The sequence below is a fragment of the Ictidomys tridecemlineatus genome, chromosome 3, assembly GCF_052094955.1.
Source record: "Ictidomys tridecemlineatus isolate mIctTri1 chromosome 3, mIctTri1.hap1, whole genome shotgun sequence".
Taxonomy (NCBI): domain Eukaryota; kingdom Metazoa; phylum Chordata; class Mammalia; order Rodentia; family Sciuridae; genus Ictidomys; species Ictidomys tridecemlineatus.
Genome location: NC_135479.1, coordinates 50,065,592 through 50,130,321, shown reverse-complemented (window position 1 = coordinate 50,130,321; position 64,730 = coordinate 50,065,592). Strand labels below are relative to the sequence as shown.

Below are 64,730 nucleotides of genomic sequence, written 5' to 3'. Positions count from 1 at the left end.
CATTTCATGTAGTCAACCCTATCAACCCTATAAAGTAGATCATCTATCTCCCTTTTCACATAGGAAGACTGACATTTGATTACATTAATAAATTGTCCAAGTATGGATGTGATTTTTTTTTAAAAAACAGGATTAAACTCAGGGATGCTTAACCACTGAGCCATATCCCCATCCTTTTTTACTTTAAGACAGGGTCTCGGGCTGGGAATGTGGCTCAGGCGGTAGCACGCTCGTCTGGCATGCGTGCGGCCCAGGTTCGATCCCCAGCACCACATACCAACAAAGATGTTGTGTCCGCCGAGAACTAAGAAATAAATACTAAAAAAATTTCTCTCTCTCTCTCTCTCTCTCTCTCTTCTCCCCCTCTCTCACTCTCTCTTTTAAAAAAAAAAAAAGACAGGGTCTCATTGAGTTGCTTAGGGCTTTGCTAAATTGCTGAGTCTGGCCTTGAACCTGAAATAATCCTGTCTCAGCCTCCAGAGTTGCTGAGATTACAGGTGTGTGCTACTGTGCCTGGCCTGAACCCAGCTGTGTGTATGGTTCTTAAGTGGCAAAATTAGGATTCCAATCCAAGTCAATCTGACACCCCCCCCCCCCGCCATAGGCCTCAGTTAATACCCTTCCTTCTAGAAATCATGTAGTCTTCTCACATTAGTTCCTCTTAGGTATGTCACAAGCCTGCCTCTAGTTTCTGGTCTCTCCCCAGTTACCCTGCAAAGAAGTGAAAACCACTATTTTGTGAGCCTCCTCAGGAATCATGAGAAAATCATCAAAACAATCTGCCTGTTTTCTGGCTCACTTGATTTTGGCATTTCTACAATTTTGCCCTTGGTTTCCTTGGAAATTCAGTTTGCTTTTCTTCATTTCTCTTTGGGGAGTTCTTTCCTTTGGCTAGTCATTCATTTAGCCTTTTTGTTCTGTCACCTGAGGTTTTTGTATTTTGAATACATTTGGGGCCCTCAATATGTTTTTTCCCCAACAACTTTTTAAAATATACTTTTCTATATTCACAGCTTCTAATTTTGGTTTGACTTGAAATTGTTCTTTTCCCTTTTCAAGATTTAGTGTCTGGGGCTGGGGATGTGGCTCAAGCGGTAGCGCATTCGCCTGGCATGCATGAGGCCCAGGTTCGATCCTCAGCACCACATACCAACAAAGATGTTGTGTCCGCCAAGAACTAAAAAAAATAAATATTAAAAAAAAAAAAAAAGATTTAGTGTCTGCAGCTACCTGATGCCATTTTGCTTCAGTTGAATCATGGATGATTTTCAGCATTCCCAAGGGTCCACCAATCCTGACAAATCACAGCTTCTGCTTGTATCATCATTCTATCCCTTCACATGGAGTCTTTGGAACTTAGAGTATCACAGGGGACCTGCTTCCTTTGACAGTATAATTGTAGGCTCTCCCTATATCCCTGGCACCCTGGGCTGCCTAATTAACATCTCTGGCTACTTGATTAAGGGTATCTTAGTGTTCACATTCCAGGCCAAAGACCGGCAGCCTCTGCCTTAATATACACATTCTCACCAGGCACAGGGGGCACATGCCTGTAATCCCAATGGCTCAGGAGGCTGAGGCAGGAGGATCATGAGTTCAAAGCCAGCCTCAGCAAAAGCAAGGCTCTAAGCAACTTAATGAGACCCTATCTCTAAATAAAATACAAAATAGGGCTGGTGATGTGGCACAGTTGTTCAGTGCTCTGAGTTCAATCATCAGTACCAAAAGAAAAAGAAAATACACATTATCACTCCTACGGCCCACTACTGTCTCAAACAAATGTCAAGAGGAGACTATGGCATCATCTGGATGGGATGGCTCGACTAAAGATCTGGTCACCAGAAATGAGTTGTAGAAACTGCTTCTCTCATCCCTTAACAATTGCATAGTTGTCTGAACTCACATTAACCTGCAGTATCCCTCACCAATGAGGATTTCCACCCCAACTTGAGTTCCTTCCCTCTCCTGCCCTCTCTCATCCTTTAATCCCTGGAGAAGGAATATGTTTTCAGATACCTGGAAAAGTCTTGCCTTGAACACCTATAGCTTCTAGATTAGTTGGTTTCTTGCCTGATAAATCAAACATGGGGACTGGTCTGAAGAATTCTAATGCCAACAAGCTGTAATGTTAGGGAGTGATGCTTGCTGGGTCACAGTGAGCCTCCTCTACAATCTATTAAGTTTTTCTACAAATGACTGTGTGAACTTCAGAGTTCTCGTAGAGCTTTCTCATCTGGACAGAAGTGGCTCTCTTTTCTCTAGGTCCAGGATCCCAACCCTAACAGGTTAGGCTGTAATCAGAACTTCTGGAGTACACAGACCTGGGCTCCTGTCTCCTCACTAATTACCTGTGCTACTCTGGGTAAATCATCTATTCTGAACCTGTTTCTCTATCAAATAGGTCTAATGACTCAAAGGAACTCTTGGGAAGATGTGATAATATGTGTGGAGGGTCTAGCACACGTTAGGAGCTCAAAGTTGGTGTCCTTCCCCTTTCCTTGCTCTGTTCTTGGAAAATTAGAGAGGTGCTGTAAAACGAGGTCAGGTCCTAAAGGATGTCAAAACTCCTCTTCAAAGACCAGTATCCCATCATCCCATCCAGAACGTCTCCCAAAGTCCTATTGTTCCACTGTAGTCCGCTAGGGGGAGAAAAGACACGGGTTCCCTCGAAGGCCGCCTTCGCTTGTGCGTGCACAGAGTCTTGAGAGGTTCTGACCGGGCGGCCTGGCGTGCCCAGGAGTTTTCCAGGGGCGGGGCGGGAGTGAGGGCGCGTGCGCACAAGGCCTGGCTGGGGTTGTGTTTTGCGCCTGTCTGGAGCTGGGAATGAGGCTGGGGAGTTTGATGTGGAGAGGGACAGAGGCGTCTAGCCGGGATTTTTTCCTTCCCGGACTATCTTTCATCTTCACTTAGAAGGGACGAGCTGACTCCCTTCAGAATTAGTATTTCTTCTCTTTGTGGATGCTTTTGGGCACCAAAGAAGAAGAGAAGGAACGTTCATTGTGCAGCTTATGCCACGCTTAGGAAGGGGAGTGGATCCATTTTAGGGAATCGGTGTCCCCTTACTAGGGGAGGTTTTGGTTTGGGGTTTGCTTTGTTTGAAATCTAACAAATACACTAGGTTGTAGTGGCGCAATTATGTAATACCAGGGACTCAGGAGACTGAGGCAGGAGGAGGGTCACAAGTTCGAGGCCAGCCTCTGCAATTTAGTGAGGCCCAAAGCAACTTAACGAAACCCTGTCTCAAAAATAAAAAATAAAAATAAAAAGGGCTGGAATATAGCACAGTGGTAAGTGCCCCTGGGTGTTCAATCCCTAGCCCCCCCCCAAAAAAAATTCAGAAGAGTAGAAGAAAATTGAAGTAATCTGTATGTCCACCCCTCCCCCCAAGTATCCATTGCTATGTTCTGAAAATGGATTCTAAAATGTTAGTTCAACAAGTATTATTGAACCCAATTTATACCAAACACTGTTCAGTTGGGAGGACTCTACAGAGGGGAAAAATGATGATCAGGAAACAGAATTTTTAGAACACCCCCAGAAAAGAGAAGACATGTACGTAAAAAGGCATTACAATCTGTATTCAAATAGAATTGCACCTTAGAGACTATGTGTAATGAAAAAAATTAGTCTGATTTTTCTTAATTCCTAATTTTTTTCTTATAAGGTTTTCTTTTTTTTTTTTTTTTAATGCTGGGGATAGAACTTGGGGGCCTTGAGTGTGCTAGACAAGTGCTGTCACTCAGCTGTATACACAACCCCCTTCATTAGATTCTAAAATCACAAAATAACACCTGTTAGATACATACAAGGTTGTAAACACTACCAGAATTTTAATACTCATGAGAAAAATGATGCCCAGAAAAGTGACTTGCCTAGTACCCAGTAGGGTAGGACCGGAATCTGGTCCCTGATCTCAGATTTCCAAGCTGGTTACTCTTTCTGTTGTATCACAATAGCTAATGTGGCTCAGGTTTAAGTGATGTTTTATTCTTGTTCATGTGCTTATTGTCCACTTCAGGGATTGCTCTGGCCCACTACCTGTTTTTGTATGGCCTATGAGCTAAGAATGGTTTTTACATTTTTGAATGGTTGGGGCAAAGCAAAATCATAACAATATTTTGCACCAACTGAAAATTTTATGAAATTCAAATTTCAGAGTCCATAAATAGAGTTGCATTGGAACACAGTGATGCCTGTTGATATACATGTTGCATGTGTATTATGACTGCTTTCTTGCTGCAAGGGCAAAACTGAATGGTTATGCCCTTAACCTCATGGCCCTTGAATTAAAAAATATTTACTATCTGCCATTTACTGAAAAACTGCTGATCCCTGGTCTACCTCCCTCACTAGGATGTGGGCTTGCTGAGAGGAGATACCTTGTCTATTTTGCTACCTACTCTATTCTCTTTGATCATTCAACCACACAGTAGGTGCTCAAACAGTTCAAAAAAAGAACCAATACAACCCTAAAATTTGTACTTATTTTAAAAAAATACAAAGGGCTCCGGTTGTAGCTCAGTGGTAGAATAGTTTCCTAACGTGTGAAGCCTGGATTCAATTCTCAGCACCATATACAAAATAAAGGTACATTGACAACTAAAAAAAATATTTAAAAAAACACAAAGGGCTGGGATTGTAGGTGATGTTGGTGTACAACCGGTCTGGCCCTACTGCTGAGGGGAAAAGTTAAACCAGAAAGGGCTGTGGTCACATTTAGGTCCTTACAATAATACCAGGCAATGGTGTTCTAATACTTTGAGAGGATTAGAATGAAAAAAGACTATCCAACACCTTTTTATGTTTATGTGCCAGGCACTCTCCTAAGTATTTTTAAAAATGGTGGGGCTGGGGATGTGGCTCAAGCGGTAGCGCGCTCGCCTGGTATGCGTGCGGCCCGGGTTCGATCCTCAGCACCACATACCAACAAAGATGTTGTGTCCGCCGAGAACTAAAAAATAAATATTAAAAATTCTCTCTCTCTATCTCTCTCTCTCACTCTCTCTTAAAAAAATGGTAACAAACAGTCCTCTTAACAATCAATGGAATGGCTACTATTATTATTGTTCCATTTATGCAAGAGGAAACAGAGGCATATAAGGATTAAGTGACTTGCTTAAACTTCTCCAGGAAGTAAGTAGAGCCTTGGATTGAGTCTTGGCAATGACCTGACTCCAGGGTCCATGACCTTAATGTAGGATATTCCTCATCCATATGCCAGAAGCTCCTGCCCTACTTCCAATTCCTGATCAGTTATGGACAACTTAGGGACACAGTTTCCTATGTCTTAGGGGCTTTGCAAAAACTAGTCAAGTGCAGGTGCTTCTCTTGGAGAGAGTTTGAGACAAGAGACCACTGTATCTTTGGCAATGGAGCTCTGTCACTGAAGAAAGCTAGGAAAGCTACAGCAATCGAGGAGAGACCCAGGGGAAGGGAGTCACGGAGTAGGCTGTGAATGGTTATTGTTAGAAGTGCATTCAGAGCGGTTGTGATTCGTAAGGATTATAAAAGCTCCTTATGTGTGGAGCCCACTGAGGGATGGATACTTGAAGGAGAAAGTGGAAGAATGTTACTTAATGATGAAGAAAGAATATTATGGGGCATTGCTATGTTCCAAGATTAAATTTGTTCATATGTGTGGGGTAAGAGGGTTGGAAATGGGATAACAGGTCACAGTAGGTTTCAATGGGAAATGCCTCAAACCTTGGGCTTCACCTTGAATTTTCATAAAAGAGCAGGGGGTAAGGATGGGGATGGGAGATGGAAGCTAGAAATAGAGTGGAGGGTGGGGGAAAGGGAATAACCAAGTAGCTAATTTGCCAAGGTGCAGGATTCCTATGTTTCTTGGTGGATGGGTTCTCTGTGTTCCTACGCAGGGGCTAAACAGCCCTAAGACTGTCATTTGCAGTTCAACCCACCCTAACCCTGGAGCACTGAGTACTCCAGGAAATAGGTGTCCTGGGGGAAACAGCACTTCTTAAATAGGAAGTGAGGAAGTTTGGGGCCCTAAGCTTGTCTTCAATCAGCAGGTAAGAGAGGATGGCTTCTCATGGTCCTGCATAATATCCAGGGCAGGTGGGTGGGAAGGATTTTCCAAGTACCAACTCAAAAGATTTTCCACTTACTTTGATTCCCTTGCCTATTAGTTAGAAAGTATCACAATCCTAGACAATTGCTGGGGGTTTCTATTTTGAAGTTCTGGCAGCAGCTTTTAATATCCTGGTATTGAAGGGAGGGAAGGAAGGTGGGCACAACTTCTCACAACCTTGTGAAGAATTGGAGTAGCCACTTGAAGGTTCTTCACTCATGAAGTGTTGAGCAGGAGGACGTCTTGAACCTAGGAGTCTAGGACCAGCCTGTGCCACATAGCATGACCCCATTTCTTTATATATATATTTCTTAGTTGTAGTTGGACACAATACTTTTATTTTGTTTATTTATTTTTATGTGGTGCTGAGGATCGAACTCAGGGCCTCGCACGTGCTAGGAGAGCACTCTACCACTGAGCCCCAGCCCCAGCCCGCGTGACCTCATTTCTTAGAGAAAGAACAGAAAAGAAAAAGAAACCTGGCTGTCACTGGAAGATGGACACAAAACCTTTGTTTTATTTGTTTAATTTTTATGTGGTACCAGGGATCGAACCCAGTGCCTCGTGCATACTAGGCAAGGGCTCTACCACTGAGCCACAACCCCAGTCCCTGATCCATTATTTCATCACACTTGTTTTTTAAAACTATGGAGAGCCTGCTGCATAGAAAGTATTTAGCTATGTGTTTCCAAAGACATGAAATCATATTTATAAATAACACTTCAGAGCCCGGACCTCTCCTGCTCTCCTGCCTCTTTTCTGATACTCTCTCCCTCTCACCAAATTGTTTATGGTTCTTTGTGGACGCCATCCTCTTCTGTGCCTTTATGGCTTCCTGGAAGGTTCTCTGCACCTCAGCTCCTTGGCTGGCTAGTTCCTACTCCCTCGTGAGTCTCAGCTTAGCTGCTGTACTCACGGGAGACCTTGATTCCCTCAGTCTGGGTTAAGCACCTTTTTCTTTCCGTGCTTACTTAGGCACATCTCTATCACTACACATACCATGTGATCATGCAGTGATAAAGTTTGTGTTTGACATCTCCTCTTGATTTTGGACTCCTTAAGGTCAGAGAATGAACTTTCTTCACCCTTTGAATCAGACCCAGATCTTCCTCTAATGGACATTGCCGTCTAGTCAAAGACAGAAGTCATCATGAGGCTTATGAGATGACCATATCATAGTGGTGTGATATATGCCAGAAGAGTGGTATAAATGGGAAGACCAACATGGTGATTGGCCTAAAGTTACTCAGCTTCTTGGCAGCTGGCTAGGGCCAGAAGCCTACCACCAGCTGAAGGAAGTAGCCTGGGAAGGAATCTGAAAGCAAGCCAGGCTGTAGGCTCAGACCTCAAAGCTCGAGAACATTAGGGAGGTTGTGACAAAGGTGAAGAGCCATGAAGTCATAAGCAGGCAACTGTTGTTTGGTTGGAGGCAGTTGAAGGATAGTGGAAGGAGCCTGAGACTGGCATCAGAAGAACTGGGTTCCTACTTAGTTCCACCTGAGCTCTTAGCAATTGCTTCATAATAAGAACCCAGTGGCCAACTAAGCTTCTCCCTCCTGTTATCTTTCTGTGAGCCTAGAATGACTTCTGTCCTTCCCTACCTACCTTCTGGCCAATATACTGCCCTTCTTTAAGATCTGGTTCAGACCTCACTCAGTGGTGAATACGTGTAATCCCAATGACTGGGGAGGCTGAGACAGGAGGATCTCACAAGTTCAGCTTCAGCCTGGGCAATATGAAAACCTGTCTTAAAAAGAAAGAGAAAGAAAGAAAGAGGAGAAGGGAGGAAGGAAGAGGAGAGAGAGAAAGAGAGAAAGAGAGAGACAAAGGAAGAAAGGGGAGAGAAAAACTAGAGATGTAGCATATAGTTAGGTGATAGAGCACCCCAGGATCAATCCTCAGTACAGAAAAAAAAAAAAGATTCAGTTCTGATCCCACCCCTTTCTTTATTTCCCTCACCAGATGAGGGTTGAGGGTTTATCTTCCTCTTCCTGAATTCCCATAGAAATAATTTATTTACCTCTCTTAGGAATTTTTTTTTCAGCTTCTTATTTCTGTGGGTACCTATTAATTACACAGAATAGTGGGTTTTATTGTGATCTCTTAGGAAATCGAATCATATTCTGCTTTACTATTTACTTACGTGCTTATCTCATTGTCCCTACCAAATTGCCTTCAATGAAGTTTCCCCCCACCTAGAGAGCAAAGATTGTATTTATCTGTGTAGCTCCCTTATTCACCTAACTTGTGCTCAAATATTTGTTGACTGAATGACTGACTCCCTTTTTTTTTTTTTTTTTTTTTTTTTTTTTTTTAAAGAGAGAGTGAGAGAGAGAGGGGGACAGAGAGAGAGAGAGAGAATTTTAACATTTATTTATTTTTTCTTAGTTCTCGGCGGACACAACATCTTTGTTGGTATGTGGTGCTGCTGAGGATCGAACCCAGGCCGCACGCATGCTAGGCGAGCACGCTACCGCTTGAGCCACATCCCCGGCCCGACTGACTCCCTTTTGTCAGGGAAGTGCGGTGGCCAAGGGCATGGACTCTGGGCCTCCTGCTGGCGATGTGGCGGTGATCAAGTTCCTTGAGCTTTCTGTGCCAAAGTTTCCACAACAGTAAAAGGAGATCATCAGACCTGCCTCAAGGAGGTGAGTAATTACTTAACCCTGTGCCTGGGTCCCATCGGCTCTTCCTGAAGGATGTGTCAGAGAAGGAACTGCTCCCTTCAGTATTGAGACACTGCCACATCCTGAGACCTTTTCCCTTCCTGACTTAAAGACTTCATTCCTCAAGTTTGCTCTGATTGAACCATGGTGAGTTGTGAAATCCTCCCCGAGAGCTTTGATTGAGCTGGCTTCTCCCCCACCCCCACCCCAGGACTGGGCATTGAACCCAGGGCCTCAAGCTGGCAATCACTTTACCACTGAGCTACATCCACAGTTCTTTTTAAAATGTACCTTGAGACAGACTCTTATCTGGTTGTCGAAGCTGGCCTGGAACTTGTGATCCTCCTTTCTCCGCCTCCCTAGTAACTGGAATTATAGAGTGTGTTACCAAGCCCAGTATGGATTTATTTTTTTCTAATACAATCTTCTGTATCATATAGATGTTCAAATTCATAATGACCAGATTGATCATGTAGACTTTATCACTTTATCTTGATATTTTTGTGATCGACTCAGCCTGTGTTTCTGCAGTCTAAAGATGAGTTTAGGTGTACTTAATGTACATATGGGTGTGGGGATGCTGTTTTTCAAGAAGGAATGCCTTTAGATAGGTTCCTGATTTTTCTGGGAACCACAGAGATTTTCATATTGGTCGAGTTGATCAGAGCTGAAGAGTGAAGTCATTGAGAGTTCATAATGGTCACGTGAATAAGGCAAATCAACATCTTTTAGTGAACAAAGATCATTTGCTACAACAAACTCTCAGACCAGCGTAGATTCCTGTAACAAACATTCACAGGCTCAGGTTACAAGGTACCAATTCTTAGATTTATGAAAACTCCTCCTCTAAAAAAAAAACATGAAAAGATCTCTGCTTATATAAAACCAAAAGAAACAGAATGCAGTTTTAGCAGGACACAATACAGAATGAACAATGATGTAACTTAAATTTTACGGCCTCTGGTATGTAAATATTTTCCAACCATATTTCTCACCCTGCTGGAAAACAAAGGCTGATGAGTAATCCAGGGCTTAGCATTCTGTAAGCATTTCAAACTTGGATAGGTGTTTGATTCATAGTTTTTATTTGTTCATAGGTTTTTTAAAAAATACCACTGGGTGAGATGGATTTGCTTCAGATAAAAGAGATTGAAAGGCTGATGTGAGAAGAGTTTCACAGTGGGGTGAAAGGGGGAGGGAAAAGAAACAGGTAATTCTGATTCTGATTGCTGCATTCATGCTGAACTGTGAAGCTAATGCAGAGAGTCCCTCTGCCTGTTTTTCTATCTCACCACCAATAAATTCTGTTTTAGAAACTTTTTCTATCTTAAGGTTCTGGGCTATGGCTACATTGATTTTCATAATTCCTACATGTGGCACCAGACGGAGGCATGCAGGGAAGGGGAGTCTTCCCAAGCCCTGCTTTCTCTCCAAGAGGGAAGAAACTACAGACACCCATCTTGGGTCATTTCCCAGGCACTGGCCGCAAAGTTTATCCTCTGTTTCCGAATGGGTCAGGGTGGAACAAGGAGGAGGCTGCCAGGCAGGCATCATCTTCTCAGGCTGTTGCTTATCTCCTTTTAAGGACATTTATTTTGTTTCTGTTCTGACAAATAAATAATAGGATTTTCCATGGAGGACTGGATCATCATAGAACCTTAAGATGGGGGGCATATTCCAGTTTTTTGTATAGCTTTGCAAGAAGTAAGAGAAGGGAGAAGATGGGCTTGGAAAGCTTACCTGTGCATCCTTGAGCTGCTTTTGTATTTCACTTAAATAAATATTATACTTTATCCTGGTCACAGATGGCAGCTACCTAGGCTGAAAGTGGGTTCAGAATAATAACCACAGGGACTGGATTAAGATTATGTTTTACTATTCAAAGCAGCATTTCTGTGTGGGACTATTGAATCCAGCAATATAAGGAGGTTCAGAAGTTAGATATTTTTGAACTTGTGGCATTGGTCTACATCACTGAAAAAGACATCCCAAGAAGCGATTCTGACTGGGCATGGTGGCACATAGCGGTAGTCCCAGCTATTCAGGAAGCACAGGCAGGAGGATCACTTGAGCTCAGGATTTCAAACCCCTGCCCCCAGTCCCTGCAAAAAAAAAAAAAAAAAAAAAGCAATTCTGATACATTGTATATCCCATTAATCCCATTAATATAAAATATCTAGAAGAGGTAAAACTCTACAGATCGAAAGTAGAGATGCACCCCGCCCCCCACCCCAGGGATAGAAAGTGACTGACTACTAATGTGAACAATGTTTCTTTTTGGAATGATAAAAGTATTCTAAAATTAAATATGGTAAGAATTACACCTTCAAAAAGCTATTAAATAAAAGGTCCTCCTCCTCCTGAAAAAAAAGCAATTCCAACTCTAAATAGAGTCAAGGGGGAAAATATCCAAACCCAAGGTGAGTTTATAGACAAAGGCTGGGTAGTGGTAGTCTCACTAAGTTGCATAGGGCCTCACTAAATTGCTGAGACTGGCCTTGAACATGTGGTCCTCCTGCCTCAGCCCCCCCCAGTTGCTGGGATTATAGGCATGCACTTCCACACATGGCCCGACAGTGAATTTGGGGTTGTGAATGTAGATGATGATTACTTAGATATTCATTGTACTAGTCTCTGTATTTTGGTATGTTTGAAATTTTCCATAATAACAAGTGAATTTGAAAGAAGCAAAACCACCTAAAAATACTGTAAAAAGTGAAAAGACAGAAAGGCAATGGAGAAGGTACAGGCCAACAACATCAGGCTACGAGTGTCCCTGTTTAGGTGGTGAAGGTCCTTGTGAACCCCAAGGAGGTTAAGCCCAAGATCCCAGAGGGTGTCAGCTGTCTGTTACCCAGGGACTCAGGCCAGAGCCAAAGCTCCAACAAGGCCCAGCCTCCTCAGTTCCAGCTTTGTCTCCAGCTTCATAGTAAAGGCCTCTTCCTCCTTCCTCTCCCTCTTTTTTCTTCCTTCCTTCCCTTCTCCCCCCGCCCTCTCTCTCTCTCCTCTCTCTCTCCCTTTCCTTCACTCCTTTCCCATCCCTCCCTCCCTTTTTCTGTTTTCTTCCTTTCTTTCATGTTAATAGGAGTTTTCTCTTCTCAATGTTTATATTGAAAAAAAAATTAGAAGACAACACATACTTGTATTGGAAAAATTAAGAAATTCAACCTTGGACTCCAATATTTGGATTTTATGTGTCATAAAACTAAGAACAAAAAAGTTGGGAACCTGAACATTGTCACTCAGTGGGCCCCTTCCCCCAACAATGTCTGTGCGCAGTTACCCTTCACCGGATGAGCTACCCTTTCCGTTTCTGTGTTGAAATTCTCACGGGTCCAGGCTCAGAATGCCCCTCCAGCAAGCACAGACGAGAGGAGAAGAGACAAGCTTAGAGAGACATGGCCTGGAGGTGTAAGCACAATAAAGGCCACATTACAACATGGTGAGGGGGGGATGTGGGGAAGGATGATTTAACAAATAAATGTTCAAGGAAATAAGAGGGCCCAAAAAACATATGGAAAAAGTGTTCTCCCTGACTATATCATCAAAGAAAAGCAAATGAAACACTAGTGGGATACCATTTGTTAACTGTGAAAAGAGAAAAAAGATTACAAATATTTGGTATGTTACAATGAAGTGAAAGAGTCTCCAACCCTGCTGGGATAAATGTGTAGATGAGAGGGGGGAAAAGAAGAGGAAGTGGGCTACTGGGGAGGTAAAAAATAACAAGGGCCCATTACAAAGGAGTTCTGATTTTCCCCTTGTTTCTGTTCTGGATTAATTCCCCCAAATAGAATTATTGGGTGAAAGGGTAATGACATGGTTAACCCTCTTGAGACAGAATGCCAAAATGTTTTCCCAAACACTAATCCCGCTCAGTGGCAGTGTAGGAGGGAGCCTGTGCCAGCGTTCAAAATGAACTGTGGAAATTAAAAATAGAAAAAACAACCTGTGATCCAACTGCACAAAGTAAAACAGGACTGTGGGTATTTTAAGCAGACTCTGCAGGGCAGAGCAGAATCAGAGAAAGTCAGGGGACTAGTCCTGATTGTGGGTTCAGAGCCTGGTTTGGACACTTAACTGAACCATAAAGAAAGCTCCAACTTTCTTTCTTTCATTGAGTACAAAGTAGAGGCTTGGATTAGCTGCTTTTTTTCTTCATATGTATTTTCTTTAGTTGTAGGTGGACACAATACCTTTATTTATTTTTTTAAATGTGGTGCTGAGGATCAAACCCAGTGCCTCATGCGTGCCAGGTGAGTGCTGTACCACTGAGCCACAACCCCAGCCCTGGATTAGCAACTTTTTTAAAAAAAAAAAATATTTTTTTTATTTAATATTTTTTTAGTTGTTGTTGGACACAATATCTTTATTTAACTTATTTATTTTTAAGTGGTGCTGAGGATTGAACCCAGGGTCTTGCTCATGCGAGGTGAGCGCTCTACTGCTGAGCTACAATCCCAACCCCTAGCAATTTTTTAATGTCTCTTTGGGTATTCATTTTTATTTCTTTGTACAGGAACTTTATACATGCTAAGTACTACCACTGAGCTACACCCCCAGCCTGTGAATCACTATTTTATAACTCCATAATAATAGCTTCTTCATAGCTTTAAAAGGACTGGAGTATTTAACAAGGGAATCATTGTTGATATTTATTCATTACTAGGAGCCAGGACAAGTTGGTCCCTCATGGCAGGAGTCCTAAGCAGAAGAAGTGTAGCAAACTCCATGATAACTAGACTGGTTCAATGGTACATGTAAGACATCCTTTGGGAACTCTCACAAATACTTAGGGTGTGTTAGTCAGCTTTTCATCACTGTGACAAGATGCTGGAGAAAATCAACTTGGAGAGGAAAGATATATTTGGCCTTATGGTTTCAAAACTTTTAGTCCAAAGTTGGCTGGCTCCATCACTTTGGACCCAAGGCAAAGCAGAATATCATAGTGGTAGGGTATGGTGGAGAAAACCTGCTCACTTCATGTTACATAGGAAGAAGAGATAGAGAGAGGGAGACAGAGAGAGAGAGAGGAAGAGGCTGGGGACAAGATTTAGTCCCCAAGCTTGGCATGGTGGAGCATGCCTGTAATCCCAGCAGCTTGAGAGTCTGAAGCAGGAGAATGGTGAGTTCTAAGTAAAATATAAAAAAGGGCTTGAGTTAAACAGCCCTGGATTTAATCCCTGGTACCAAAAAAAAAAAAAAAAAAATCAGTCCCCAGGGGCATGCCCCTAAGGATTCACTCACTTCAATTAGGTCCCACCTGCAAAGTTTCCACCACCTCCGAATAAGGTCATCAAATATGAATTCATCAATGGATTAATCCACTGATAAAGTTAGAGGCTTCATCATTCATTATTTTCCCCAAATCCCCATTTTATAGTTAAAGCTTTTTCCCAGGGTTTCATAAACTGACTTCCAGACCACTCATGTATAATCGAATCAAACCTTTATTGAAGCACACAGGTGGCAGCTGACCAGAACATAAAGCTGTTCCCCTGATCAGCCCCGAACAATTGCAAGGGCGCTCCTTATAAGCCTGAAAACCACAAAAGGGATGTTCAGGGGGGTCTAGCCAATGCAAGCAAGCCAGGTTACAGAAGTGGGACAGTGCAGTCAAGTGGCGGGAAGCCTAACCAATCACAGTTAGCCCAGTCACCCCAGTTACAGAAACAGAACCCCGTTACCCTGGTTACAGAAACAATGCCCCATCAGGTAGTTCCGTGTTCTTAAAGGTTTCTATAGCAAAAGGAAAAGAACATCTTGCTCCAGTCCTGACTCTTCTACTTGGCATGGTTGTTTTACAGGATGAAGTCATGCAACAAAATGGAGTCACATTTGCTCCTACTATCACAGGGGACCAAGCAAGTTTTCAACACATGAACTTTGGGGGACATTCCAGATCCAAACCATAATACTTGGCAACTACATTGCCTGGATTTTTTGAGCTGACATGCTGGCCAGTGGGACAAGAGCCAAGGACACATGAGTTATGTCAACATGCTCCAAATCTAACTCACCTTGCCCAGCCCACCGTTTGCACCTGCCAGTGGCATCACTGTCCTTCCAGTCACCCTGGCTCCAACCTCGGTGACATTTTGACTCCTTGCCTCCTTTGTCTGGTTATAACAACAGCCAGCCAGCGCTAACCATTGGATGCTCGGCAGCTCCTGCTTGCTCAGTCCACACTGATTTCTTTTCCCTTTTGTCGATCACTGTGGGTAGGCTCAGCCCAGCACTTGATGGCACTGTTCATTCGAGGTGGGAGCTCCCAAGTGTCTTGACTTACCTAGCGGGTAACACCTCCCAGGCAAGGGCGCGATCTCACACTTCTCTGTGTCTTTTCTCAGTCCCTACTTCACAGCCCTGTGGGTCGCCATAGGGCCTCGTTCTCTATACTGTATCTATGTATCTAGGTTAGTATGGGTCTGGATTTGTCTTCCTCTTACCTTTCAGGGGAGGGAAACAAAACAGTAATTGAGGTAAACAAATAAAATATATTGTATGTTAGATGATGATAGTTGTTAAGAAAAAAAATTGGAAAGGGATTTAAAGTTTGTGACTAGAAAGAGAGAGGATGTTGAAATATTAAATGGGATGTTTACACTTTTGGGTAGAACATAAAGGAGGTTAAAGGGTTAGCCATCAGGCTTTGGAGGAAAAGAAAACAGGCCACAAATGTCCTCAGGCAGGAGCATGTCTCGTGCCATTTAGGAACAGGAAGAGAAGATGACCAAGATGGCTGTAAGTGCTGTACCTTCTTCCTGCATTAAAAAGAATAAGACGGAGAAGGAGAATAATTATTGAGTTTAAGACCTCAAGGATGGCCAGGTATGGTGGCACACACCTGTAATCCCAGCAACTCAGGAGGCTAAGGCAGGAAGATTGAAGATTCAAAGTCAGCCTCAGCAATTTAGCAAGACTCTATCTCAAAATAAAAAATAAGGAGGGCTATGAATGTTTCTCAGTTGGCAAAGCACCCCTGGGTTCAATCACCAGTAAAAAAGAAAAAAAAAAAACTCTCAAGGATGCCTTACTGTGACGTAGATTTATCTTGGGCAGCCACTGGTCCTTCACATATAGCCTCAGTCTCTCACAGTGCCTCCAGTTTACCATCGAGTGGAAACTTAAAAAGGATCTGTCTCTCCACAAGGGAATGCTGAGGGGTGGTGAACACCTATAGCCCTAGTTCCTGGAGAGGGTGAAGCAGGAAGATTGATTGAACTCATGAGCTCCAGACCAATCTGGGTAACACAGAGAGACCTCATCATAAAAAAAAAAAAGAAAGAAAGAAAGAAAGAAAGAAAAAAGAAAAGAAAGAAAGAAAGAAAAAAGAAAGGAAAGCACAATTCTACTTCACAGATGCTCCAAGTTATACCTCAAAAAACCCTTGAAAAATGGATTAAAAAATGTGGCATTTCTACACAATAGAATATTACTCAGCACTAGAAAATAACAAGATCATGGCATTTGCAGGGAAATGGATGACATTAGAGCAGATTATGCTAAGTGAAGTTAGCCAATCCCCCAAAAAACAATGCCGAATGTCTTCTCTTATATAAGAGGGGTGACTCAAAATGGGGTAGGGAGGAAGAGCATGGGAAGAAGATTACTTCTAAATAGGGAAGAGAGGTGGGAGGGAAAGGGAGGCAGAAGGGGAATTGCATGGAAGATGGAAGGAGACCCTCATCCTTATACAAAATACATGTATGAAGAAGTGAGAAAAAAAATAGCGTCACCTTAGATTGGGTAGAGAGAAGTGATGGGAGGGGAGGGGAGGGGATGGGGGAAAAAGAAGGATAGTGGAATGAAATAGACATTATTATTGCTGTGTGTATATGTATGACTGCATGACCACTGTGATTTTGCAACCTGTACACTCAGAAAAATGAGAAATTATATCCCATCTGATTCAAATGTATGATATGTCAAGGTCATTGTACTGTCATGTGTAACTAATTAAAACAAATAAAAAATTAAAAAAATATACTCAACAACATTATTCATAATAGCCAAAATGTGGAAATAGTTCAAGTGTCTGTCAGTGAATTAATGAATAAACAGTGCGGTATATCCATAGTGTGGGATAATATTTAGCTATAAAAATGAAGTTTTGATACACACTACAACATGGAGAAACCTCAGAAACATAGTACATGTGGAAGAAGCCACATATTATACAATTTACATGATGTTTCTAGAATAGGCAAATCCATAAATACAGAAAGTAGATGTGTTGCCAAGAGATTGGAAGAAAGGAAACTTGGGAGAGGGTGGTATCAGGTATAAATAAGGTTTCTGTTTGGGGTGATGGAAATATCCTTTAATTAGTGGTGATGGTTGATTAACATGGTGAATGAACTAAAAACCACTGAAGTATATACTTTCAAATGGTGAATTTTATGTTATGTGAATTATATCCCAATAAAAAATGCAATTTAAAAAAGAAAAAAATAACCCTTGAAAATAAACTGCAAAAAAAGGTAACAATTGCAAATATTTACTAGTAACAAACTAGAATCAGATAATAAATAGAAAAAGCATTTGCATTCATGATAGCAACAAAAAAGGACTACAAAATAGCAAAGAATATATATATATTTTTCTTTTCTGTAGTGCTGGGATTGAACTCAGGGCTTACACAAGCACTCTATCTCTGGTCTACATCCCCAGCCTTTCCTGTTTTTTGGTGCGGGTTTTTTTTTTTTTTTTTTTTTTGAGACAGGATCTTACTCAAGCTAGACTGGAATTTGTAATCTTCTTGCTTCATCCTCCGGAGCAGCTGGAATTACAAGCATGTGCCAATGTGCCTGGCCCATCAAATAATTTAAATAAGAGGACATATACAGTTGGCTGTCCATCCTTGTGCGTTTTGAATCCTCAGGTTCAACCAATTGTGGGTCAAAAATATTTGGGGAAAAATTGCCTCTGTCTGCAATTTGGACAGATTTTTTTTTAGTTGTCAATAGACCTTTATTTTATATATATGTGGTGCTGAGAATTGATCCCAGGGTCTCACACATGGTAGGCCAATGCTCTACCACTGAGCCACAACCCCAGCCCCAGGAACTCCATTTTTAATAGAGATCACCATAAGACAAGTGCTGCTGACATTGTAGCCAAAGAGCCGATGGTTAAAGACGGGGTGACTGAAAACAGGTGAAAAGCTAAGATCTGCTGCTGAAGAGAGGGAACAAGCATATCTATTAAGTACATGCTTCAGTCAACAAATATTTATGGAGCGCTTGTTCCATGCCAGACACTGTTCTAAGCTCTAAAAAGATAGCAGTGAGAGAGGAAAACACCACCGCAGATAAAAGTTCTTGCCCTTAGTGAACATTCTAATGCAGGATGCGGGTGGGGGGGTGGGCAATGAATGAAACATGTAAGTGAAACATAATATGACAGATGGTAATATATGGAGAAAAATAAAGCAAGAAAAGAGTATAGGGGAAACAGTGGGGAGATTATGATTTCAAAAAAATGAGTCCTCTGAGTTTCCTTGCTCTGTTGTAGCCATCTGTCTATCTAAATTCATGTCTTCATCTATCTCCTTCCCAGATTTCAGGAATTAAAAAAAAATAACTGGTACATTTTTATAGCACAGAATTCAGAACAAAGGGTATCAGCACCCGATCTTCCCCACTAGAGGAAGGATCCTGAATTCTTCCAGAGACAATCTGTGCATCTTCAAGCAAATATGTGGGATTTCTCTGTCTTTTTCCCCCTCTTTATTTTAGCACAGTACTGTTCTGAAAACACTATTCTGAATCTTGCACTTTTTAAAAAAAGACAGTTCCATATTGGTATTTAAAAACAATTTTTTTTGTACCAGGTATTGAACCCAGGAGTGCTCAACCACTAAATCACATTTCTGCACCACCATCACCACCCCGCCTTTTGAAATAGAGTCTTGTTAAATTGCTTAGGGTCTTGCTAAATTGCTAATGCTGGCTTTGAACTTGAAATCCTCCTGCCTCAGCCTCCCCAGCCACTGGGATTACAAGTATGCGCCATTGTATCTGGCTCCATATTGGTATATAAAGAGCTTCCTCACTCTGTTTTTTTGCGGGGAACTGGGGAGGATGCTGGGGATTGATTAAACCCGGGGCCTATTGATGCTAAACATCTACTGTACCACTAAACTACTTCCCCAGCCCCAGCAGCCTCATTCTAAATCATTCTTTATCCATTTTATGGATATATGATAATTTATTAAACTACTTCCTCATGGATACATTTAGACTATTTTGAAGTATTTGGTATTATGATCAAGTTTTTACTAAAAGACTTTGTACATATGTAATTTTACACACAATAAAATCTATCTGTAGAACACATTGTTAGAAGTGAAATTGCTCAATCAAAGGGTGCATGCATTTATCATTTGGAAAGATTTTCTCTCCTGGCATTTGTACCAATTTGAATTCCTCCAGCAATGAAAAAGTGCTCATTTCCCTACTTCCCTCAACAACAAAGTTTTACCAATTCTTTACCAGTGAGCTTGATGAAAATGTGACACATGTACCCGAGATCACAATTTATATTAAATGCATTCATCTGCTTAGGTAGTCACAACAAAATACCATAGACATTCTCTCACAGTTTTTGGAGGCTGGAAAGTCCAACATCAAGGTTCCAGTCAACATCAAGATTCCAGTCAATTTGGTTTCTGCTCAGGGCTCTCTTCCTGGCTTACAGTGGCTGCCTTCTCTCTGTGACCTCAAATGGACTTTCCTCAGTGTTTGAGGAGAGAGAAATAGATATCTGCTGACTCTTCCAGTTCTCTAGTATGTCTTCTTATAATCTTAATCATATTGGATCAGGGCCCTACTCTTATGACCTTGTTTAACCTTAGTTCTAGTTAATTACTCCGAATTCAGCTACCATGGACACGTTAGGCCTTCAACATATAAATTTTGGGGAGACATGTTCATTTGGTAACACCCATACTCTATATTAGAGATTTTATTCTGGAGAAGACTCATATAAATGTAATAAATGTGAGAGCATTTTCAAAGGGAATTTAGAGCCATTAGCCATTGTTGAAATTATAATGGAGAGAAATCTTGCAAATGTAAGGAATGTAAGAATACTTTTTTTTTTTTAACCAAGGATTGAACCAGGATTGTTTAACCACTGAGCCACACCCAAAGCCGTTTTATTTTTTATCCTGAGGCAGAATCTCACTTAAGTTTCTAAGGGCCTCACTAAATTGCCGAGGCTGGCCTTGAATTTACAATCCTCCTGCCTTAGCATCCCCAGCCACTGGGATTACAGGTGTCCTCAGCCAGGAACACCTCACAGGTGTTGATCTTGACACCGATATCAGAGAATTCACAGCAGAGAAAATTCATGGGAAGAATGATTGTATAAGAACTTTCTGGGGGAGCTCATGCATTATTCAGTATCAGAGGATCTATCTGGGAGAAGACTCTATGAGTGCATCAGGAGTCCTTAGCTACAGCTTGGGTCTTATTGAGCAACAGAGAATCCTGGGGGAAAAACATAATGGATGTAAGGAGTATGGGGAACCATTTAGACATATTTCAGCCTTTCCAGCCTGGAGACTTCATGCTGGGAGAGACACCTTTGACTATGATTACAGGAAATCCTTTCATCAGAGTTTGCATCTTATTCCACATCACTGAATCCACTCAGGAGAGAAACCCTGTAATTTATTGAATGTGGCAAAACCTTTAATCAGAGCTTGACTCTTATTCCACATCAAATAATTAACTCCGGTGATAAACCCTGCGAATGTCATAGATGTTGGAAGTCCTTCAATTATAGCTCATACTTTTTTTTGATTCCAGAGAATTCACGTTGGTGAGAAAGTGTGTGAAGGTTATAAATAAGGAAATGCTGTCTGGCCTAGGTCAATCTCTACGACAATATCAAAGAATTCATTTCATAGAAGAATCCTACAGCTGTCAGTAATGACAGTGAAGATACCTCTAGCTCCTACTTGAGAATCTACCTTGCAAAAAAAGAGATGATGTAAATTTGAGCAACTCAAATGTATTTGTTATTTATTTTGTGATGTAAAGCCATTGGCTCAGCTGTGTATGCACCTCCTGCATTCATACATGTGCATTTTTTTATTGTGGTAAAATACACATAATATAAAATTTATTATCTCAATTTTTTTTTCTCTTTTGAAGCACTGGGAATTGAACATAGAGCTCTACCACTGAGCTACACCCCCAGCCCTTTTTACTATTTATTTTGAAACAGGGGTCTCACTAAATTGCCCAGGCTGGCCTTGAACTTGCCATCCTCCTGCCTCAGCCTCCCAAGTAGCTAGGATTATAGATGTGCCTGTCATCCACCCTTCCTGTCTTCCATTCTTTCTTCTTCTTCTTCTTTTTTTAATGTTTATTTTTTAGTTGTAGTTGGACACCATACCTTTATTTTATTTATTTATTTTTATGTGGTGCTGAGGATCGAACTCATGTGCTAGGTGAGTGCTGTACCACTGAGCTACAACCCCAGCCCCCATTCTTTCTTCTTAAAACTTGAACACACACACACTTCTTCTAGGAATAATTGATCAAATGATAAACTTGGAGGGAAGGTTATCTTCTTTTCATTCTTGTATATCATCAGAAGTGCACACAAGTGCCACACCTTATGGAAAAGAAGTTGTACAGTTCCTAGAAATTAGTGGAATTTTTCATGCATCTTTGTTCTGAAACAATCCAGTTCTAGTAGGTGAGAACTTGCCCCAAAGTGGCTATGAGACTGAAGAAATAGAAGCAGATGGCTTGCACATAGTCCAATTTATTTTGGAGATTTACTGATAGAAGCATAGCCCTGGGTGGCAGCAAGACCAGTTGGACTCCCACCATTTAGGCCAGAAAGAGGGGCATATTTATTTATGGATTAGGACAAAAGTGACTTCATCCTGGCTGGAATGTACTTGATTCATTTTAAAATGATACCAATGAGTCACTGACAGGCATGTTGATACAGATCTAGAATCCCAGCGACTCACAAGACTGAGGCAGGAGGATTGCAAGTTCCAAGCTAGCCTGGGCAATTTAGCAAGACTCTGTTTCAAAATCAAAAACAAAAGGCTGGGAATGTTGCTCAGTAGAAGAGCACCCTGTCTTCCCCAGTACACGAAAGAAGGAAAGAAAGGAAGGAAGAAAAGAAAAAAGGGAGAAAGAGGAAAAAAATCAAAATCAGGCATATTCCCAGAGAGCTCGGGTCTGGTTGTAAAGCTCCATATACCTCTCTAATGGTTTTGTCTATTGTAGTTTGCTGAGAAACTATGTAGGAAAAACAGACTAGAGTAATCATAGTGGTTATGACTCAAGATGGTTGCAATCATGTTAATCTGAATCCATACATTCTCACACAACATAAGCAGTTCTATGGTCTATAAGGACCTGAGCTCCTAGTATCTCTTAAAGTCATTTCCTGTCCAGAATCAGGGAAGTGGAAGGTAGCTTTGAAATCATTCAAACTCCATAGAACTTACTGGTAAGTTTTCTGCTACCAAGCTGCAAAAAGATGTTCATGGAAAGAATAATTCAGAGATATTAGGGCTGGGGGTATAGCTCAGGTGGTAGAGTGCTTGCCTCACATGCACAAGGCCCTGGGTTCGATCCCCAGAACCCCACACAAAAAAGAATTCAGAGATGCTGCAGGAAAAAAATCCTCATGCCTCTGAAGTGTGAAGGGGTACTGGTACAAATGTGGGAGATGAATGCTTACTATTGGAGCTTATTTTAGTTATTTTCTGGTATTTAAAGTGAATTGAACTACCTTTAGGATGGTGCACTGTAAAGAGAAGTTTGTGAAGTCATGTTGATTTTTGCTTAAGTTAAGGCTCAACCATGTCCTAGGGCAAGACTCCCATGCTACTTCTCGTACCTTCCCATCCCGTCTCAATACACACAAAATCAAAGGATATGGGTTCCCATCCAGAAACTCTTTCAAGATAGGAGAATCACAAGTTCAAGGCGAGCCTCAGCAACTTAGTGAGACCCTGTCTCAAAATAAAAAATAAGGGCTGAGGATATAGCTCAGTTCTTAGAGTGCTTGCCTCACATGCACAGAGCCCTGGGTTCAATCCCCAGCACCAAAAAAAAAAAAAAAAAAAAAAGAAGACTGGGAATGTGGCTTAGGACTTAGTGGTTAAGTGCCCTGTCTAATCCCTGGTACCAAAAACAAACAAACAAAAACCAAACCAAAAACCAAAAACAAAAGACAGACTATAGGACCAGCACCGGAGTGAGTTAAGGCAGGTACCTAGGGCACAAAATTGTTTTCCACATTTTTTAATTGGTGCATTGTAGTTGTGCTTAGTGATGCAACTTGTTATTATATATTCATATATGCACACAATATAACAATATAATTTGGCCAATATGACTCCCCAGCATTTACCACCTTCCTTCCCACCTCCCACCCCTTAGTCCATTTCCTCTACTGATCTCTCTTAGATTTTCATGAGATTGCTGACACCTTTCTTTTTTCCCACCAGTTTCTGAATACAACCCTTGAGAGAAAACTTACAACCCTTGACCTTCTGAGTTCAACTTATTTTACTTAACATGATGGTCTCTAACTCTAGTTCCATCCATTTTCCTGCAAATGACATAATTTCATTTTTATTTTTGGCTCAATAAAACTCCATTGTATGTATACACCATATTTTCTTAATCCATTGACCCATTGATGGACATTTAGGTTGGTTCCATAGTTTGACTATGGTGAATTGTGTTGCTAATTGTGCTAACATGGGCATGCCTGTATCTCAGGTGCAAAATTTAAGGAGGCACTCCCTTTTGCATATCCCTAAGAGTGAGGACCACCTTAAAGATTGTGAGTCTGTGCCCTAATTGCTCTATCCTAATCTTGGTTTTGGACAGAAGCTCTGAAGCCTGGATTACTTGCTGAAGAAAATGGAAATGGTCTCTGGCTCTTGCGGATCTTGGAATTGCTGGATCAGGGAGAAAGGGATGGAAGGAGGACACGAGGGAAATGCTTGGGAGGAAGTTGGTCAAGGGAAGACTCAATCACAGAGGTACAGCTGGAAACTTTCCAGCTCTAAGACACTGATCTCCCATCTTCAGGATACCAGTAATGAGCCTTCCTGTATTAATCCATTCATTCATTGAATATCCATGATATTAGACACATTTCTAGTGTTAGAAATGTTTTGGTCAGACTCTTCATGGAAGGAGTGAGGTCTTTAGAAGCTACTCAGATAATAGAGTTTTATTATAAAAGTACTTTGCAGTAAAGAGTTAACTCAGTAGCCCTGGGCTGTCCAAACACTGACTCTTCCAAAGATCTTCAGGACTAGCCTTTGGTTGGTTCCTGGGAGATATCTCTTAAGCCTTTGGACTATCCCTCCTGATAAGAGTGCCTAGTTTATGATAACAATAGAATGTGTCATAAGTACCTGTTTTAGTATAACTAGGAGTTCTGGCCAGGCTGTATTATTTAACTTTTGAAAGGGTCTGAAGACTGAATAGCTAATATCTGTCTTGTGGGTACTCCATACTTATGTGACTAACCTCTGATAAAAATCCTGAACTCTAAGGCTTGGGTGAGCTTTTCCTGGTTGGCCATAATTTGTATGTGCTGCCACACATTGTTACAGGAGAATAAAATGTGGTCTGTGTGGTTTCTCTGAGAGACGACAACCAGTGTTCCTCCTGGACTCCATCCTATGGGGCTTTTTCCTATGTGAATTAATCTGTATTCCTTTCATTGTAATAAACTGCAGTCCTGAATTCATTGAGTTCTCCTGATGAGCCAATTAACTTGAGGGTGGTCTTGGGGACCCCAGCATAGGCAATCATGCAAAAGAATCTGGGAAAAGTTAATCAGGCAGACTTTGGGACATTTTGTAGCTACAGCAGCTCAAAGGACTTCAATTGCAGGAATTTGCAAGTCTTCACCTTAGTCCTCCACTTGACTTCCCCATCTTTCAGACAGCACTGAAAGAAGACTCAAATTCATAGTATGTTTATCTTTATCACCATTGTCCCCTTCTTATTCTACTTGAGGTGCTACTGGGTCTTTAAAGACTCAGGAGTTGTCTTTGTATCTATCACCGTCTTCTCTATGTGATTTTTAAAAATTCTTTCCATCTATATTTCTTTTTCTACAAAGATATTTTTAAAAAACCCAGATTCTTAAAATGCTGTATTAGACTGTGTTTGGCAATGAGTAGCAGAGATAACAGTGGCTTACACACGATTTCATTTTATTTTTCCTCTCCCAAAGAAGACCAGAGGCAGAGAATTCAGAGTTTCTAGGGAGCCCTAATAGTCACCTTGGATCTAGGCTGCATCTAACTTGTACTCTAACATCCTTAGACTGAAGCCTTTATCTTCAGGTTCAAGCTGGAGCTCCCGTCTTCATAACCATGATCCAGGCAGGAAATGGAAGAAGGTCCTTGCCATCTGGCTCTCCAGGAATTCCCTATAAGCTGCCATTTCCATTCATATTCCACAGTTCAAGGCTTTGCCATATGGTCACCCTCAGCTCAAGGAAGGGCAGGAATTTTACTCTTTTTTTTAAAAAATCTTTTTTGGAAATGGACAAAATACCTTTATTTTTTGTTTATTTTTATGTGGTGCTATGGATTGAACCCAAATTGCCATATTCCCAATGAAACCTCCAGGATTCAAAGAGGGGTAGGCCATTGCCAGTCTCTGCCACAGTTGTGTTCATATTTTCTTTCCTGTTTCCATCACAACCATGCTTCACTGTCTCCTTTACAAACAAAAATGGTCTATCTGATTTGGGATATCAATTATGATGTTACTTACTATAGAACATATACTTAAATACTGTTACACTGCATACATGTTTTAACATGTCCCTGGATATAGAAATAATTAGAAAAAAATCTAGAGGGCTAGGGGTATGGCTCAGTGGCAGAGTGCTTGCCTAGTATGAGTGAGGCACTGAATTTGATCTCCAGCATTGCAAACAAACAAACAAAACACTAGAGGAGGCAAACTAATCCGCATATTGAATTTATTATTCTTATTTATTTTTTGAGATGGGGTCTGGCTATGTTACTGAGGTTGCTCTCCATCTCCTAGCTCAAGTGATCCTTCTGCTTCAGCTGCCCAAGCAGCTGGCACAAATATACCACCCTGCTTGGCTTGTATATTGGATTTTATGGATTCTTTAAATTGTAAGCACATGGTTTAAGACACCTCAACTAGTAACAGATGCATCAGGTGGACAAGTGCCCTGAGACTCAACTTTTTCAAGCTTCCTTCGCATCCACTTCTCAAGCCACAGATTCTTATTTGTAGACTCCTGGCGCCCCCTACTGCCCAGAAAGGAAACTCTCTTTATCACGCCGCACGGACAGGATATTTAAACCTACAAAGATATCTTTAGCTTTCGAGATTAAGTTTACTTAATTCCTCTTCAGATACTCTTTTGCACACAAACAGCCTTTCTTTCTGCCATTTCCTTCCAACTCCTGCCTGCCTGCCACTTTTGGGAAATCTCTTTGTCCCCTCTTATAGCAGCGGTAGCTGCAATGGCAATTGCCAGTGAACACAGGCTAGCGCCTGGTTCGTGCTAAGTGCTTGTCATGGAGCATCTCATTTAATTCTCACAAAAGCTCTATATACTAATAGTATTCCCATTTTTCAGGAGAAGAAACTGAGACTCAAAACTCAGGTTACCTTCCCAGGTACACAGAGCAAATAGGTGATAGAAACCCAAGCACAGTTCAGGGCTGTCCTCAAAACCCTTTACAGGGACTTCTTAACCTTGTAAAGCTCCTCCCCCTCTCTTTTTAGAGATGGAGCCTTGATATATGTTGCCCACATTGGCTTCTGTCTCTTGGACTCAAGTTATCCTCTTGCCTCAACTTCCCAAGTATATGGGACTACAGACACACAGCACCATGTACCACCATGCCCAGATTGGAAAGCTTTTTTTTTTTTTTTTTTGAGGTGTTGGAGTTGAACCCTGGGCCTCCCCCATGCTGGGTAAATGCTCTATCACTGAACTATACCCTTAGCCTGGAAAACTCTTTTTAAAAGTACCAATACTTGTCCCCAATTTTTAATATAATGGATCTGGAGTAAAGCACCTAGCATGAGAATCAGGGCTAATCTAAGCTGTACTGCTAACTTTAGTGGTGAGCCAGAGAGAACCCTGGCTCAAAAAATATATGTTGAAGTCATCCTCAGTATGACTGTAGCTGGAGATAGAACCTTTAAAAAGGTGACTAGTGTTAAATGAGGTTATAAGGCTGAGGCCCCAATCCAATATGACAGGTGTCCCTATAAGAAGTGCAAGAGACACCAGGAGGGTGCACACATGGAGAAAAGGCTGTGTGAGACCACAGTGAGAATGTAGCCAGTTGCAAGCGAAGGAGAGGGGCCTCAGGAGTAACCAAATCTTCTGACAACTTGGTCTTGGACCTCCATCCTCCAGAACTGTGAGGAAATTAATTTTCTGTTGTTTAAATCACTCAACCATGGGGTTGGGATTGGGGTTCAGTGGTAGAGTGCTCACCTGGCATGTGTGAGGCACTGGGTTTGATCCTCAGCACCACAAAAAATAAATAAAATAAAGATATTGTGCCCAACTACAACTAAAAAAATAAATATTAAAAAAATTAAATAAAATAAAGGTATTATGTCCATCTACAATTTAAAAAAATTTAAAGAAATTACTCAACCTGTGGTACTTTTCTATGGTACTTTGCATGGACTCCTTTTTTAAAAGCTTTCCAGGTAATTCTTAGGTGCACCTAGCCTGAGAATCAGGGCAAATCTAAGATACTCTGCTAATTTTGGTGGTGAGCCAAAGAGAACCCTAAGAGAAAAGGCAGCCTAGGAATCTGGGGTGAAAAAGGACGAATAACCTTCAGATATTTTGAAAGAATGCACAAGGTCCTCTCAATAACTCCATCTGCCCCCTCATTTCCTTTTATCCTCCATTCTATTTATTCAATCTCAGCACTTGAGATAAATCAAGTATTTTTTATGCATCCCCCACTTTTTTGTTTTTATGGTTAATATTGCCAGACCATTGTTTTATATTATTCATTGCAAGGACATGCTATTTTATTTGCTACTAGTTGAATACATTTTTGTAAGTTGTTGGGAGAACTTACTCAACATTCACAACAATATTCTAAGGGTAAATAACTAAGGTTTCAAACAACCAAAATTTCTTTTAGGTTCAAACAACCAAATTTCACTTCATTTCATTTATCTCTCTCCTACCTCCTTTCCTTCCTTCCTGGAGATTGAACCCAGGGGTACTCAACTACTGAGGTACATCTCTACTCTTTTTATTTTTGATCTTGAGACAGGGTTTCACTAAGTTGCCCAGTCTGGTCTTGAACTTGGGATCCTCCTGCCTGCCTCCCAAATTTCTGATAGGGATGTGCTACCATGTTCAGCTCCAAATGACCAATTTGAAAGTGGGATTTGTGAGTACATCCTATATGTATGTAGGGTTAAGAATATCTGTATACTATGTGTCTCGGCACATGTTCACTGAAATAGTCATCATTAATTCTCTTTAGTGTGGATTTCATCATTTTGGGCTTGTTACTTGGATATTAAATTGAATTCAAATGTATAGGTTTGTGTCTATAAATTTAGATTTAGTGATTTCCAAAATGCATCAGAATCATGGGGGATCAAAATATATATAACTCTGCCCGCATCCTGGACCTTCTAAATCAGTCTCCTGAGGTGGGTCCCTGGGTTCTAGAATCTGTAGCCTGTTCACTGGTGGCCTGGCTTAATCCGTGTGGTATTACTGAAAGCATTTTATGTGATGTTCAGTAATTTTAAAGCATATGATATATAACATTTTATACACAGATGTGAAATAAAGCCAATCCCCTAAATTAAAACAAGTTTCCTCCCTCACCACCTTATGTTGGAGAGAGTACCTGCTGGGCAAGTACTCTATTGCACATCTACACCCTCAGCCCCAGACAAAATATAAGAGTCACATCTGAAAGCATGTAAGAAAATTGTAAATGATTCACAGTATTCACTATAAAATCAATAAATAAATGCCACCTGCTTTGTGAGTTTCATGAGAATGTGGTAGTTGTTTTCATCTACTTCTGAATCACCTATGGTGAGGTGGATTTGTTGTCATTTTAAAATGTACTATTATGTCAAGGAAAATCCAAGAAAAAGCCTAAAGAGACAAAAGTGTAATGTAGTATTCTGAATGGGATCCTGAACAGAAAAAAGACATTAGGTAAAAACTAAGGAAATCTGAGAGGTGTAGACTTTAGTTAATATCAAATATCAATATTGGCTCATTAACAAATATACTCTTTTTAAAAATATTTATTTACTTTTTAGTTGTAGTTTCACATAATTCCTTTATTTATATGTGGTGCTGAGGATTGAACCCAGGGCCTTGCACATGCTAGGCAAGCATTCTACCGCTGAGCCACAACCCCAGCCCTCAAATACACTCATTTAAAATGTTGCCAGGATTTGAATATAGTTTGCTGCCCCCAAATTCATGTTGAAATTTAATCCCCATAATGAGACTTTAAGAGGTAGAACAAGGAATGACCCTTAAGAAGGATGTAACTCAGTAGCTGAGTGTAAGGTCCTGGGTTCAATACCCAGCAACACACATATATATTTATGTGTGTGCTGGTGCCTTACATTAGATCATCCTCAGTCCTGCATTAGGCGCCTGTGGGAGAAGGGATTTTGAAAGACTCCAAGGTTCATAACGTAGGTGCAAACCTTTTGGTCATTTCTTCCAGAATCTTAACAGTGGCTTACACTTATAATACTGTTAAATCCAAGAGGACTGATTGCTGATACCAATAGTTTAGTACCTCTTGGAATATGGGCCATACATAGGTGACTGAAAATATAATTATGAACAGCACTAGGCCTAAATCAGAGTTGCAAACTAATTTGGGAAATGATGTGGTTATAGCATAAGGAAGGAGTACTGTCAGTTCTTCTAGCTCTCCTTCCCACACCTTCCACAGACAGAGGGAACAGAATGCAAAAGAACAGTATGTGTTTTATCTGTCATGTACCTGTCTATTAATTTAGAAGGGTAGTCAAATTTCCTACCTACACTTTTTTTTTCAGAAAGAACAAAACTGCTAATACTTAACTATAAACTAAATCCATGGAAGTCCTGATCCTGTTAATAAACAAATCTCAGCCCCCACCCACTCCTACTTATCTTCATACACACTGAAAATGGGCACAGCATTTGTAGACCATATGCCCTGGTCTCTTTCCCTCAGTAGAATCCTATTGCTACAGATGGCTCCTAAATTGGCTAGCATAACAGCAGATGGTGGGCAGGGGAGTACTCAGAAGGAGACAACATATCCTTTTCCTTTCTAACCAACATACAAAGACTGATCAAGTGAAGCAAGTCAATGACTGGGTTAATGATTCACCTGAAAACCCTGAAGGGCTTGTTATACAGACTGTTGGGCTCTAACCCAAGAGTGCCTGATTCAGAACTATGGGCAGAGCCCAAGAATCTACATTTCTAAGAAGTTCCCAGGTGATACTAATGCTGCTGGTTCAGAAATCACACTTTGAGTACTAACCTATGCCATTGATTTTCAGTGCTGGTTGTATGTTATAGTTGTCTGCAAAATCCAAAACAAAACAAACCCATGCTCAGATCATATTTTGGGTCAACTTTAACAAAATCTACCTGGGAGGCACCAAACCTTGGTATTTTTAAAGATTCTCAGGTGATTCCATTATGCTGCCACCATTTTTTTTTTTTTTACTTATAGGTGAACAGAATGTCTTTATTTTTTAAATTGATTTTTATGTGGTGCTAAGGATGGAACCCAGTGCCTCATACATCATGCTAGGCAAGCACTCTGCCACTGAGCTACAGCCCAGCCCTGATTTTGACTCCTAAAGCAGATGCTCATTAATGCAGGTGTGCTAGAAAAAAAGCCAATAGAACCAATTATTTTGGTTCTGTGGCAGAATGTTTTTGTAGTCTGGGCATTTTTCCTTTGGAATAACATAGCTGGCAATGATCATGATGATAACTGATTTCTCTTAGATCATGACTTAGAGTAAGGTTTAAGCAGAGTGAAGAAGATTAAAACAGCAACTGGGGAAAATGGTACACAAAGTGGTAGGGAAACAAAAAATTATTTTTAGGTGTAAGTCAAAGACCTCTGAAAAGCAGATATCATAAAACTATCTTAGGGCTCTTTAATGTAATCTTCCCACTCATTGTTAGCAGCCTGGGCAAGGAAGATAGTCATTTTGACTCAATCGAGGTCAACAAACTTCCCAGACAGTTGAAGATAGTAAGGAAAGGTAGTTAAGGATATTGGTGCAAGAGTGGCTAAAGTGAGGGACTCTGGAATCTAGTGCTTAAGTCCAAGGATGAACTCAAGAGAAAGTTTTCCTTTCTGTTTTTGTTTGTTTTATTTTGAGACAGGGCCTTGCTAAGTTGCTGAGACTGGCTTTGAACTTGCAATCTTCCTGCCTCAGCCTCCTGAGCCCGTGGGATTACAGGCTTGCACTACCGTATACACCCTCCTTTCTGCTATTTCATGTGCTGAATATATAACATAATATTCCTTTTTGATGTTAGAAACTCCTTTCCTATTTCACAGATTTGTGATGGGGCAAACACAGAAGTCCGTCTTCACCGGTGGAACAGATAGGAGTCCTAGGCTTGACTAATTCCATTATCCTTTTCCCCTGATTTGTCTAGGGGAGAGCATCAGATACAAACAGGACCAATCATATGCTTCCCGCAGGGCTGGTGTTGTTTGAGGCAACATTCATGGGGATGAAAGGCTCCTTCAATGTAGTGAGCTTTGAACTGAAATCTGAAAAACAAGAAGCTTGTTGTACAAAGTTACAGAGAAAGAGCAGAGGAAGTGAGAAACATAAGAGGCAAGAAGGGCCAAGCTTGTTCAAGGTAGATATGAAGGCCAAAGTAGGATGCAATTCTCACTGCTTAACAGCTCTCTCCCCTCCTTTTTTTTTTTTTTTTTTTTTTTTTGAGCAGGGTAAAGGATTGAACTCAGGGGCACTTGACCACTGAGCCACATCCCCAGCCCTTTTTTGTATTTTAGTTAGAGACAAGGTCTCACTGAGTTGCTTAGCGCCTCGCTAAACTGCTGAGGCTGGCTTTGAACTCGCGATCCTACTTGTCTCAACTTCCCGAACCGCTGGGATTACAGGCGTGCGCCACCACGCCCGGTTCCCGTAAAACCTAGGTAACTCACACTCCGCTTCCAGATTTATGTCCAAATGTCACTCCCTCAAGCCCTCTCAGACCTAGGAGGTCTACCCTACGCTCCCAGCAGAAATCCGGCCCATTCATAGGACCTAGAGGCCTGTGTTTACCAGACTCCCGGAACTCGGGATAGAGAGTGATGAGAGAGGCCTGTGGGTTGGAGGAGCTAAACCTGCCCGGCAAACCATCCTAACAAGGAGGTGAAGCGGATTCCCAACTCTACCAGCTCACAGAAGCACTTTAGGGAGCTACAGCAGGGCGCAGAGCGGCCGCTCACTGAGCGGAAGTTGATCCCTGGAGCCGTTCTAGGAAACCCGGAGGACCCAGCTCGTCAGTGATCGTGGGACTGAAAGTGGGCATCGCCTTTGCCTGGTGCACAGGGACGTTCCAAGGAGACAACTCAGGAGGCGGCTGCGGAGTGGGGCTTGGGTTAGGGTGAGGACCCGCGGAAGGCAAAGCTGGAAAAGGCAAGGAGGCGTTGGCAGGCTGACCACCTGTTCCTTCGGCGAGTGCTCAGCGCTGCGATAGGCTGGAGTGTCGCCCGGGTACCGGAAGTGGCCGATGCCCGTCGCCAGTGACACCAAGACAACAGCTGCAGGTTCTGCGCTAGCTGCCGAGCGGCACCGGGAGCCGGAGCGGAGTGAACGTGGGGCGGTAGCGGCCAGCGGTGAGATCTCATTCCGTCACGGCTGGGAGGAGGACCACGCTGGGCTCCCTCCCCACTCCCCAGCCCGCGAGCCGAGCGGGAGCCCGGTGTTTAGGCCCGTTCCTGACTCGGGTTTGCTGTGACCTTGGACTTAATGGCTCTCCCGGGGCCTCCATTTCCCCACTTGCACACTGAGAGGGTGGGGCCTGGGCACTGCCTGGAACTGTTCCAGTTCTGGTTCGATGCCTGTCAAACCGCGGGAACAGGAGAAGCCTGGTCAGAGGTGGGGACCCGTGGGAACTGTGCTTTTCCCAGACATTCCTTCGCCAAGTAAACCGCTGGGATGAAATGGCGGGCAAAAATTAAGGCCCCTTTGGTAGACGGTGCCCTGTGCTGGCTGACAGGGTATTGGTTAGTTATGTAAAGGAGATGGTATTGAGCACAGAGTTAATGGAGCCCTCTTGATTGTCAATACCAGAGGGAGTACAGACAGCTAGGACAACAGTGCCTTATGTTAAATATCCAGACTGGGAGAAGGAACTTATTTTTACAAATGGTTATTGAGACCAGCTATGTGTCAGACACTGTCCTAGGCTCTTTAAGCATGAAGAGAATGAAATCTCCAGTTAGCCCCCAAGAGTGTCAAAAGATTCACTGTGTAGATAAAACACTTAAACAAATTAATTTACCAGGTATCTGAAATGTGCTAAGCATTGGGAATACCCACGAATAGAATGTTATCCTTGCTCATAGTCTAGAAAACAGACATGAAAGTAATAATACAGTGGGGGTAACTGCTACAAGATGAAGAAGTATCTGTTTGTTTTAAAATCTGGGGTCAGGAAGACAATGGAAGGAACTGTGTGTGCTTCAGCTAAATCTCGAAGATGTTTGTTAAGTGAACAAGGTGGGCAATAGTATTACAGGAAATGGGAATAATTTGTTCTCAAAGGCAAAGAAACTTTAAAGATTGGGGAAATGTTAGAACTGCAAGTCACTGAGCATAGCTGCAGCTTCCAGCTGTTTTCAGAGAATGAGGAATAGGAGAGGGGGAAGGGAAACAGGCCTGATCACAGGGGCATTATGAGCTATTAGAAGAAATTTTTATTCTGGAGGCCTTGGGAGGAATAAACAGGAGGTGACATGGAAATTATAGTGAACAAAGAGTTAAGAAAAGGGCTAGTGAAATGCTGGTTCAGAGGACCAAGAGAGAGCCTCCTTCCTGCAGATGCTAGTGAAGATTGGGGAGGAGACAGTCCTTGTACTAGATATTGAGTATTGGTGAACTTGCCTTTCTGAAGTTAAAGGAAAACATTTGTATCAGTTAAGGTTATTATTTTGTTTGTAAGTAACAAAATACAACTCAAGCTGATTTAAAAATATGCAAGTATAGCCAGGCATGGTGGCACCCACCTGTAATCCCAGCAGCTCAGGAGGCTGAAGCAGGAGGATTGAAAGTCCAAAGCCAGCCTCAGCAATTTATTGAGGCCCTTAGCAATTTAAGAGACCCTGTCTCAAAATAAAAAGGGCGGATGTGTGGCTCAGTGGTCAAGTGTCCTTGGGTTCCATCTCTAGTACCAAAAAATAAAAATATGCAAGTATATAAACTCTCATGAACTGGAGGTCAAGAAGTATGGCAGTTTCAGGCCCAACTTAACCCAGTGGCCTTCCTCTTAGTTCAACATGCCTTCATCTATAAGCTGATAGTGCAATGGCAACGACGGGTCCAGGCCACAATATATAGCAGTCTCTTCCTGTGGTTCTGTCAGGATGGCAGAAACAACTTCCAGAAACTCCCAGTAAACTTCCTCAAAATATCATTGATCCAGATGAAGGCATATGTCTATTCCTGAACCAGGAATTCCTGAATCCTGCTGATTTGGAACCAATTATTTCAAGGCGGTTGGTACCTATCTGGGTAAGTTCATTTGGGGTGCACTCCTGGAGGTCTTGGGTGAGGTAAAATCTCCTGAAAAGAGAATAAGGCCACTCGAAACTTTCTTGCTCTATTATCCCACAAAGTAATTTTGATAAGATTGTATCCTCTTATACATTTGTATGTTGATATCCAAAATGTTTCCATTTATTATCATACATTTTAATCGTTGCAAAGGATATTAGTTTTGGTGGATTATACGTTTTGATATTTAAAAATAAAACCTTATGTCAGCTTCCAAGATAACATTCCCTTGTTTTCATGTGCTTCTAACAATATTCATTTTTTCTATAACCATTTAGCATTCCACTCCTCTCTCTACCACACCCATTCCCTTCATTTGCCTTCCTGTCTCACATAGTTATCTCAACTATGTCCTGGCTAACATTCCCAAGTTCCTCACTCTCTCAGTCTTCCACTACACATATCTTCCCAGATTCCTAGTATGTTCCCAAGATGCCAAAAGTTCTGCTGGGAAAATTCAAGAGAGCAAGCCAATTGGCTCCTCTTATACTGATGCTCCAGGAGATTGTGAGGGTTAAACAAAATGATGTCTGTAAGTTGCTCAGCACACAGCACATAGTAAGTATTCTTCACTCTCCACATCAAATTGTCAGTGCATTCTTGCATATCTCTTTTTACCTTGCACATGCTATATTGAAGTAAAAATATTCTTTCTTATTCTGCCCATTCTTCCTGATCTCTGAAGCTTTTCTTGCCCATTTTCTTCTCAGAATGCTACAGTTGCAATACATTTCAAACTGAGGTACACAAACACTTTTTATAATATCTGTGGGCCTGTGGGTTGTGACTGGAAACCAATTTCTAGATTGTTGACTTCAGTTTGTATCCTCGCCTAAAACCAACCTTCTTGAGAACTAGCCTATGGCCTGCAGACTTCTCTTTCTCAACTTGTCTTTTACAATTGCTCTTTTCCTCCTTTATAAAAGGAAGACACACCTCTCACCCATCTCCTCTTAAAAATCTCTGGTGTGCCATACAAAGGTATAATTTGTTGAGAGATGATTCTTAGACCTTTTATAGGGCAAGCTCCAATCCTTGCTTTCAACAAAAATTTAAAAAGACCTACTCAGGTTCTCAGTTGATAAATTACTTAATAATGTTTTACTACAAATCACAATGTGGTTTTTGATACATAAGTTCAAAGAATTAACTGATATTGCTATCAAAGAGATTGTTGTAAACTGATTTAGGTAATTTGGGCAATATCAGGTCTGGGCACAATAGCTAGGGTAAAGCTGATAAACAATAGAAATGTGGTTTTTCAAATTTCTTTCTTTCTTTCTTTCCTAGAAATGTACTTTTAACTCAGAAAAGATTATTTAGAGCTGGGCATGGTAGTGCACGCTTGTAATCCCAGCGACCTGGGAGGCTGAGGCAGGAGGATCGCAAGTTCAAGGTCAGTCTTAGCAACTTAGGGAGGCCCTCAGCGATTTATTGAGACCCTTAAAAAATAAAAATAAAAAAGGGCTGAGGATATGGCTTAGTGATTAAGCAGCCCTGGGTTCAATCCCTGACACACACATACACAAAGAGAGAGAAGAATATCTAGTCAATTGTATTTTATCTGTCCTGTCTGCTCTCAGGAATTTAAGGTAGGGGAAGGACAATCAAGAGGAAGACAGGACCTCAGCAACTTAGTGAGACCCTGTCTCAAAATAAAAAGAAAATGGTAAAGTTACACTGGGTTAATTTCCCAGTACAAAAAATAAACAAATAAAATGAAATAAAGAGGAAGGTAGGGAACTGGCAGTAATGATTATAACCGTGATACTTCCCATAGACCAAACATTGGGTAGAGATAAATGAACCTTATTAAGAGTGGGACAACTTTAGTCATTAAGACTAGAACTAGCTGGGGATCAGAATCCCCTGGGCATAATTGTTAAAAGTACTTTGGTTCCCCTAGAGATTCTTATTGAGAGATCAAGGGGAAGGATCTGGAAGTCAAGTTTTCCAGTTGATTCTTCCATAGCTAGTCTATTTCCAAGCCAAAAAGAAGCTTTATTTAAGAAGTATTTATCTAACCAGATCTTCCTACCATGATTGCAGGCCTACTAAACAATTTCCAGTGTGTGTGTGTGTGTGTGTGTATGTGTGTGTGTGTGTGTGTATCTCCTCATACAGATTTTCATCTAGGCAGAAAGGTGCTTTTGAACTTTTATTTCTCACTGTTAGGCATCTGGTGCATGTATCAGTATTTTGTGCATGAAGTTTTCTGAGACTGTTGTCCTAGGGTTCAGGAAAAAACAAATTTAGATCTGCAGAGTTAAGGACCCTTTTCTAAACTCTGGTAACACAGTGAAGGTCTGCCTGTCATCCCTCAAATTGAGGACCAAGGGTAATCAACCTCCATTCCTCAGGTGGTATCTGAATCTTCAGAAGCAGTAATTTCAGATTTAGAAAAGTAATCAGTAACAGAAAAACTGGAAATTCTATTTGGGAATATGAATTTACCTATGAGAAATGGAGTATTTCCATATGAAGATGAGGTCTTTGCTTCTGGGAAAATCAATCAAAAAAAAGACTAGCTTTGATTTGTATATAAGATACCTACAAAACATTAACAAATGACACTAGTATTGTGTTGCTGTCAGAATTCAAAGTAAAAGAATGGTCAGATGCTCAGATTTAGTTGTGTAAGACTTTAGAATTTGAATTTTGAATTTGGTTTTGAAGTTGGGGTAGATATGTATCTAACTTCTATTATATCTAGTTTTACTACAAATAAGTGATTTTCTATATGGTATGGTGCAGATATAGGTTCTACAAATGCTGACTTTGTAAAGAACTTTGTAAAGATGAGAGCTGGGCATGGTGGCACACACCTGTAATCCTAGTGGCTCTGGAGGTCGAAGCAGGAGGATTGCAAGTTCAAAGATAGCCTCCACAACTTAGTGAGAGCCTGTCTCAAAATACAAAATAAAAAGGACTGGGGATGTGATTCAGTGATTTAGCTCCCCTTGGTTCAATCCCTGGTGGATGAGGACTAGAATATGGAAAATAAGCCATCATAGGAGATATAAAGGTAAGAAGGAAAGGCCAGAGAGATGTTGGAAGTAGATAGGGACTGAAATACTAGCTTGTGGAATTTGTTCTTAGTGGCTGTTAGAAATTTATTTAAGACAATAATTCCCAACTCAGATGTTACCATGGATGAATAAGATAGCTGAATTGTCTATAATGGATCTTTATAATTTTATAGATGCATATTTATAATTTTTAGAGATTTCAACAAAAAGGATTCCTAATCTTGGTGTCATTGCCATCTGTTTAATTACTATCCCTCAAATTAAGGGAGGTCTGGGTTCAATCTTATATTCTTTTCTTTTTCTTACACTTGTATCTAATTAAACACCAAATCTTCCAGAATTTGACCTCTTAAATATTTCTTCAGTCTTTTCTATGACTATTGCCCTAGGTAGATCTCATCTCCTCTTGTCTTAATGACTGCAACAGCCTTCAAACTGATTTGCCTATGCCAAGACCTAGAAGCATCACCATCCTTTCTACTTCAGCTACTAAATGACCACTAGTGCACATCTACTTGATATGCTCATTTGACCAGAGACACTTCTTAGAAAAAAAAATTCCATGACTTTGCACTGTCTAAAGTATGAAGTTCTATACCTGCCTTTCTTCCCATAAATATCACCTTCCACAATTAACACTTTTATTGATGGGAAGATTGTACTCCCCAAATTTGCCATGATGCCCAAATACACTGCCCTAGGCAAAGGGCCACTTCAGTATTAGCTCCAGTTTGCTTATCATCTGAGCAAAGTTCAGGCTCATTTATCTATTATTTGCACTCCACTGCTGTGATGGGAACAGCTAAATTCCCAGGATATTTTTATTAGAAATAAGTTTGACTTCATAAAATAATGTTTTCTATCTGGGTGTGGTGGCACACACCTGTAATCCTAGTGACTTAGTAGTCTGAGACAGAAAGATTGCATATTTGAGGTCAGCCTCAGCAACTTAATGAGAACCTGTCTAAAAATAAAAAATAAAAAGGACTGGGGATATATAGCTCAGTAGTAAAGTGCCTCTGGGTTCAATCCCCAGTATGAAAATAATAATAATAATTAATAATAATAATAATAATAATGTGTTAAAGATTAAAAAATGGCTTAAGCAAGGCAAAAGTTAGTCATTTAGATAAAAAAAGTTCACGGGCAATCATTCCAGGATTGATATGGCAGCTGTGAGAGTCATCAGAGATCCAGGTGCCTTCCAGTTCTGATCCCCAATCCTATGTATATTGGTGTACTCATGGTCTAATCTGGCACTCCATCACTCCTCAGGAACAGCAATGGAAGAAGACAGTGAAGAAATGCATCCTATCAACCTTAAGAAGATTTCCCAGTAGCCTCGTGTGCTTTAATTTGCATCTCACTATCATTGGCCAGAATTTGTCATGTGGTCAGAGTCAGCCGCAATAAAAGCTGGGAAATGTATTTTTAAAACTATGCTCATTACCTCTGTAAGTAAATTCATTATTCTGTTATGAGGAGATGGAGAAGAATACATATTGGGATAGGCAATTAAATATTTTTGCCATAGATTTTTGGAAATTTAAAAAATCTACCCTTTAATTAATCTATAAAAATATTAAGAAAATTCTGTAAAAGGGCTGATTTTATGATTATTCATTTTGTGGTTACTTAATTTGTAAAGATCAATATCTTTTCCATATGTAAAAATAATAACTAATTTCAGAATATAAGAAAAACTCACTAAATGAAAAGACAGAATGGATATAAAATACTCAGGATAAGTTTGGAATTTCTTTTCTTTCTTTTTTTTTTTTAAAGAGAGAGAGAGAGAGAGAGAGAGAGAGAATTTTTTTAATATTTATTTTTCAGTACTTGGCGGACACAACATCTTTGTTTGTATGTGTTGCTGAGGATCGAACCCGGGCCACATGCATGCCAGGCGAGCGCACTACCGCTTGAGCCACATCCCCAGCCCTCTTTCTTTTCTTTTCTTTCTTTTTTTTTTTTTTTTTTGTACTGGGAATTGAACTATGTCCCCTGTCCTTTTTTATTTTTTAATTTGAGATAGGGTCTCATTAAATTGCTTAGGGCCTTGCGAAGTGTCTGAGGCTGGTCTCAAACTTGCCATCCTCCAATTTTAGCCTCCTAAGTCACTGGATTATAGGCTTTGTGCCACCTGTACCCAAATTTGGAAATTTTACAAAAGTATACTAAAATTTACTTGAAAAAGTATGAGACTAGATAAGAAATATCTGAAAAAGAAGGCTAATGAGAGAGAACTTTCTCTAACATATATAAAAAATTTTAAAATAAAGCTTAATAATTTAAACAGTTTGGTATTGGAGAAGAAATAATTTAGTAAAACTGAACAGAATATAGACATTGATCCAGAGCTGGGCACAGTGGTACACACCTATAATCCCACCAACCTGGGAGGCTGAGGCAGGAGAATTGCTAATTCTAGGCCAGCCATGGCAATTTAGCAAGTCCCTGTCTAACAATAAAAAATTAAAAGGGCTGGGGATGGAGCTCAGTGGTAAAGTGCCCCCTGGATTCAATCCTCAGTACCATAAAAAAAAGCCCCAAATATATATACACACTTATACTATGGTACAAGTGTCATTTTAAATCAGTAGGAAAAATAATTATTTAGTAAATGATATTGATATGATTCACTAGCCATCTGGAGAAAATTTAAGCTAGAACCTTACTTCATCCAAATGTAGGGAACTAGGGGTAGTTAGTTACTTATGTGCTAGTTATAGCTAAGTTACATTAACCTTTTGAATAAGTAACCCCAATATACACTATACCCTGCTCCACATAGCTGGTGATAAACACAGAACTGGACTAAGACCAGGTCATCTGACTGCTCATTTTGTGGTTACTTCATCTATAAATCCCAAAGTTATTTCTGTTGACATAGTATCCTTGTCCCTTTTCTTAAATTTTTCCATATACCCCATCTATGAATATGGCTATCATTTTCCCTAAATGTTTTCATTTAGGGAAAATGAATAGAACCTCATGTTCTATTCCAGTTCACTGTTAATGTTATAGAATATTTATCAGTATCTTTTAACCATCCATTTCTGATTTCTGTTTTTAAATCTTTGCCTCTGATAAGTTTTCTCTTCAGTCAGCATCTGCTTCTGAGCATGTCTATCATAATTCTAAATCTCTGTTTTCACCAACAGCATCCTGTCATTTCACCAAATGCCAAGACTGTTTTTGAGTGCTGTCAGCACTACATCAAAGCTCTGTCCCCCTGTGCTCATTAGCTTCATTTAAATATGAAACAGCTACTTCATATATTTATTTTCTTTCATTTCAGATTGTGAGATGGGGACTGAAAACAAAGAGGGGATTAAGGAAGAAATTTTTGAAGAATCTGAGCTGCATGGGCCAACGTTAGAAAAACTTCCAAAAGTGGTTTACCAAGTTCATGGGTTTAGAGCAGCTTGTGAAGAAGACATATTAGAGGAACATTCGAGAGAGTCCTCAGAAGACATTACACAACAGATGTCTCCCCAGGAGAGAGATTTTGCACCAGGGTTGATAATCTTTAAGAAATCACCCTCAAGTGAGAAAGACCAACAGGATAGTGAAAGTGAGAGAGGCTGCAGGCCTACTCCTAATCTGGTGACACATCAGGGAGATGCTACAGCAGGGAGTGTCAATACATTTGCTACCTCTGGCCAGAATTTTATAGAGAATTTAGAACCTAACAGAATTCGGAGGACATCTGTGGGGGAAAAGCCTCATTCATGTAAAGAATGTGGGAAAGCCTTTAATCAGAACTCACATCTCATCCAGCATATGAGAGTTCATAGTGGAGAAAAACCCTTTGAATGCAAAGAATGTGGAAAGACATTTGGAACTAACTCAAGCCTTCGAAGACACCTGAGGATTCATGCTGGAGAGAAACCCTTTGCTTGTAATGAATGTGGAAAGGCCTTCATCCAGAGTTCACATCTTATCCACCATCATAGGATTCACACCGGAGAGAGACCCTATAAATGTGAAGAATGTGGTAAAGCCTTCAGTCAGAATTCAGCTCTTATTCTACACCAGAGAATCCACACTGGAGAGAAACCTTATGAATGTAATGAGTGTGGGAAGACCTTTAGGGTTAGCTCACAGCTTATTCAGCATCAGAGAATTCATACTGAAGAAAGATACCATGAGTGCAATGAGTGTGGCAAAGCCTTCAAGCATAGCTCAGGCCTTATTAGACACCAGAAAATTCATACTGGAGAAAAACCCTATCTGTGTAATGAATGTGGGAAGGGCTTTGGTCAGAGTTCTGAACTTATTCGGCATCAAAGAATTCACACAGGAGACAAACCCTACGAATGTAACGAATGTGGGAAAACCTTTGGCCAGAACTCAGAGATTATTAGACACATTAGAATTCATACTGGTGAGAAGCCCTACGTATGTAAAGAATGTGGGAAGGCCTTTAGGGGGAATTCAGAACTTCTTAGACATGAGAGAATTCACACTGGAGAGAAACCCTATGAGTGTTTCGAGTGTGGGAAGGCCTTCAGGCGGACATCTCACCTTATTGTCCACCAGAGGATCCATACTGGAGAAAAACCCCATCAATGTAATGAGTGTGCAAGAACCTTTTGGGATAACTCTGAGCTGCTTCTCCACCAAAAAATTCATATTGGAGAAAAGCCTTATGAGTGTAGTGAGTGTGAGAAAACATTCAGCCAGCACTCCCAACTTACCATACATCAGAGAATTCACACTGGAGAGAAGCCTTATGAGTGTCAAGAGTGTCAGAAGACCTTCAGTCGGAGCTCTCACCTCCTCCGACATCAAAGCATTCATTGTATGGAATGACCTGCAAAATAGAAAAACTTTTTTGGGAAAGGCTAACGTCAGACTTATTTGTCATAATATTCACACATCCCAAATTCTCAGATGAAATGAAAAGAAAGAACCTCTCTCCTTCTACTAATTTTTTTTTAATTTCAATAGTTGGTTGAAAAAGGATGAGGCACTTTTATGAACTATTCATTGAGAAGTTTTATGTACTGGGTTAAGTCATAAAAGCTGTCTCAGGCCTTAATTCTCATTTGTCCCTTTTCCCTTCCCTTCTTTCCTTCTCCCCCAGTGGATTATATAACATTAGGGGTCTGTATCTGCCATCTGCCCTATTTGGTTGCTCTTCTAAGAAATGGGGGAACAGGATTCACCACCTCCTAAAAATTACAGAGTTGACTCATTGAATTTACGCCATGAAAAACATGTTAGAAAGTCATGACCTAGATGACACATCTCATTCTTGTGTCCACTGTTTAGCCTTGGAATAATTTAGCATGCTTTTATTAATAGCCTCAAAATCTTCCAGCTATGCTATCAAGTTCCCTTAGAAGATGGCAGCATTAATGAAAAAGCAGGAAGCTTGGGTCATTTCACATTTCCTGCTAGGTTTCCTCATTCATCTGAAGAGGGTATCATTGAAGGAGGAAACTGACAGTCCATTTACAGAATTGTAAGTGAAGGCCATAGGATCCAAAGGGACTGACTAGGCAAGGCCACAGGATAAACAATTGAGGCCAGAATACTCAGCATGGGCAAAGGGTCTCCTTGGCAGCTATCCCCACTTCAGGGCTGCCCAGACTGACTGCTACAAGAATTTTGCTGCGTTTGCTTTTGGTCCCAGCTTCTGCTGCTGCTGCTGCTATATAAGGAAGTATCAGAGAGAACTGTGTGGTTTCACCTCTACTAGTCATCTGGCCACAGTAACGAGCTGGTTCACCTGACTAACCAGGCCTGGCTTTGCCAAAGCATGTTAACACTCATAATCTGGATCCCACTGCTGCTGGTTCTGATGGGCTGAAATATGATAGCTTCTTCTTGGTCTGATGGTCTTGAAATTTGAAATTTTCTTTTTTCAACATCTTTACATGTTTTTTGTATTCTATATATCATTTCTTCTTTAAGAAAACACATCCTTCATTTTTCATGTCTTTTTCTATTTTTGGTACTGGGGTTTGAATCCAGGGGCACTCAACCACTGAGCCATAACCCCAGCCTTTTTTTGTATTCTATTTAAGGATAGGTTCTCATTGAGTTGTTTAGGGCTGGCTCTGAACCTGCAATCCTCCTGCCTCAGCCTCCTGAGCCTCTGGGATTATAGGCATGCACCACTGCGCCCAACTCACGTCCAATTTTGAGGCAATGAGTGATAGTAGGAATTGCACTAATGGGGCATGGAGTCTGGTCTGAGAGTTAGACCTTGAATAAGGCACTTCACTTGCTGCTCTCTAATTTTATCTGTAAAATGAGGGGAGTTGAACTAAATGCTAAATGATCTCTGACACTTCTACCAACCTAATAATTTTTTGATTTTTTAAAAAAAATCTAACTTTATAATCTTCATTGTTCTATTCTTCAATCACTATTAACACTAATACTAATCACCAATATTTATTGAGTATTTACTATGTGCCAGGCACACGCCTGACAGTACATTTTTATTTTCACAACATCTCTATGATGTGGATAACCTTTTTTTTTTTTCCCCTCTTATGGTTTTGGGGATTGAACCCAGGACCTCATGTATACCAAGCAAGCAGCACTTTACCACTGAGTCACATCCCCAACCCTGATGTGCGTATTCTTTTAAAAAGAACACTTTATTGAAATATTATTTATATGTATATACAATCACCTGTTATAATTTATTCAGTTGAATGATTTTTAATAATTTATAGAGCTGCCCAATCATCAATAATGTGGGTATTCTTGCCACAATTTATGAGAAGAGATAGCCAGGTAAGATGATGTATGCCTGTGGGCACACTTGCAATTCCAGCTACTCTAAAGTTTGAAGCTGGAGGATTGTTAGTACAAAGTCATCCTGGGCAACTTAGGAAGGCACTTTCTCAAAATGTTAAAAAAAAAATAGTGAATGTAGCTTAGTGGTAGAGCTCTTACCTAGCATATGGCCTTAGGTTAATCTCCAGCACTGAGAGGAAAAAAAAAAAAGGGCAGAGAGGAGATGTTAAGTAATTTACCTGTGCTCACACATCTAGTAAATGCTAGAGTCAAGATTCTATCTCTGGTCTGATTTGTTCTCTTAATCACTGTGCTGTATTGCCTATACTTATTTGAAACCATTTGCATATTTTTATTACTAATTACTACATAGATTTGAATATAATGAATTTGAATCATGTCCTTGGAAACAAGCTGGTCACAACCAAAATCCATTGGTGAGGACTGGCAGTGTAGCTCAGTGGTAGATCACCTGCTTAGCATTTGTGAAACCCTGGGTTTGATCCCGGCCCCCACAGAAATAAACAAAACCTCCCCAGATCCACAAAGTGGATTTATTCTGTACACCTATAGTGTCTCTCCAGGTTCATAGCCTTGGTTTGATAAAAGGGTTATACAAATAAACAGATGATTGCACAGTTCCCACATCATTCCAGGTATCTCTGTTTCTAAATACCTAATTCTTAGCAGAAGTGTTTGTTTTGTAGTGCTGGGCACTTTCTAGACAAATACTCTACCACTAAGCCACCATCCCTACTCTAGGTGAAATTCTTTGACTTAGCTCTTCCCTTAGATGATGATGGCTCCTTTGTTACTCAAGCTCAAATTGAGTTGTGTTGAGAACATCTTTCTCACACAAAACTTGGATGTCACCTAACTTCTGATTTTTATGCTTGCATAATTTATTGCCACATTCATCTCTTGGCAAGTTCTGATACAGAACTTAGTACTCTTCAAGGTCTCCCCCTAAAGATTCTACCCATACCAAAAAATACATGAGTAATAAAGGATTCCATTGATGATGCTGTGTGAAAGGTGGAGAAAAGTTCACATTGTACATCCTATCAGACACTTTTTTTTTCCACATTTTAAAAATTGGTGCATTATAGTTGTATATATTGATGGGATTTGTTGTTACATGTTCATCCCATCACACATTTTGTTCTCAGCAGTTCCTTCTTGGCTAAACTTAAAGGTTTTTTTTCCTTTTTTCTTTTTCTCTTTTCTCTGTCTTCCCTCTCAGGGAATCAGCCATCTCAGTTTCTTTCTTCTTGCCAGATACCCAGTCCGTATACCCACACCCTCTGTACTTAGCTCAGTTACCTTAAACCCATCACTAAGGAAGGAAGAGAAGGCCCTTCAGTTAGCAATTCACTCATGTGAACTTAGTGACCAACTTTTTAAAAGATTTCTTTTTGAAGTTTTAGATGGGCAGCATGGCTTTATTTTATTTATTCATTTTTATACAGTGCTGAGGATCAAACCCAGTGCTTCACATGTCCTGGGCAAGCACTCTGCCACCGAGCTACGGTCCCAGCCCCAGTGACCAACTTTTATTGTAACTGAGTGATTTCTTAAGATGGGGGAGGTCTCATGTCATCCTCAGGAGAATGTTCCAATTTGTTGTATAGTGCTTTCCTAAGAGGAATTCTGGTGAGTGAAGTCATCTCCATCTTGTTATGTATACCATGCACACATCCTGTAACTCCATTTTCTGTCCTCTTCATCTGTCCCCCAGTCATCTCAGGAAGATTTCTCAATTTTTCTTGTTTGCCTTCCTCCTTCTTCAGCTTACTTGGAAGTTAATATCTGACCATAAATGTGACTGGTTGTCATGATTCTGTGCAAGTACAATATGTAAAGGAAAAATCATGAATTAATTTTAGACCCATTAAAAAAAAACCAGACTTCATATCTCAAAGTCCTACCTAAATACCCAGAAATATCCTCCAGAATTTTAGAAGTTATGTCTGTGTACATTTTCTTCCTTCCAGAACTCACTTTAGGTAAATAAAGTATGTCTATAATTTTCCTGTATGATGTCTAATGTTTATTATTACAAACTGCATTATATTTCTTTTTTTTTTTAAAGAGAGAGTGAGAGAGAATTTTTAATATTTATTTTTTAGTTATCGGCGGACACAACATCTTTGTTGGTATGTGGTGCTGAGGATCGAACCTGGGCCGCACGCATGGCAGGCGAGCGCACTACCACCTGAGCGACATCCCCAGCCCCTGCATTATATTTCATTATAGCCTTAATATGACTTTGTGTCAGTTTCACCCCTACTCAAGTACCCCAAGTTGCTGTGATGTTATTTTAGCTTCTGATTTTGCATACATTGTTCACTCTGTCCTTGACCTGTTGCTTTGTTTGATGAGTTCCTTTATCTTTTATGCTAGGACAAGCGTTACCTACTGTGTGTGTGGTGTGTGTTGTGTGTGTGTTTCTTCATCATTAACAATGTAAGATATTCTGGGTCATCTGGATGGTCCAGGTTTTTTTTTTATACCTATTACTGAGATTTCAGGATTGCCTTTGCTAGTTGTCTACAGTTCAATTGTATAAGTGTTCTAGTGACTCCTGGTCCAAGGCAAGTTACTAAGGCTGTTAAATCAATAATCTCTTGAGAATCAGAAAAGCTCTCCCCAGAAAAATGTACATGCAAATTGAAATTTGTGAACCTTCTGTAACCCATTCTTGGGACTCCTATGGTCCTTTATGCATTCCTAAAAGTGAATTCTTAAATTAAAAAAATTACCAAGTAACTTCCACAATAACTTCTGCTTGTTTCTTAGCTTTTGGAAATAAATTGTCAAGATGAAGCCCTGGAAATGGGCGGCAGCCGGAGCCTCAGTAAAAGCCCAGTGAGAAGGGTGGGGACGATTCTCATCGTAGCCTGAATAAGGGAGCCTCAGGGAGAGGAGTCAGTATGCAATCATCCACCAATTGCTATAATGTGACAGCAAGGTGCAGGTGCCCTAGGAGCCAAGAGACTTGTGGGAACTTGAATAATCTGGTGGTGGTCAGCACTGTGAATCACTGAGTTTGGACTGCAATTTCTCTCAGGTATTCTCTCAACAGCAGTTTTCTGTCAGGACATAGACCCAATGTTATGGTAAGTCCCTGTAAACTATTCCCCCTACCTCCCAGCCCCTCACTCAGGGAAAGGACTGTGCCTTTTTCATTGTAAGTTCCAAACCACAGCATTTGAATCAGAATGAACATATAAATCTGTGAATACATGGATGGACAAGAAAGTAGGAGGGCAGGGTCTTACAAATTAGTGACCTGAATTCAGGCAATTTTTATCTCCTTTTTCCCTCACAGACCTCTTTACTCTGTTTATTTGATGCTGCCCGTTTTTCAGGTTGAGATCCCTGGGAAACACCTTGAAGTGGAGTGTGTGGTGGAAGTTTGCTGGGGAAAGCCTGGGAACATCCGAGAGCAAAGGGGCCACAGTATGGGCAGAGGGAGAAGTTCATAGTGATGTAGCTGCAACAGAGGCCTCCGGCAACCCCTCAAGAAGTGTGGGAAGATTTTTCAACAGTGTTTCCCAGTTCTCACTGCCTGCTCTCTATACCCATGAATTACATGCTGGGAAGGGTTATAAGCTCTGCTGAGGCATTTCCCTTTTGTCTAGGACCCTCCTGGGAGGGTCGATGTCAGCAGGCAGCACTATAGACAGCTGGGGATCCTGGCAATGCACCCACCACACTGTAAAAACTATTATTAACTTATGGTTCATACAAAAACAGGTCATGAGCTGGATTTGAATTTTAAGAGATGTAGCTTGCTGACCACGTTGTTGTCTCAGTATGTTTATGTGAGAGAAAAAAAACTTGTATGGTGAAGCAAGGAAAGGTTTCTCCAAGGAAATAACATTTAAAGAGATCTAGATGAGAGACGTAACTGACATAATCATAAGGTAGAAAATATGCGGGGGCAGGGGCAGAGAACAAAGATGGAGCTCCTGAGATGGACATGAGTTTAAAATATAGGCCAATGATCAATTTATTGACTCCTAGCTTCAATCCACCATTCTTTGTTCTGCTTTACTACAGCTGGACTTGTAAACATTTCCCCTTTGTCAGGTGGTACAATGGAAGGTTTTGATAATTAAGGGCACTAGACAAGAGTACAGCTGCCAGCAGCGTCCAGGAAATCCAGTGGCACACACCCTTTGGTGAATGATACTGATACCTCATCTAGTGGCTTCCTGCTCATCAGTCTTGGACTGCTACATCTCAGTGAATGTCAACCATTCATCCAGTGGGCCATAGCTAGTGCTGTTGGTAAATATTTAACCAACTGCACACCAAAAAATTCTTGATTGTTGCATTTGCTGATTTCCATGAATATTCCCATCACAGCTAATTTTAGTGCAGATTTAGGCAGTGATGTGCAAAATTGGCTCTTGCAAGCCTGTACAGACTGGCTCTAGTATGCCTCTGGATTAGCACAACCTATCCAGTGAGGTCTGAATTTAGTTTTGCGAGGCTGGAAGGGGAGCTTCTAAGTTTGCTTCCATTGGCCTTAGAGGTAGTAGCTGTTCCTCATTCCACTATTCCTATATCCTTTAGTAGATCATACCCTTTACTAGTTAATTCTTTATATTAAACTTTCCTTTTTCAAATTACTAGTGTGGATTCTGTCTCCTGCTTGGACGTTTGCAGATGTGACCCTCTCCAAGGAAGTAGACCAGTGTGCCCAGGACACTGAGCAGTTATGCTGTGCTAGCATTAGAACTCTACTGAAGTAGGCATTACTATCCTTATTTTATTGGTGGGCAGCTAAGAGTCTGGTTCAAGATCTGCCAGAGAGAAGCAGCAGCACAATTTGGCTATTACTTATAGCCAAAGGTATCCTATGGCTATGTTAATTTTATTATTTTATTTATTTATTTATTTTTTTAAGTATTTATTTTTTAGTGCTCGGCGGACACAACATCTTTGTTGGTATGTGGTGCTGAGGTTCGAACCCGGGCCACACGCATGCCAGGCGAGCGCGCTACTGCTTGAGCCACATCCCCAGCCCTATGTTAATTTTAATAAAAGGACATGAATTAATAAAATCTTCAGTTGACACTACATTGACAGTTTTTCCTAAATCAAGAAAGACACAGGAAAAACCTTAAGATGCTTTTAACTTTTATGATATCTAGTCTTAAGTAGCTTAGACAAAAGTACAAGTCTGTCTGGAGACTTTATCATCTTCAATACACTGAGAAGGCTCTTTGCTAGCATGAACTCTCTGATGTCTAATAAGCTCTGAACTCCATCTGTAAGCTTTCCCACATCCTTTACATATAAAAGGTTTCTCTCCACTGTGAATTCTCAGGTGCTGACTAAGATATGAACTTTGACTGAAGGCCTTCCCACACTCATTGCACTCATAGGGCTTCTCTCCTGAATGAATCCTCTGATGTTGAACAAGATGAGCACCCCACCTGAAGGCCTTTCCACATTGACTACATTCATAGGGTTTCTCTCCAGTATGAATTCTCTGATGCTGAATGAGGTTTGAGCTTTGATTAAAAGTTTTCCCACAGTCACTACACTTATAGGGTTTCTCTCCAGAATGAATTCTCTGGTGGATTACAAGATGTGAGTTATAAATGAAGGCTTTCCCACATTCACTACATTCATGGTCTTTCTTCCCTGTGGGAGTTTTCTTATTTGTGACAACCATCTGTCTGAAACTTTTCCCTTGAGCAGGGGACCACTTCCGTCTCTTTGCTTTGGAATTTCTTTGCTGCTGTTCTAAGGTGCCCTCAACTTCAGAGGTAGCTTCAAATGGAGAATCGTCAGTAGTGAGTTTTTCTGAGAACACTTGTGATTCCACTTTGGTAATGGGCAGCTGTGGCACTGATCCTTTGTCCTTGGGTTTTGGGCCATCTTCTGCAACAACTGATGGAAAATTTAAAAATACCTGTTCTGGATATATGGAGAAATGACACTTAGATTAGAACTTATATTTCTGGAAAGAAAATAAAAGGTTAAAAGTATTCACTAAATAAAATCTTCAGCTGACACTAAATTAACAGTTTTTCCTAAATCAAGAAAGACACAGGAAAAACACTGGAAGGATATTTACTTAGATATTATCCATGGTTATCTCTTGGTGATGTAATGATGCATAGGAGAGGATTTCTTTTTGTTTTCTCCCCCACCCACTCCTCACTTATCTGTCCCTCCAGATAATTTTTCATTTTTCCAGAATGAAATATTACAGTCTCATTTGCAAAATAAATTTCACCAGGCACAACGGTACACACCTATAATCCCAGCAGCTCAGGGGGCTGAGGCAGGGGGATCACAAAATCAAAGCCAGCCTCAGCAATTCAGCAAGACATTAAGCAACTTAGGAAACCCTGTCTCAAAAGACAAAAAAAGGTTGGGGATGTGGCTCAGTGGTTGAGTGCCCCTGGGTTCAATTTCCGGTACACACACACACACAAAAAAAAAAAAAAAAAAAAAGAAGGAAAAAAGTTTCAAAGCAGGCTCGTTTTAGAATTTAGTCAAAAATAAGAAGAAAAAGTATTTTCAAGGAATTGGGGAGTGGTCAACTAATGTTGAGAAGGAAGGGAAAAACAAAGAAGAATCATTAGGATCGGGAGAAAGGGATGTTCCTAAAGACAGATAGACTGCCCTTCTCAGCTCTGTAAACTCATTCATTCTCCTGTCCCATAATTCTTCAGCCACTAAAGAGGATCCTCACATAGCTGCATGGATCTCCTTGCAGGGAGGACTCATCAGCTCCCTGCCTCCTACAGCTTGGTGCTCTCTGCCTTTCTCTTTGATCTGCTCCTTAAAAAAAGAAGAAGAGGCCTGGGGTTGTAGCTCAGTGGTAGAGTGCTTCCCTACCATGTGTGAGGCACTGGGTTCAATTCTCAGCACTGCATATAAATAAATAAATTAAATAAAGGTCCATTAACAACTAAAAAAATTAATAAAAAGGAATAAGAGAGTGCTTTGCATTTTTGTTTTTAAATATCTGTATTAGTTATTTTATTTGTCTAACACTCCCTATGGTCTAAGGAATACAAAAAGCAATTGCTTTAAAATCACTAAAGATCATTTGATTTAAAAAATCCATTTTTTTCCAGATTAAATGCAGTGGTTAAAGAAATATGAAATATGCTTGCTATTATAAAAAAGGCACATGATACCTAGCTTTTTAAAAGTTAAGTATCAAGCTGATACTGTTTAGTAAACAAAACAAGTAAAGAAGACAAGAAAGAGTCTGGAAGAAAGACAAGGAGGGAAGGGGAACTGGGAGATAAAACATACTTTAGCAGATTACTTTCCATTTCTTGTTTTTCCCTTTTGTTGTAGTAAAATTCAATTTTTTCACATGCTTGTTTGGTAGTGGGATTGTGGTGCTGAACCAAATATTGAATAGAACCAAATAGTGATTAGCAATAATACATTCACATGATGCTACAGAGGTCAGCAAAGACAGTTTACAGTCCTGAGGCTCTAAGCCTACTGTCTCCATGTTTAGTGTTTGCATTAGAGAAAGAGGTGAGGATGTTTGTGGGCATGTATGCAGGCCAAGAAGAAAGTTTTTTCAATTAATCTGAAGGAAGAAGGTAGGTAGGTACAGACATAAAAGTTTCAAATAAGGCTTTTAGATGGTAGAGTGTACATGGCACATTAAGGTAATGACAGGCTGTATCTCACATAAGAGTGCTTTATGGCTTAAAAAAAATGTGTTGTGGGAGACATGGGGAAACCAAAAGAAAAGGATCTTAAGGCTAGACTCTAGTTCATGGCAGAGCTATTCTGAACTAGGTGTCAAGAGCAGTGGAGATAAGGCAGGCAGTGAGTAAAATATTTTGTGGTCCTGCTTTAGGGATCCTTAAAGCTGAGAAATACTAGCCAGCCTTATAGCCAGATAAAAATATAAATTTGATTTAATTCACAGAGTTACCTTATGAGGTAGGTCTTTTTTTTGTGTGTGTGTGGTGCTGGGGATGGAACTAAAAAGCTTCTCACATGCTAGGCAAGTGCTCTGCTATACAGCTACACCCCCAGCCCTAAGGTACCTTATTGTAATCCCGATTTTATAAGTGATGAGATAGGCTAAGTCTCTGACCTAGGAGGCAAGACTTGTGAGGCCATGATGAGCATAGCAAACATTTGAGGACCTATATGTCCTTTTTCATGTCATTTCCCCTCTTCCCTCCCCACAGAATCCTGCTTCTCACCACTCTCTGGCAAAGGCTGGGTCTCCTGAGATTCACACTTGAGCTGGGTCTCCTTAGGTTGGAGCTGGATGCTTAGTTCCTCCTGGGCTGGTCCCAGAGATGCCTTCTTCTCCCACGGCTCTTCCTGTGCAGGTCCATCTGCAGGGCCTGGAACCTGGAGGTGATCAGGCACCACTCGGTTTATGGGGGACCAAAGCTTCCAAAGAGACTTTAGAGAGCCTCCTCAGAGTCAGCACAGGGAAAGGAAGAGGAGCTAGAGTCTCTTTCTCATTCAGAGCTTGAGGGTGGAAAAGACAGAGATAGAAACACATACTAACTGCTCTACCTTGGCAACTCCCCCTATTGCTGCCCCTCTGTCCAGCCTGAAGGTCATTGATCTGGTTCCCACAACAGATCAAATCCCCCTTCCCACCTGCAGTCCTGGTTCAAGTCCTTTCTCTAAATCTTCCAGCACAGTCACAGCCTCCTCTCCACTCTTTGGGTGATGTTCCCGCACCCAGGACCGGAGTTCCTCAGGCAGGATGGTCAGGAATTGTTCCAGCACCAGTAAATCCAGGATCTGCTCCTTGGTGTGTCTCTCTGGCCTTAGCCATTCACAACAGAGTACCCGTAGTCGGCTCAGGGCCTCCCTTGGACCAGGGGTCTCCTGGTAGCAGAGCTGCCTAAAGCGCTGACGGAAGATCTCTTGGCTGCTAGAGTGGTTCCCAGGTAGTCTGGTCTCATATTCCCAAGACTGTTCCTCGTCTTTTGGCTTCAAAATAACAATCTTCTCTTGTTCCTGTGTATCCTGAAGGGCCAGAGTTTTAGCTGCTGTTAGTGGTACAGCCATAGTAGCCTGGACTAGCTCTGCAGAAAGCCCACACCAGCTGGAATCTTTCAAGGGCACCCTGTAACATAAGGAATCATTCATTTTTTTCATCCATTAAACACACACTCAACATCTACAAAGAGCCAAGCCCTGTACAATTCTCTTTCCTCTTTCTCCTTCAATCCTTGCTAGGATCCTGCTCCACTAAGTCACTGTCTTTGAGAAAGTTGCAATCTGGTAGAGACAGACATGTAAAATGTTTTTCTACAACTAGATAAATGCCATAACAAAAACTGTTCTGGGACCCACAGAAAGAAATAACTATGGGAAAGAAACCAAGTCTGAAACAAAACCCACATTTCCAGATGCAAAGTCCAGAGCTGAGCAGCTCTCTGTGCATGGTGTAGAAGAGGAAGACCCCTCCCAGATAGCCCCTCCACCCTTCCTCAAATTTCTGAGGTAGTACTACAGCAAAAGAAAAATGTAAAGTCCTTCTAAGGGTTAGATCACATATAAACGTCCAGGATTCCTGCAGGATTGTTATGGGACTTTTAGAAAGAACAGACTTAGGGGTATAATGTCCAGCGTCAGGATATCTAACAGGGCAAGAGATAGATGCACCCAGTGGCCACTAAAGCAGCATACACAGTTAATGCTGGCGGAAAAGACAAAGGCGCTCAAACGCACAACCAGTGTTCCAGAGTGATGCCTCAGCGATGCCAACGCCCAGCTGAACTCTGCCTGGCGTTGGCAGGTGCACACCCGAAAGCCCTGGGGAGAGGCTGTGGTCTACGCCAGTTATAACAAACCATCCCCACCCTTCAGTTTTCCCTCTGAGATCTCCAGAAAGGAGAAGAGGGACCCCAAGATCGCCCAGCAGGACCCTCCCTGACAAGTGACGCACAGCGAGGGTGGGTGGGGAACCAGACCCCTCTGCACAAAATCCCACGAAACTGCCTGCGAGGTCTGTTCTCTGTAGGGCTGCCGCTATCTGCGGTGACCAAAAAAGCAACTGGAGTTGGATCTCCAAGTGCCCAAGGCCGAGACTCACCCTACAGAGGCGGGGCGTCCATCAGGCACTGCCGTGCACCGCGCAGTCCCAGCCCCAGCCGCAGCCGCAGCCGCAGCCGCAACCCCCAGCCCCAGCCCCAGCCCCAGCCCCAGCACCAGCACCAGCTCCAGCTCCAGCCCCAGTTCCAGCCCCAGCTCCAGGTTTGCGCCTGCGCATTTAGTAACGAGGCCTCCATCTCCCAGAAGCCTCCGCGCCGCCTGCGGCCTCTGGTAAACTCCGGCGTGAACTGACGCGAGTGGAGCAGGCTACAAACTTGCCTACAATACTCCTGGACTTGAGGCTGCTGGGCCCAGCGAAAACCTCTTGCAGTCCCTGTGGAGGCGAAGGGGAGGTGAGGGTGGAGGCGGAAACCAGGGGACCAAATTTGGCGGACTTATATTCTCTGTGAATTGTAGTTTAGGGCAGTGTAGGGTGAGATAAATGACTGGGAAATTCTACCCTTGTGAATTGCCTGTTGCAACACTTGCTCCTCTGTTATGTTTTCCATTTAACTTCTTTCCAGACTTTTTCAGAGAGTCACAACCGAAGAAGGAGATCCCTTCAAGGAGAAAATATTTGCCAACCAAGTCCTTTGGGATAAAAAGCAATTCTTGGGACATGGGGTGGGAGTGTGAGGGAGGAAAAAGAAAAATTCAAAGGTTCTAGGAAAGTAAGGTGACCATTATGAAAAGGAAAAGTACCAGAGGACCAGATTAACTAGGGAAAAAAGTGCACTAGAATATGAGCAAGCCAGCAAAAATAAATAAATAAATAAATAAAAGAAAAGCTACTTAGATCAAAAGAAGCTCAAAAGCAAAATTACAAACGATCTAGAATGCAATGCAAAGAATACTCAATGCTGAAATCCGTGGGACCTAGCAATAGCTATTCTTGAAAAAGACTTAATTTCCTCCTTTAAAAAGAAATAAAGATATAAAAGAACTCAAAATTCATCTTAAGAAACTTTAAAAACATACTAAAATAAGGCAAATTTAAAAAGAAAGAGTGAATTAATAAAAATTATAGCTAATGAAATAGAAAAATTAAAAATAGTAGGAGAACTGGGTGTGGTGCACGCCTATAATCCCAGCTGCTCTGGAGTCTGAAGCAGGTGAATTGAAAGTTCAGAGCCAGGCTAAGCAAGTTAACGAAGCCCTAAGTAATTTAGCGAGATCCTGTCTTAAAAATAAAAAGGGCAGGGGATATGGCTCTGGTTAAGCGCCCCTGAGTGAGGCAGGAGAATCGCGAGTTCAAAGCAGCAAAAGCAGGTGCTAAGCAACTCAGTGGTTGAGTGTCCATGAGTTGAATAATGCCCCCCTGCTCCAGCACACAGAAAAAAGATAAACGTGTTTAGAGCCTGACTGAGGAGAAGCAAAATTGCAAACAATAGGAATGTATAAAGAGGAAAGAAAATGATAGTAGTATCATCCTCTTATAAATGGAATTTTCAATAAAAACTAGAAACTTATAAATTTGGACTTTTTTTTTTCCTCCTTGCTTTCCTGGGGATTGAATTGGGTGCTCTACCACTGAGCTATATCTCCAACCCTTTTTTGTTGAAGTTGTTTTGAGACAGGGTCTTGCTAAATTGCTGTGCCTGGCTAAATTTGGACATTCGTCCCAGCACTCTTGGAACAAGAATCTATATGTAAATCTGAATCTGGTTGGGGGGTGAGGTGATATAAAAATGTAGGTTACTGTTGGCATGGTGGTGCTTGCTGGTAATCCAAGAGACTTGGGAGGCTGAGGTAGGAGGATCACAAGTTTGAAGCCAGTCTCAGCAAATTAGGCCTTAAGCAACTTAGTGAGACTTTTTCTCAAAATAAAAAATAACTGGGAATGTAACTCAGTGGTAAAGTGTCCCTGGGTTCAATCCCCAGACCGTCCCCACCCCATGTAATTTCCTGTTTTCAAGAAGCTAAACATCCTGGCAGTTGGGAATGTGAGAAATCAAGAGTACATGGCAGATTTATAGTAGGGTAATATCTTCTTCGAAAACTGTGGGATTGGAGAAATGAAGAATTTTGGCTTATTCATTGAAACAAATTATGCTTCAGTGTTTGATTTTCTTAAAATGAATACTATAATAATAATTTTTAAAAATGTTAAGGCATTTCCCTTTGAAGAGCTGAGTGTTTGCTCAATAGAACCAGTTAGACATGTTACCTGGATTTAAAGAAAAAGTTAGCAGTTTAAGTGATAGGGACTCCAAATGCTACAGGGGATTAGTAGGGCCTGAGATAGTGAACTGGACCTTAAATAAGTGGCTATTTAAGGAAAGTGATTAGACCAGATCTTGAGCTGAAGAGTTTTATGAAACAAGAGACAAGTTAGTATGGGACAGATGAGAGAGGGTGTAAATTCCAAATTAAGGCCTTTTAATTTAAGTAATAGGCAACCGTTGATTCTTTTTTCATTGTGAGTTTATATGTTTGTGTGTGAGAGATGATTAAGCAGTGTTTTAGGAAAAGCAAATAATTACATGGCTTAGAAAGACAAAGAGTTTCAAGGCTACTATAATACCAGGGCTCAAAGAGATCCTGCTGTACCTTTTTCACTCAGGATTTAGAGGTACTGCCAGACATTCTGTATGGGTATAGTCTTCTTAATCACACATACATAAAACTAGTCATTGGATACCTTTCAGAAGTAATCTAGAGAAACCATTTTACCCAAGAGATAAATCCTGAGATAGAAAAAAACAGTCCTTCGAGACTTGTCTCCTGTTGTTAAAGGCACTCTTCACCATAAGGCTTACCTCATGTTCAACCATATAGGACAAAGTCATATTGTCATGTCCTTCAACAGAACTTTAAGCTTGTTTTGTAATCTCATCAGCTTCAAAAGTAGGGGAAAAGTCCCTCTAAATGTTTCACCAGATTTAGAAATTGGAAGAAGAAGTGATTTGTCCTCTGGCTCTAACCAAGCAACATCAACTTATTCACCTGCTGTTATTAGACATCCTCAACTGCTGTAGTCAAACTAATCCTAAGCTTCAGAGATGGGTTGGAAGAAGGGAACTAGATAAATAATTCAGTAATGAAGGTCTGGGATGTGCTTGGTGAAAGTAACTTTGGTAGAGTATTGGAAGAGGAACCCCAATGTGTGTGTGTGTGTGTGTGTGTGTGTGTGTGTGTGTGTGTATATATATATATATAGTAGATGGCCTCAATGCCTTTATTTTATTTGTTTATTTTTTATGTGGTGCCAGCATTTGAACCCAGTGCCTCACGCATACTAGGCAAGTGCTCTACCACTGAGCCACAACCCTGCCCCCCCCCCCCGCAGACAACTTTTTAAAAAATATTTATTTATTTCTTTTTAGTTATAGGTGGACACAATACCTTTATTTTACTTTTATGTGGTGCTGAGGATCGAACCCAGAGCCTCATGCATGCCAGGCGAGGGTTCTACCTCTGAGCCACAACCCCAGTGCCTAGACACTCTTTAAATAAAAATTTGGCTACAAAAGGAGATGATATGAGGAGTGGGGAAATGGGGTCAAGGGAGGTGTAGTTGAATTGTGTATGTATTTAAGACAGAAGACATTTGGGCACAGTTTTTATACATTTGAGAAAAGGCAGTGGGAAAATACTGAAGATACTGTGGCTCAGTGGTAGAGCACCTGTCTTTCATGAGTGAGGCACTGGGTTGGATCCTCAGCACCATAAAAAAATAAATAAATAATAGAGTTGAGATAACTGAATAGAGGGAGGTCTTGGAGTAGGATGGGAAGAACAGGTAGAAAGATGATCCCCAAACAGGAAAAAGGAAACTTCTTTTGAGAAGGGAGCAAAGTTGGGGGTGAATGAATATGATAGATGGGTCAGGGATAAGGATGGGAACAGAAAGTTGAAGATGTTTCTGTGTGAAAATGTTGGATTTTTTCCAGAAGTAAGAGATCAGGTGCTAAGATTAGGTGGTGGGTGGGTGGGTGGTTAGATGTGTAAGGAGAGAATGAAGCTATTAAGTGGTTATTATAGAAAATGGAAGATATTGCTGACTAGAGATTATGTTAAGTTCCCAAAGAGGTGCAGACACCTAGGTGCTGTGGTTTTCCTTCCTTAACTCAGGTGCAGGTTCAACAAAGAACAACTAGGACTGTCCATGGTAAGTTTGTGTTTTAGCAAGGCACTGTGACTGAAAGACAATGTGGAAAAGTAAATGAGGCAAAAGTGCAGTTGATAAAAGAGTGGTTAAGTGTTGGACAGTGTTATCTAATAGGGAAAACTAGAAAGGGATGATGGTTAGGGTAAAGTGGGAAGGTCACTGGACTGGAAACCCTGATGAGTAAGATGAAGGCAAAGATTAAATTACACATGATGCTGTGCTCCTTTGAAATAATTCAGATGATCCAGAGATGCTTTTCCAATGTTCCATAATTTACCTTCAGATATGAAAAAGGTGAGATTTCCTCATTCTTGATCATTAACCTTCTCAAAAACCAGCTAAGCTGGAGCTGGGGCTTAGTGATAGCACACTTGCCTGGCATGTGTGAGGCACTGGGTTCGATTCTCAGCACCACATATAAATAAATAAATAAAATAGAGGTCTATCAACAACTAAAAAATATATTAAAAAAAAGTTAAGCCACCAATAGCAATTAAAGTTCTCTTACTATCAAATTTGTGGGAGTTTATTGATCCAGTCTCTCAATATGTTCAAAAATATCTTAATCCTAGGGCTGAGGTTGAAGCTTAGTGGTAGAGCACTTGCCTAGCATGCATGAGGCACTGGTTTCAATCCTCAGCACCACATAAAGTAAAATAAAGACATTGTGTCCACCTATAAAAAAAATCTTATTTCTAGTCTCTCCAAGAAAAATCTTTATTTAACTCTGTGGCACCATAGTAACAATTCTTAGGTAACTATTAAGTTTGCTTCTTCAAGATACAGCATGGTGGGCTGGGGTTGTGGCTCAGTGGTAGAGCACCTGTTTTTCATGAGTGAGGCACTGGGTTCGATCCTCAGCACCATAAAAAATAAATAAATAAATAAATAAAAAAGAAAGATATTGTGTCCATCTACAAGTAAAAAAATATATAAAAAAGTATAGCATCCTTGAAGATTGTATGAATTCTCCCTACCGCCTACCCAAATCTGCCATTTATTAGATCAAGCCTCTTCTGAATTCAAGAAGGATCAGGAAATAGAGAATCTTTAATCTTCCAAGGATTCTGAAAGGAATATTTCCTCTCTTTTCCTTCAAAGTGCCTTAGATAATCACTGCATACAGGAAACACTGATAAAAATAGCTATGATTTTTTGAGTGTCTTCTTTGTGTTTAGAACTATTCCACTACTTAACAACATTGTTTCATTTAATCTTCACAGCAGCCCCAGAAGGGAGGCATCATTATCTTGATTTTTTTATATATATATATATATATATATATATATATATGAAGTTTTAAAAAAATTTTTATTTATTTTTTTAGTCATACATGATGGTAGAATGCATTTTGATATATAATACATACATTAATCATATTGTCTATTCTATTCTGCTGTCCTTCCTATCTTATCTTGATTTTATAAATGAGAAAATCAACTCAGAAACATTTTTAAAATCTGTCTAGGGGCTGGGTTTGTGGCTCAGTGGTAGAGCGCTTGCCTAGTATGTGCGAGGCCCTGGGTTCCATTTATTTAAATAATTTATTTAAATAATTTATTTAAATAAATAAATAAATTAATTAAAGATATTGTGTCCAACTACAACTAAAAAATAAATATAAAAAAATCTGTCTAAATTACCCAGATTAAATGACAAAGCCTGGATTTCAGTATTTCAGATTCTTAAGTGCTATTATACTTTAAAATTCTACAGAAGAGATTTAATTACAACATCCACCCTCACATGGGAGACAGCTGGTCCTGTGAGTTTCTATACATTTACTTTTCCTAATTAAATTAGCTACTTTTTGGGCTGGGGATGTGGCTCAAGCAGTAGTTCGCTCGCCTGGCATGTGTGCGACCCAGGTTCGATCCTTAACACCACATACCAACAAAGATGTTGTGTCCGCTGAAAACTGAAAAATAAATATTGAAATTCTTTCTCTCTCTCTCTTTAAAAAAAATAAATTAGCTACTTTTGTATCTAATTTTGAAGAAACAGTTCAAACTCCTTAGTCTACATACTGACCTCTATTCTTTTTTAAAAAATATTTTTTAGTTGTTGATAGACTTTTATTTTATTTATTTATATATGGTGCTGAGAATCAAACCCAGTGCCTCACACATGCCAGGCAAGTGCTCTACCGCTGAGCTACAGCCCCAGCCCCTTGACCTCTATTCTAATGGAAAGCCTCAGGTAGACTTTTGAATTAGACTCTCTCCCAGGAAGGACCACCTGCCCTAGAGTTCAGTATATCATACCCATCTTAGTATTCCCTGGTACAATTCATATTAAGGATAAAGATGGGGAAAGCTATTAGTACTCCAGATGCTGCTAAATAGGAGTAAGGACACCATAGATGCTTTATGCAAGTTTCTCCACATGTAAGATTTTCCAGTGGTGTGGAATCTCTGGTGACAAAGTAAGGGGTGAAGTGTAATTAAAGAGTTACCCCTGTTAAGAGTTCTGATTTATTATGTGAGAAGTATTGAGGGAGGATATGTCTATACATTCTCTGAGGCTAAACTGAGTCAGATAAAAATTGTTCCTAGTAAGTTTGGAATTTTCCAAGTTGCTGTGATGGCTAAAGGTAGATACAACAGTAATTATATATAACAGACATCTGGGAGGCTGAGACAGGAGGATCATGAGTTCAAAGCCAGCCTCAGCAAAAAGCGAAGAGTTAAGCAACTCAGTGAGACCCTGTTTCTAAATAAAATACAAAAAAGGGTTGGGGATGTGGCTCAGTGATCAAGTGCTCCTGAGTTCAATCTCTGGTACCAAAATAATTATAATAAAAACAAAAAAAATATTCAAACATCTTCATCATTACTATCTTCATATGGTTATGGTCAATGCTATGTGGTTACTCTGATGATGTTAGACCTGAGCTCTGACTGAAAGGTTTCCCATACTCATTACATTCATAAACTTTCTCTTAAGTATGACTTTTCTGATGTCTGGGCTCCATCTGAAGGCTGGATCTTCAAAAAATGATAGCTATTTTTATAAGTGTTTCCCCACTCATTACATTCACAGGGCTTTTCATTGCATTCATAAAATTTCTTCCCACTGTGAATTCTTTGATGCTGAATAAGTTGGGAGCTCCCCGTAAAGGCTTTCCCACATCCACTACATTTACAAGGCCTCTTGCCCCTGGGGTTTTCTGGTGTTCTAATTAGAATTTAGCTTCATCTATAGATTTTCCTAGAGAGACTATTTTGACAGCTCATTTAATTTGTAACCCCCTTGTCAGTTTTTTCACCTTTTACATAATTTTTGTTGTTGTTTTGTTTTGGTGGTATTCGTGGAGTTTGAATGCAGGGTCTTGTGCATGCTAGGCAAGGGCTCTACCACTAAGCTAGATCCTTTCCTGCCAACTCCTTTTTTTGAGAGCCTATGTTGCTCAGACTGGCCTTGAACTCCTGAGCTCAAACCTTCCTGCTGCCTCAGCCTCCTAACTAGTACTATGGTGCATGTGTACCCAGCTTTTTGTTATGATCTTGATGAAGTATGAAGGCTATTTTCGTGGCCTGAACAATTTTGGATAGGTACACTCATAATAACATTTCTGGACATGGAAAGTAGAGACCCTATTCCTGAAACCAGGTAATTGGAGCATAAGGTCCAGTTAGTGAATCAGATAACAAAATTAACATTTCATCACTAAGTGAAATTGTGAATGTTTTCTCTTGGAAGCAGAATATTTCTAAATGAACAATTTCAAAACTGTCACATTTTTCTAATATCCTTTTTTAAAAAATTTTTTATTTGTTGATAGAACTTAGATTCATTTATTTATTTATTTGTGGTGCTGAGAATTGAACCCAGTGCCTCACACATGCTAGGCCAGCACTACCACTGAGCTACACCCCCAGCCCACTTTTCTAATATTCTTATCTCTGCCAATGCCCTGCCTCAAGCTTCTAACCTTAAATTATTCTTAAATAATTTCCCTACTGCACTGAATAGTGTCCCACCAAATTCATGCTGCGTGACTTTGTTACCTGGTCTTATTTTGCCTCAGTTTCCTTATCAGTAAAAAGCACTGAAGAGATTTTGTGAGGATAAGTTAATATGTATAAAGTTCTTACGATAACATCTGGCTCACAGAACTCAATGAATAATACTTGAAATCTTGTTACTTGATTAATAATCTTGAAGATTATCAAGATAATCCTGCTCTTATTTAAACTGGAATTAGTTGTACATCACTTTCATCATATTAGTTACTGTTCAAATATCTTTAATTTGCCAGGGGCAGTGACACATGCCTGTAATTCTAGGAACTGGAGAGGCTGAAGCAGGAGGATCACAAGTTCAATACTAACTTAGCAATTTAGCAAGACTGTCTCAAAATTTAAAAAATAAATAAATGAAACAAAAAAGGATTGGGGATAGAGCTAAGTGATAAAATGCCTCTGGGTTCAATCCCCAGAACCCCAAAACCCCAAAACCAAAAACATTTAATTATCCCTAGTTATTACTGTATTATATCTTTAGCTAGGTATGGTGGCACATGCTCAGGAGGCTGAGGCAGAAGAATCACAAGTTGGAGGCCAGCCTGGACAACTTAGAGATCCTGTCTCAAAAAGGGCTGGGAATATATCTCAGAGATAATGTGCCATGGGTTCAATCCCCAGTAGCCCAAGGGAAAAAAAGGTGCAGAACCAGATTTTGGAGGTGGGGGGGTACTGGGGATCGAACTCAGGGGCACTCAACCACTGAATCACATCCCCCGCCCTATTTTGTATTTTATTTAGAGACAGTGTCTTACCGAGTTGCTTAGTGCCTGGATTTTGCTGAGGCTGGCTTTGAACTCAAGATCCTCTTGCCTCAGCCTCCTGAGCTGCTGGGATTAAGTCACTGCACCTGGCTGGAGACAGGATTTTGGGGGAAGTGAAAATACTATATTGATGCTATAATGGTGGATATGTACCATTATACATTTGTTCAAAGCCACAGAATGTTCAATACCAAGAATCTAACCCAAAGCAAACCATGGACTTTGGGGGATTGTGATGTACCCTTGTAAATTCATCACTTGCAACAAGTACACCACTTAGGTGGGGGATATTATGTTGGGTGAGGCTATGCATGTGTAGGACCAGGGTTATAAAAAAAATTTCTAACTTCCTCTCAGTTTTGCTGTGAACCTAAAATTAATTCAAAAGCCCAAAGTCTTTTAAAATAGAAATGAAACAATATGGGGGAATGCTATGGTTTGGACTCTGTCCCTTCCACATTAATAATCTTGAAGCTCCAACCCAAAATGTGATAGTATTTGATCATTTGACTCTGTCTTTGGAAAATAATTAGTTTAGATGAATCACAAGGGCGCAGCTGTTACATGAGGGCATGGCCATGGTGGGATTAGTGCCTTATAAGGAGAGGCACCAAAGAGCTTTGGGTCTTTCTGCTACGTATGCGCAGGGAAAGCTGACAGAAGAGCTCTCATATCTCATCAGAACCTAACCATGCTGGCAGCCTGATCATGGACTTTCAGCCTGTAAGAGGGGAGAACTTTGGTGGGGATGAGAGAGTAGAAGAATCCCATGTCCAAAAGGTAATGCTAAAAAGGCTGGAAGGAGCCAGCAAGATATCAATCTGTCTCATTTTATTTCCTAGAGGTATCTCTAGTAAATGGGTGGTGAGGGGGATATTTTTTGAATGCTAGGCCAGGGTCTACCACTGAGCAACACCCCTAGCCCAAACCTCTTTATTGACAAGTTATTTCAAAACAGAACAGAGACAGTTGTGTATCCCAGAGAGAATTATTTGTAATGTCTGCTTAAAAAAAAAAAAAAAAGAAAGAAAGAAAGAAAAAGAAAAAAAAAAACCCACACCATAATATTCTTCCAACTCTGAGGAAGTTCATTTTGTGAAGGTCAAATAGTCCCCATGGAAAACTTCCGAGTCTCTGAAGAAGATCCTTACCCAGAAAGCCCTGACCTCCTTCCCTCTCCTGCACTCGGTTTTCATGAAGATCCCCTTTTGCATTGACTATTAGTCCAGCTCCCTGGGGACAGTCCCCGACCCGAGTGTATCCCACGCAGTCACCGGGTGCAGAAATACCAGTTGTCTGGGAGCCAGGCTAGGCAGAGCTATTGGCTGCAGTGCCGGGAGAGGGGAGCACGCTGAGAGGAT

At 40.8% G+C, this 64,730-nt stretch overlaps 2 protein-coding genes, 2 long non-coding RNA genes and 1 other non-coding gene across 7 annotated transcripts; 2 read left to right on the top strand and 3 right to left on the bottom strand.

Moving 5' to 3' along the window:
• Window positions 1-8,446: 8,446 nt before the first annotated feature.
• LOC144376157 (uncharacterized) lies at window positions 8,447-12,152 on the bottom strand. Its single transcript, XR_013436292.1, has 2 exons — window positions 12,038-12,152; window positions 8,447-10,856 (listed from the first exon to the last, which is right to left on the bottom strand). It is a non-coding gene; the product is annotated as an uncharacterized LOC144376157 (long non-coding RNA).
• Window positions 12,153-22,309: 10,157 nt separating this feature from the next.
• On the top strand, window positions 22,310-22,381 carry Trnav-cac (transfer RNA valine (anticodon CAC)). Its single transcript has one exon. It is a non-coding gene; the product is annotated as a tRNA-Val (tRNA).
• Window positions 22,382-31,153: 8,772 nt separating this feature from the next.
• Window positions 31,154-32,358, bottom strand: LOC144376155 (uncharacterized). 2 transcript variants are annotated; one of them, XR_013436290.1, is made up of 2 exons: window positions 32,225-32,358; window positions 31,154-31,588 (listed from the first exon to the last, which is right to left on the bottom strand). It is a non-coding gene; the product is annotated as an uncharacterized LOC144376155 (long non-coding RNA). The 2 variants fall into 2 exon arrangements; XR_013436291.1 differs by having other exon boundaries at window positions 32,112-32,265.
• Window positions 32,359-32,534: 176 nt separating this feature from the next.
• Window positions 32,535-46,435, top strand: Zfp3 (ZFP3 zinc finger protein). Its single transcript, XM_013363810.4, has 2 exons — window positions 32,535-32,668; window positions 40,938-46,435. Exons 1-2 carry the CDS (start codon window positions 32,563-32,565, stop codon window positions 42,452-42,454), a joined length of 1,623 nt encoding a protein of 540 aa, XP_013219264.3. The 5' UTR covers window positions 32,535-32,562; the 3' UTR covers window positions 42,455-46,435.
• Window positions 46,436-49,532: 3,097 nt separating this feature from the next.
• Window positions 49,533-54,603, bottom strand: Znf232 (zinc finger protein 232). 2 transcript variants are annotated; one of them, XM_078042721.1, is made up of 4 exons: window positions 54,471-54,603; window positions 53,024-53,498; window positions 52,612-52,765; window positions 49,533-50,335 (listed from the first exon to the last, which is right to left on the bottom strand). In XM_078042721.1, exons 2-4 carry the CDS (start codon window positions 53,438-53,440, stop codon window positions 49,575-49,577), a joined length of 1,332 nt encoding a protein of 443 aa, XP_077898847.1. In that variant the 5' UTR covers window positions 53,441-53,498; window positions 54,471-54,603; the 3' UTR covers window positions 49,533-49,574. The 2 variants fall into 2 exon arrangements, with proteins under 2 accessions (XP_077898847.1, XP_077898848.1); XM_078042722.1 differs by having other exon boundaries at window positions 50,069-50,330; window positions 54,471-54,579.
• Window positions 54,604-64,730: the final 10,127 nt, after the last annotated feature.

Bases quoted from the DNA above. Each gene is read 5' to 3' on its own strand.
- Zfp3 (XM_013363810.4), top strand. From the start codon at position 32,563: ATGCCCGTCGCCAGTGACACCAAGACAACAGCTGCAGGTTCTGCGCTA. The intron at 32,669-40,937 runs GTGAGATCTCAT...CTTTCATTTCAG, and splicing joins TGGGGCGGTAGCGGCCAGCG to ATTGTGAGATGGGGACTGAA.
- Znf232 (XM_078042721.1), bottom strand. From the start codon at position 53,440: ATGGCTGTACCACTAACAGCAGCTAAAACTCTGGCCCTTCAGGATACA. The intron at 52,766-53,023 runs GTGGGAAGGGGG...GATCACCTCCAG, and splicing joins GACTTGAACCAGGACTGCAG to GTTCCAGGCCCTGCAGATGG. The intron at 50,336-52,611 runs GTGAGAAGCAGG...CCATATATCCAG, and splicing joins CCAGCCTTTGCCAGAGAGTG to AACAGGTATTTTTAAATTTT.